Here is a 72089-nt window from a genome sequence, read left to right as displayed (position 1 = left end):
CCATTGCATTGGTGAGAAGAATATAGTCCATCACAGTAGATCAACACTCAATGTTGATGATAGTGTACAATGTTCTTCTGGTTCTGCTCATCTCACTCATCATCAGCTCACGCAAGACCCTCCAGGTTTCTCTGAACTCCTCCTGCTCATCATTTCTTACAGCACAATAGTATTCCATTGTATTCATATAACACAACTTGTCCAGCCATTCCCCAATTGATGGGCATCCCCTCAACTTCCAATTTCTTGCCACCATGTAGAGAGCAGCTATAAATATTTTTGTACATGTGGGTCCGTTTCCCCTTTCCATAATTTCTTTGGGAAAAAGACCCAAAAGTGGTATTGCTGGGTCAAAGAGTATGCACAGCTCTATCGCCCTTTGGGCATAATTCCAAATTGCTCTCCAGAATGGTTGGATCAGTTCACAGCTCCAACAATGGATTAGTGTTCCAATTTTCCCACAGCTTCTCCAACATTTATTATAAAACTCTCCTTTATAAAAGAGCCAGAAGGCCTTACAATTGTTTCCATCATATGAGAAACTCTAGGAAATATAATTCACCCTTTCCTCATTCCACCAAAAAGGGCATGTAGCCCATTCTAGCTCCTGCAGAGTGGGACGAGGTATCCAAACTGGAATAGCTTTCTGTGCCTGAGACTCCACCAAGAAAACTTATGCCGGTTTTTGTTGTTGTTGTTGTTGTTGTTGTTTTTATTTATTGGCTTAGCTCCTAGAAAGTACTGACTGTCATTACCAGAGGAGGTGGAAGGTCAAGGGGACTCTGAAGAACATGGAGAAACCTATGTAAATTCCAGCTCCAAAGATAAGCATGATGAACTCACCTTTTTGGCAGGGAAGTCACACTAGCAGGAATCATAGAACCTTGGATCTATGGTTCTGTTGTGTTTGAGAGAAATCACAGTGCTTTTTCTTTCTCCAAAGAGAATATGAGCAAGGCAATCTGGAAGAGGCCAAAGCCTGCAGAATGGCATGTATACTACCAACTGGGATCGATTCCTTATAGGTAAATTTAACCCAGCATACCATGTATCCTTCCCATTCTTATCTCAAGAGACCTGATCTGATGAAAAAAATAAAAGATCAGAGATTTAGTCACAGACAGGACAGGAAGGACCAAGACAACCAGGAAAAACAATTGTCAGAGTGAGAATATGAATCACCCTATGATTTCATTGGCTTATAGAACTCCTAGGTGAGGGACCCCTCTGCCAAGGCAGGTCAGCACTTTTTCTACAACTTATAATCTTAGAGTATTGCCAAAAACACTGAGATGATAAGTGACCGGCCTAGGGTTAAGCAGCCAGTGTGACTTAGTTTCAAGGAAAAATAAAAGAATAACCTTACTGAAAGTTGGGAATGCCTACATAGGGAAGTATTCCAAAATCAGGAATGAGATATTGACTTTTCTGTGATATGCAGGCTTTATGGGGGGCTTTGAAAGTTGGACACAGAAATTTAAGCAAGGAGAGTCCTATATCTAAAGACAGTGTTCTGATGACTCAAGTCATGAGGAAATGGATTTTGATCATTAATCTCTATGAAAATGCATCTAGATTTGTTCTGGGCTAAAGGTGGACATAGGTGGCCAATGAGAGTGGGGCAAGCCCTTGGAACCTATCACAAGGTATTTCAATTACATGAAAGCATGGCTTCAGCATGTTCTTATGATTTTAGGTGTCTACAGATCTTTTAAGCTGTGGAAAGCATGAGATAGCCCAGCTACTGCATGCTGAAATATTTACGCAAAGACCATGAAGAAGGGACATTTATCTGTAAGTTCTAGTTTAAGTTCTTTTGGGGCCCCTATAACTTTCTATTAAAATAAAGTTTCTAAGGACTGACTATGCAATTGGAGTTAAAAATGAAGAAGGTAATCTCCTCATCTGATTAAAATTAAGCATAATGTAGACTGATGTAGTAAAGAAGAAAAAAATGACAAAAACAAAAAAACAAAAACAAACAAACAAACAAAAAACTGGATTTGAAGTCAGAATACCTGGATTATCATTCTGGCTTTGAAACTAGGTATAACTGACTGGGTAAGTCACTTATAACTCTAATCTCATCTTCCTCATCTCTAAACATGGGTAGTACTACTTCCATTTCCTACCTAACAAAGTTGTTGTTACATCATAGTGAGACAATGGGTTAAAATTATTTGGGGTATTAATTATTGGTTGAGGTAAAGAAGGAAAAAACCCAAAGATTTTCAGTTATTCCACAAGTCATAAATGTAATGTTATTTTTAAAAATCATAATTCTGTGATATAATTGATAAAGTGATTGACATGGAGTCAGAAAGACCTAAATTCAAATCCTGCATCACACACTAGTTGTGTACCCAGAGCAAGTTACTTAAACTCTGCCTGCCTCAGCTTCCACAACTATAAAATATAGATAATAATAGCACTTATCCCCACCCCCTAAGGTTACTTTAAGGATCAAATAATATAGTTAAAATGTTTGCGAACCTTAAAGTACTGATAAGTATTAGCTGTAATAATTATTATGATTCCTCCCAGAACTTTAATTTTCAGGAAGATATCTAGGCCAGACATGTGTTCATTCCTCAGACACTTCTGAGTCTTCTGAACTTTCTCTCCAAAAGTAGAATCAAAAATAGCCCCAATACTCCCAAGTGTAACAGGAACCATACTAAAATGCAATTAGGAAGTAGTTAACAAAATAAACTAAAATGTAATATAACATAGATGATATTAATATATGGTAGGGCACATATTTTGGACTATATATACTTTAGTGTCCATTTCTTTTCAATATGAAACTACTACTCTACTCACTTTGACCTCAACTTCTTACTTTGTAAGAACCCTTTTTTAGTCCCTATTATCAACTGGTTCCTCTCAGATTCTCCTTTTTAAGGAAGATACCCAGGCTAACCATGATTTCATTCCTCTCTGGGATGTATTTCTGACTCTTCAGGAAGAGACTCCTGAGTACCCCTAAGTTCCCCAGCACCAGGTTCCTTCATCTCTATCCCCTTCTTCCCCTTATACTTTCCTTGCTTTTCAGCTTCCCTTTATAATGGTGCCATCCACTAGAATCTAAGCGTCTTGAGGTCAGGAACTTCATTTCTTTCTGACTGTGATTGTATTCCATGTATTAGTCCAAGTGAAGATGAAGTTCTGTCCTAGAGATGGTTGGGAGTTGTTTTGCATGTCTGTTTGTTTCATTGCTTTTAAATATATCACAGACAACATTCAAATCAAAGTATTTTTTTAAAAGCATTTAAAAAAGAGGAACTCTGGGTAGGGTGGCCAAATTCAGGGATAGCATTGAGCTAGAACCAAGTTAAAAACCTGTCTAAAGCTTATATTTCCCACTTAGATATATAACATCTCTCTGTTCTATTCATATTATAATCATTGTACTTTTTATTTCTATCTCTGTTTTAATATTTGGAAGTAAGAGTAATAGCAACACCTCATATTTACATGCCACCTTAATGCCTCCACAGGGCCTGTGAGGAAGGGAACAAATTACAAATATTATAGTCGCCACTTTACAGCTAAGTAGATTGAGGTAGAAGTAAGCCCTGTCCCCAAGAAGCTGACATCATTAAGGGGACATACTACATATAGAAGAGTAACATTCCTTGTATTTTTAGCCTGCTATAGACATGCTTAGTCAACATTCCAGGCAAGCATGTGTGTGCTAGGGGCAGACATTCTTCCAGTCATTCATGATTAGGAGATATCACCTTTCTCACTGCCCCCCCCACTTCAGAGGATGGTCAACTATTCAAGTATCTTGCTTGCTCTCTATAGGCATACCACATGGTGATGAATAGTCTTAAAACGGCTATTAAGCCAGAACTCTCTGGATATACTAATGAATCATTCCCTATTCTTCAAGACTCTCTTGTCTGGAGTCTTTTAAGTGAGAAGTACTCCTATGAATTACCACATGAGACTCAGCAAACCCTACCTCCTACTTGGTCTCTATGTGTCCATTGACTAAAAAAAAAAAAGAAAGAAAAACTTCTGGCTGGTTGTTGGGGTTTTTGTTTTGTTTTGTTTTGTGGGATTGTTTGTTGAAGGTGGGTTTATTTTTGAGTTTATCTTTTTCTGATCAAAGGTGAATGAGTATCCAGAGTCTGAATTGACCAGTCTATATCCTTTGAAAAGTAAAAGAGACATCAGAGGCCCTTCCAGTGGCCAGAGTCTGTTGAACCTTAATATCAGTTAATATCAGCAGTTGAGTCAGGTAAGGAGACAGTACAGCAGCAAAGCAGCCTACTTGTCCCAGACCAGAAGTGGACTGACCCATCAGGTGAGACACCAAGCCCAGTCAACCAATTTGAGCAAGGGAGCAACTTATTCACAGGAGTTTGGCCTTGCCATAAAGGAAACTTAGTGAGATCTCTGTAAGAGTAGAAAAGACCTCCCAGGACCAGGAGTCACTAGGTACCCCTCAGTTCCATTTACTTGCTACTTGAGTGCTTCACTATCATGAGTTCATTTCCGCTCTTCCTTCCAGTGCAAAGGCATGGAGATTAAAGATTGAGGAACAGCAAATAGGTCAGTACAACTGTACTGCAGAGTATGTGGAAGAGAGTGATGTTTAAGAAGCCTTGAAAGATAGCAAGGGACCAGGCTGTGAATATCTTTATGAGTGAAAGAGAATTTATATTTTAATCTAGAGAGAATAGGGAGCCATTAGAGTTTGAGGTTAGTGAACTGGTCAGAACCATAGAAAATAGGGGGCAGTTAGGTGGTACAGTAGATAAAGCACTGGCCCTGAATTCAGGAGGACCTGAGTTCAAATCCAGCCTCAGACACTTGACACTAGCTGCATGACCCTGGGCAAGTCACTTAACCCTCATTGCCTCACAAAACAAACAAACAAAGCAAAAACCAACAAACAAAAAAGAAGTTTTAGTATGACAGGCAGGAGAACCAAGATAAATTAGTGTCACAAAAACACAGAAAGAAAAGAATATTCATAAGAAGGTGGTCACTGGTGTCAAATGCTTTAGAGACATCAAGAAAGGTAAGGACCAAGAAAAGGTCAATAGATGGCTTGTGTAAGGGCTAAAATTCTACCTATACTGTCTAAAATATCTAATGAATGCTCGCCAATAAATTATAAGCTTTAGCAAGAGTTGGACTTTTAAGCATTTATTAAGGAGAATAAGAATTTTGTAAAGAGAGAGAGAAAGGCCTAGATTCCTCTATCTATTAAAGGAAGAGCACATTTGTAGCTCCCTTCTCCACCAGAGTCCTCAGGAAAGAGTCAGAGTGCCAGCCTCCCCCTTCTTCCTCCCACCAGCAAACATCACTTCCTGACTCCAAAGAAAAGACGCATGGTACTGTCCTCAGAGGCCCTCTCCTCATGTTGGAGCTTTCCTACAGTAAGTCTCCAGCAGGTGGCATCATTCTAATCATTACACTTGGTTAAGAACAATGAAAATTACTAAAAGAGTTAGGAAAGACACCCAATGCAGAAAGGTTGAATTAAGGGAAGTTTCAAAAAGCTTACAGTATTACCACTTTAATATCTTCAATTACATAAAAGACTTTTATATTGGAGGTGCTAAAAAAGTTGTGTCCTATTTTGTGCAGAGGCCCTAGGGAAATGTATTTTAAATGACTCTCCAGGTGAGAGGAGACAGGAAGAGATTCCCGAAGAAGCTTGTGGAGTTTCTCTAACAGTTCTATGATCTATATAAGTTAACCTAATTAGCAATAGCATTTAATATATTGGAATTCCTCTCTAATACGTGAGGCAGTATAGCACAGTGGATACAATACAAGCCTCAAAGTTAGGAAGAGCTGTCTCTGACCCATACTGGCTATGTGACAGCAGGGGCAAGCCACTTCACCTCTCAGAGCTCTAGGCAATGCTCAAGACTCCAAGTTTCAAAGAAAATGCTAATCTACATTGGTAGACAGTTTCCTCACCTGGGAGTTCCTTGTGCCATTAAAGGCACAAGTCCACTTCCCATTCTCCATTCCTTCTAATACTATCACTGAAGAACAGAAATAGAAATAGGTTTAAGAACTATCAGGTAGGTCTTTAGAAATCAGCTACTCCAACTCTTATTTTGCAAATGAAGAAACTGAGGCTCAGAGAATTTGATGATTTATCTAAAATCACCAAACTGACAAATAATAGTAATGGAATCTGAATCCTGCTCTCCTGTCACTTAAAACACACTGTTCTTTTCTACATACATTATTACATGTTACATACTGTATATGCAGTTTACCTCCATACTCAGGAACCGACGGGCAACAGAGAGCACAGTTTTCCAATGTCCTCGTTCTGGCAGGAGCCGCGGCTCCCATATCTGACTGCACAGCCACACTGTGGCTTGTGGCTCTTCAAGGCACTGATCCATGGTTGTCCATGACTGGCGGAAGCCTACTACTACTGTATATATATATATATATATATATATATATATATATATATATATATATATATATATATATATATATATATATATATATATATATATATATATATATATATATATATATATATATGTATATATATATACACATACATACATACATACATATGTATATATGTACATATATACATATATAAAACCACACTAACCAAATTTCAGAACCTTGAACATAGAAATGAAATCACTAGGCTAACAGATTTCATGTTGAGACAGAGCTCAACATTCATAAATACTCATAAATCTTGACAGTCTCATAAGAAGTGAATATGTGTATTCCAAAATCTGTTCTTCATGTTTTCATCATAGATAGTCTTTCTGGTAATATAAATTTCAAGTGGTACATACTTCCTTTAAAAGAGATCACAAAAGGACATCTAGGTGGCACAGTCGATAAAAGCACCAGACCTGGATTCAGGAGGACCTGAGTTCAAATCTGGCCTCTGACACTTGACATTTACTAGCTGTGTGACTCTGGGCAAGTCACTTAACCCTCATTGCCCTGAAGAGAGAGAGAGAGAGAGAGAGAGAGAGAGAGAGAGAGAGAGAGAGAGAGAGAGAGATACAAAACCAACATTTTATATGTCTTCATTTTCATAAGTTTCCAGGTTTAATAACAACATGAAATATAAAAACAGTGAATTAAAAAGTGATTGGCTGGCAATATTTCCCCATGCATTGTATTCAGATATCCATTTTTACCACAAAGCAGGTAGGGAACGGTGGAGGGAAACCCATCCTAGAAAATAGAGTTATAAGGAAATGGAGGGGGGCAGCTAGATGGCGCAGTGGTAAAGCACCAGCCTTGGATTCAGGAGTACCTGAGTTCAAGTCTGGCCTCGGACACTTGACACTTACTAGCTGTGTGACCCTGGGCATGTCACTTAACCCCCATTGCCCCGCAAAAAAAAAAAAAATAAGGAAATGGAAACACAGCTTAAAGTCTAAACTATTTAAAAATGAAAAGACATGTCTTATTGTTCTTTGTATCCCCTTCAGTTCCTTGACAAGAATATTGTTTATAGTAGATACTCAATGTTTTCTGCTTAAGGAATTGATGGGAACCCTCCATATGAACTATGTTGAAAATTACTAATCTAATGAATCACTTTGAAAAATTCCTCCACTTATTCTTATAATAAAAATGGACTGGAAGCTCCTAGAAGATAAGGACTATTTCATTTTAGTCTTTGCATCCCCAGAACCAAACACATCCAGGACATAGTAGGTCACATAATGCAATGCTTATTTATTATTGGTTGATAATCTCCTGGAACAAGAGGTTGCTTGGACTTTCCAAAGACAAGCTCTCTATAACTTCCCTAAATAAATCATTTCAAAGTTTTAAATGAAACAACATGTTTCCTCATGCTGAAATACATTGCTTTTCATTCTCTTTGTAACATATACTCACCGTTTCTATAACCATTGCACATATTTATAAAAAAAAATTCTCCTAATCATTTTAACCCTTGTCAATTGCAAGCTAAATAAGCCTTGTTCATTCATTAATACATAGAAAAGAGTTAATGGTAGCTTTTTCTGTATATTTTTGAAGGCATTCACTTTTTTGCTTTTGTTGTTACATATTCAGAATATAGGGCCTTATAGGAACAAAAGGAACAAAATTATCTTATTGTATAGATGAGGAAACTGAGGTGTGAATAATTTAAGTGACTCGCCTAGAGTTATGTAGGTAGTAGGAAACAGAGCCCAAATTGGAACTCAGGTCATCTAGCTCAACATTTAGTGGTCATTCTACAGCCAAATCAAATGTAGGTCCTATTCTCCATGAATAAATCATGCTGTATTAATCTTCACTGTACTTAAAGCTTAGGTACGATTCTTTGGCTAAGTACAATTCGTGTAAATGCAGCTTTATTAGATGACTCAAAATGTCAATTAAATTTGTTATAGGCCCTGTAGTACCAGAATGCACCATTTTAATGGAAAGGATTTAAAGAGAAATGGAATGAACTACATTTTAGATTCTGTAGGGTTTTTTTGGGTCACATTATGGCAATAAAAATAAGGTCTGATGCAATCAGATCCCTTTAATTCAAATCATCCATTTCCTTTAGGCAAGTTGTTCTCTGATGGCCACACACTAGATCCTATCCTATCCATACCTTCGTTGGCATATGCCATAGTACATTTAATTCTTACAAGGCAAAGGTATCTATCTGGGTTGAAATGAGGGGGAAAGGTTGAATTCAAAGGTTGTGTGTTGTTTGAAAAGATCACAAAGTGATAGAATATGAACATTCTGAGTTTCTAGAAGCACAATCCAGAAAAGTAGAAGCATGAATTTATTTCCTAACCAAATCCTCTTTCCATTTGATTTAACTAACATAATTGCCACTGAATATCTTCCCATGGGTCAATGTTATTTTGTTGGAAATGAACAATCATGTGAACATTTTTTTTTAAATGCAGTATTCAAGTGAAATCCAAGGGAAGCCAAATCAAAATGTACAATAACATTTATCTCCTATTTCAAAGCTCCTTTGTTCTGTCTTCTCCCCCAAACCCACTATATATTAATTTATTGTTATTAGTTTCTTCTGCAAAAGCTCATCTGTCACACAATGGATGTGATAATATGCTATTTAGTATTCTCTGCATAAGGTAATACAGGCCTTGAATGACAATGTTGGTCATTTCTTTGTATAAAAAATCCTATGATAACATTCAGTATCATGAATATTTAACTGGGAAGATCTGTTTGTGAATATGTGTGTGTCTATGTAATCACGTGTTTTCCAGAGTATGATATCCATAGTGAAATGATCCCTAACAAAAAGTGGGAGGCTAAACAACTAATGTAAATTCCAAGCACCACAGGACATCCTGTATCAGTGCTCTGGGATATGATTAGCTACCAAGTTGTGGAACTCAGTGAAACAAAGACAGTTCTCTGCGGAACCTGGAAGAGCAAGAGAGAAAAATAGAAATGGAAAGGGAAAAACAGTATCAGAATGAAACAATAGTGCAAATAAATATGAGCTGAAAATCATTAGTGTCAATTACCCTCGTTCAGCTCTTCTGTGACCAAATATAAAAATGGCTTTGGGATTGAGTCACTGAAAAATTCAACAGATATAGAGAATTGGGGCATATTAATGTCCTTTTGTAAGGTTTAATTTGGGGTATAGGGAAATACATTTTTACACTTCATACTTCTAGACAGTCTGTTCAATAGCACTTTCTAGTGAACTAGATTGGGAATGGCAACTTGACAACTAAAAATGTAGGGGCTGGGTTATTGTGGAAAGGAGGACAAAGGAAGAGTGAAATGCTGTGACTTAAATTAGTTCATATTAGTTAAATGGGAGCAAATCTTTGCTGGTAATATCAGATTAAAGGGAAACTTGAAGTTCTTCATCAAACAGGGAGAAAAGAATACTGGCTTCAAATAGTATTAGAAAATAATGATAGAGGGGCAGTTAGGTGGCGCAGTGGATAGAGCACTGGCCCTGGAGTCAGGAGTACCTGAGTTCAAAGCTGGCCTCAGACACTTAACACTTACTAGCTGTGTGACCCTGGGCAAGTCACTTAACCCCAATTGCCTCACTAAAAATAAAAATAAAAAAATAATGATAGAAGTGATGGCATATATGAAAATTTCTATGAAATTGAGGAGTTAGGGAAATTAGGTTATAAAGAAATTTAGGTAAAAACTCCTGGACTTGATAAAATACATTCAGGGTAATACTAAAGATTCTGTCTGATTTAAGGATGGGATAAATCAAAAACATAGGAAAATTTAGAAATTTCTCTGAAATATAAACATTTTGAGAAATTTTCATTTGCCATCACAACCTAAATTTTGTCTTCCATACAACTTTACTCTCATCCAAATCAAAGAGAAGACATGTACAAACACATTTAACAGAACACAGAGACAAAAAGTAGACAATTTGATAAGAGATTATGACCAGTCATGTGATTCATTGAGGAAAACTTCCTATCTTTAAAAAATAGAGTTTTGTGGGTCATATCTGTATGTGTATACCACCCATTTAAAAGGTTGGTAATTTTTTAAAATACAATTAAAATAGATACTGCAAGGCAAGCTCAAGGGCCTAGACATCATCAATCATTAGGAAGGCATTAACACAGAAGCCAGATCACACAAAGGCATCAAAATTAATGGAAATGTTATAAATTGATCAAGTACGGCCTTTTCTTTGGGGTTCAAGTCACGTGAAAAAAGAGAGAATAACAAGGTGTAAATTTACCAGGGGAGAAGTTGGACAACCAAAATCTGGAAGGATAGTAAAATTTGATGAGACAGAGGTAAAAAGTGTAAGCATTGTAGAAAAAACAGTAATGTCTATGATGTGAAGAATGGGAGAAGAAAAGAGAAAGCCAAATGATGTTCTGATTTAAAAAAAAAAAAAGGAAGGGCAGCTACATGGCACAGTGGATAAAGCACCAGCTCTGAATTCAGGAGGACCTGAGTTCAAATCCAGCCTCAGACACTTGACACTTACTTAACTGTGTGACCCAGGGCAAATCACTTAACCCTCATTGCCCCTCAAAAAAAATAAAGAGGAAGAGGATAGAGTTTGAAAACAACCAACCAATGAGCTTGAATTTGGTTCCTCAGAAAATTATACAATATATTATTAAAGAGTTTACTGGACTTCTAGAAGAGGAAGTTGTAGTTACAGTGAATTTTCACGATTTCCTCATGAAAATCTCATAACATATTAGCTTCATTTCCTTTTTGTAAGGTTTACTAATCTTATAAGTGAAGAAATTTCTACATTTATAATATTCCTAGATTTAGCAAAGCATTTGACAAAGCATTGTATTATTTTCGTGGAAAAGACTGACATCTCTAAGCTAGTTCATAATAGAGTTAGTTGGATTTAAAAATTAGTGGGAAACCTAGATTCAGAGATTTAGTCTTTATTGGTCCTATATCACCTTTGCAGTTTTCTAGTAGTGTGTTCCAGAGATTTGCAGTTAACATTCCTCTTTTGGTAATATTTTTTATCAATGACTTGAATAAAATCATAGAAGTTGTACTTATAATAAACAGCAAACCTAACTTTCAACAAAGCATCTATAAAATCTCTCTTATCATTGTAGAGAAGATGGAAAGATGAAGGCTAGATGATAATTCAGTAATATGGCTGAATGACTGAACTCAAGTAATAATGAGTGGATTAATAGAAATCTCTAAGGAGATTTCTAGTGGAGTATCCTAGAAATTTGCCAATGATTTCCTTGTCATGATTTTTATCAATGACTTGTATAATTTGAAAATGACATCAAGCTGTGAGATATAACATTAGATAATAGAATTGGGTTCCAATGATATATTTATAGGCTAGATTACTTGGCTAAATCTGGTAAGATCATTTTTAACAGAGGCAAATAAAAGTTCTATGTTTGCTTTCAAAATCTAATTGCACAAGCATGGATGGTGGAGAAATAGTAAAATAGCAATTAATGTAAGACTAAAAAAATTTTTAATTGACTACAAGCTTGATATTAGTTAGTAGAGTAATTCTGAAGCCAAAAAGAGTAATGTAATCTTAGGATACACTTAAAATTGTATCCAGAATCTTAAAGGTGAGACTTTCAGTGTATTCTGCTTTAGTCAAACCACAATTTTGTCCAGTGAAAGGCCCTACTTTTTAGGAAGGTTATTATTAAACCAGAACATATCTGAAGAGGTGAACGTCCTTAAGTTCCTACTATCTATAGACTTATTTATTTAGAGAATTAGAATGTTCTGTTAGAAGAAGAAAAGTGAAATATTTTTAAGTATCTGAAGAGTTGTCATTTGAAAGAGGGTTTGGACTTGGGCTTGTCCCCAGAGCACTGCACTAGAAGTAATTAAAAGGACACGACTATTGTCTCTATAGAAGAAAAATCTTCTAATTGGTGAAAGTTGTCTAAGATGACTACTGGCCATGGATGCTAAAGACAGGATTTGTGTTCTAGTTTGGGTTGGAATAAATAACCACTAAAATTCTTTCTGACTGTAAGGTTCTGTAATTCTGTTTCAGGGAGATCAGAGGAGAAAGCTGTTTCCATAATCTAGATATAACAATTTCTTCAACAAACGCTAGAAATAGGATAATTACATTTGGGAGTGGAGAAGAAGAGAAGCATATGAGAGATACTTTGAAAAATAAGCCAACAAGATTCAGTGATTAAATCTTAGTCAAGGGAATTACAATGATTCTAGTCAGTCAAGGGAATGAAGAATCATGAAAAGTAAAATAAAATCTAAGTTTTAAAATTCAGGTAACTAAAAAACAACAGGGTTATTATAGATGGAGGTTTAGAAGTTGGAAAGAGAAGTTGTTTTTAAGGGGAAGTAAGTCAAAGGGAAATTATTGAGTAAAATTTTAGTCATTTTTAGTCTGAAGATTATTTTAAGTATTTCATGTTATTCTTGTGGAAAAGTAGGATATTTGAGCACATTTGGGGTATTATATTTTGTGCACATGTGAGTCTTTTATGCTTTATATGTTTTCTATTTTTGAAACTGCATGGTACAGAGAAAAAGAGCACTGTCTCTGGAATCAGAGAAACTGGGGGAAAATATTTCTGATGCTTATTCTTTGTGTCAACATGGGCAAGACAATTAACAGTCCTGGGTTGCAGAATGAGATCATTGAATTAGATGATCCCTGAGGTCCCTTATTTATAACTGTGATCCTAGGATCCTCTGGAATACCCATTAGGCATTTGGAGATACAAAAAAGAACAGAAGATAGAAATGAGAATGGAAGAGCTTCCAATACCAAGGTGAGAGTTCAAGTAGGAAGATGAAAGATCACCTTTGTTTTTTGGGGGGGAGGCATTTGGGGTTAAGTGACTTGCCCAGGGTCACATAGCTAGTAAGTGTCAAGTGTCTGGGGCCAGATTTGAGCTCAGGTCCTCCTGAATCCAGGGCCAGTGTTCTATCCACTGTGTTACCTAGCTGTCCCAAAAGATCACTTTTTTTTAGTAAAGAACATGAAAACTGAATTCCAGATGGTCAAGGATGTAGTCTTAGGAAATAGGGGGGAGAAAGAAAAGTCAGGGAAAGAAATAGTTAAATTGCCTTAGAAGAAGGGGCAGCTAGGTGGCACAGTGGATAGAGCACTGGCCCTGAATTCAGGAGGACCTGAGTTCAAATTTGAATTCAGACACTGGATACTTACTAGCTGTGTGACCCTGGGCAAGTCACTTAACCCTGCATTACCCTGAAAAAGGAAAGAAAGAAAAGAAAAGAAAAAAAGAAGAGAAAAAAGTATCACAAGAAGTAGAATAATGTACATAAAAAGTCCCATGCGAGGCTAAATGAAGGCCAATACTTTCTATTGTGGTAAGTCAGAATATTCAAAAATGTAGACAAAATGGCTTTGTGCTAGCAAATCACATTCAAGGCATCTCTGATAATCACCTATGCTCCTTGTAGCTAAGATTCTATTAATGCTCAAAAGTTTAAAAACAAACAAATCTATAGTGAATTAGATTTGAAATCATTTTATCTATATCTATATCTATATCTGCATCTATCATCTCTATCTCTATCTCATCTATCTCTATCCCTATCCCTATATCTATATCCATCTACAATATTCCACCTGTGGCGTTTGGAATAAGTAAATGATGTTCTAGTGAAGAGAGATGGTATGTGGAGTTTTTTATTTTGTTGATGTCTATCAATTCTTTAGATAATAGCATCATATAAATATACAAATGAGTAAAAAATAATACCCATGATTCCTAATCCTGATTTTATTAAAACCCCCAAATTTCAATAAGATAAATGCATATGGCAAAATTTTCAAAATAATTTTAATTCAGTTTGTTCATGGATGGATTTGAAAATATGAGCCATTTAGAAGCAAAAGAGGGAATCACAAATTGTCATACATAAGAATGGGGTGATACATTTTGGAAAAGATTTGGAATCATCATCAAAGAGAAATAAATACCTCCATAACATTAACAATTTAAGGAAGAAAATTCCTTCATCAAAGGTGTTATAAAATTAGTCTTGCATTTTTTTCTTATGAATTACTATAATTTCATCATATTGGAGTTGGGTTTTGTTCTAGTAATTTTATGAATAGACATCATGATTGGCATTGCCATACTTGCCTTGAGGAGAATGCAGAGAATAGGAGTCTAACTTCTTGGAACTTCATGAGGTCAGAAAAGTTTTTTAAAAATCAGTATTTTAGTCTCTCTCTACAAACTGGTGTAATATTTTTTTTTTCACTGAATTTACTGAATCAATGTCTCATGTGGGCATTCTAGTGACATAAGCCAAGCATGCTTTCTGAAGCACCACCCACTCTTACATGAAAGTATCAAAGTATTTGGCATTTTCTCTTTAACTACCCACTCCAAGTTGTCATCTGGTTTTCCTTCATATTTACTGAATCATTTTAACATGACTGCCAGGAAGTATAAAAATTCCTCTAATAATTTTCTCTGGGTAAAAAGTCAATTTCCCACCCCCAAATTTCCTTTTAACCTATGAGTATGACCCAAAGAGATTCTTGATCATTCTAATATGGATCTGAAATTGGGAATGATTAACACAACTCTTAAACCTTGCCCTCACTGTTTGTCTTTAATGAAAGAAAGACAAGAGTAAAGAAATTGTGTGATTTCTTTGATTTTTTTGAGTGCCAGTCTCTCCCATGGAATTATTTTATATTATTTTCTTAAGTCTTATTAATTCCTGAAATAGTATTATACTTTCAGACAAATTTCAGGACACTTTTCTTCTCACTCAAAGTTGTGTATCTTCCAAACTATACTTCTCTTCCCTTTGCTGTCTTTCTCTAGTTCACTCCCTTCCTTTATTTCACCTCTGTGCCCTTAAGAAATGACACTGGAAAAGTGTGTCAGTGTGGCTTTATACAAAACAGGACAGCATGTCTTTGGAGATCCTCCCATGGAGCCTGCTGAGGCAAAGCTAATAAAGGACCTGGAAACAGGCTGGGTGGGAAGGAAGTCAGTGGGTCTGTCAATTTGCATCAGGCTTCACATCACACTCTGCTCCAGATTTTAGAAGCAACTACAAGTGGACCCCACTACATGGCCACCCCACTTTTATGGTGTCATCCTAGACTCAGTCTCAGTAAAGACAGAAACCTTATTTCCACTGGAGCAAGATTGCCTGGTGGCATGTCAGCTGTGAAAGGCACAGTCGCAGACGGGAATCGAACCAATGAGGCTCAGGCTCTTCAGATATGTCATGAGGAACCAGGCTGCCTCTCCTGAGATCTGCCAGGGCTCACAGGCTTTTGACATGCAGCACCCAGTTTCTGCAGGGTTGGTCACAGTTGTAACGTTTCATTTTCCTGAGGCTAGACTACTCCCTCTTTTTTTTCCTGATGGCCAGGCTAGCTTGTGGTTGACATCTGATTCGAGAGGAGTAGGGCAAGATTTCAGCTGTCAGCTTGACTGGACAGAAACACTATGGCAAAAATGTGGGAATATAATTTTTTGTTTGTTTTAGTAGGGTTTGCAGACTGTCTCCTAGTGAAAAACTTGCAGGAAGAATCTTTCTGAGATTTTTTTTTAAAAGAAATTCCATTGACTAAACTTGTCCCCTCCTTTCCCTTCTCACTCCCACTACATTATATATAACGATTCTCTGCCAAGCTGTCAAATAATACTTATATATGTATATACATAAATATAATCAAAACTAGGATATATTACTCTACTATAAAAGAGCTAGCCAACCCCATCTAGGTCTGATTCCTGCCCTATCTCAGCAACATTCACTCAGTTAACCTAAGGCTGTCCATGGCTCTTTTATCATGCACTGAACCCAGTTGAGTCAGCTCCATTTACAAAGCCAAGCAGAATCTCCTCCATCTGACCCTCCCTTTCAAGAAAAGCCTTCCTTGCAAAATAGAAGCTTCAGAAAACAGAAAGCATGATGGGAGTATTTATAAATCGGAGGGGGGTGAAATAAAGGGGAGGTGATGGCAAAGAGATGGGGGAAAAAGAAAAGGAAGCAAATTACTGAAAGCTAGCAGAGACAAGTACAAATCAATTATCCTAAAAAGCAGATGTAAAATGAAGCTGCTTAAATATATAAGGCACTTCCACATTGTATTAAAATAATGCTGAAATTATAGACCTGTCATTCCCAGACCTGTCGGGGGTGCATTTCCTTCCACGATGTGATTCAATGCTTCTCTTGGAAGGATGAAGTAATTTTGACATGAGAGTCACTGGGCAGAACCAGACATAAAATCCTCTTGGGGGCCCCATCTTGTTCTTTCACAGGTCATATGGACCTTTCTATCAAATATCTTGACCCCAGGGACCAATATTTGCCAAACATTACAAGCACTCCAGGCTGTCAAGGGGCTTAGCCCTGTCAGGACAGATTGATCCACTGAGTCTAAGCCATGTGAACTACTCTGTGTCATCTCCAGTCAGAAAGGCCTGAGTAAGGTTATTCTACAGGATGGAAATGATTCTTATGGCTCCTAGGAACAATTAATTCTTCATAGGAACTCAAGAGTTTTGACTTTCTTTCTGGAGTCCTAAATGTAGAAGATGAAAATCATGTTGAGGGCAAAGAGAGGAAATGGCAAAACTGGGTGGTTTGCTTCTGGCTTATCATGGGACAAGATTCTTCTACAGATCTAGGACTAGCTCACTTTTCTAAATTTCTTTGCAAAGGCTTCTAGCAAGTATTATTAATAACCAAGAAGCAGCATCCCCCTTATATATTTCACATCAATTGAAAAGAAAAAATAGCAGGGTTTTCCCTCCTCTCCCAACCCCTTGGGACTTAATTCCAATAGGAAATACTTCATATCTCTAGTAGTTAATGAGTCTAAAGAAAAGGATGTTTCTTTCAGTCACTGAGTAATGGTTACATATCTTTCTGGTGAAGATTTAAGACATACCTTTGTTTGACGGGTAGGGATGATATAATAATTCTACAGCCCAAGAAAGGCTCCATCTACCCTGAGAGGCTCAGCTTGCTTTTGTACTCTGCTAGGTGAGCTCCTTGATTGTCTGCAGCATTATTGTTCAATGAAGAACTGGTTTACAGATAAAGGTGGCACTGTCAGAAGTTCTGAATAGCTCAGAGCTAATTGCTGACCCTAACAGGCCCAATTAGCTGTTACAAGCTCAGCAAGGCAGCCCATGGGACCAATCTTTTCTTACACACACACATATATTGAAACTCACTTTGCCCTGGTACCTAGGCTACAAGCTTTGTAGTTACCTTTCAACAGATCAAAGGTTTATTAGAAAGAATGACTGCTATGCCAGCTCTTAACCAGTGCGGACCCATGCACACATATATCCTCATATTCACATATGACAGAAAGGAATCATATGGCAAGGTGGGGATAAGCTAGAACCAAATGCAGTATATTTCCTGTGGCTCTAAAACAGATATTCTGATTGTTATGATTTGATGAGATAATCCTAATCATTTAGCTGCAACAAATTCACGAGTAATATGAACAATGGTTACATCAACTTCATTGTCATGAGCTGTAGCACTCTCAGAAAATACTCTCAAAGATTTTAAGCTCTGATCTTACAGGTATATGGGTGTGCTCACAGTGCTCACATACCTGAACATATATCCATTGTGTGTTTGCTTTTTTAAAAATTCATCTTCAGCTTTTCATTTTACATCAGCCATTGCTTGAATGAAATTCAGAAACTATGATACAATAATCAGATACTAGTGGGGTAGAATGGGTGAGATTTTTGTTAGAATAATGGAAATGCAAATCATTGTCATTTCCTTTTTCAATTTAATGGGGAGAGGGAAGCCTTTAAAAACTATATGCACTTGACCAGTGATCAAGTGAATAATAGAACTTTGGCTTTAGCATAAAGAAAATCATACCCCTCAAGTAATCTCCTAGTCAAATAATACCAGTTCATTAATGAACTATGTGTATTTTCTTTCTGTTGATAGCCTTTTTTTCTCACTATATTAAATCCATGGAGTCTTAGATTTTTGTGGTGGTGGTGGTGGTGGTGATGATGATGATGATATAGGTCCCTCAGAATACATTTCTACAAATGATATGTTCAGAGAGAATAAATAGCATCATGAATAAGGCAAAGGAAAAAAAAACCAATATCTCTTCTTATTTACTCTTTAGTCATTTTTTTTAACCTTGAATTTTATTTAGCCAGACCTGGGAAAATTAGTAGTATCGATTTTGCGTTTAAAAAGTTATTCCGGGGCAGCTAGGTGGCACAGTGGGTAAAGTGCTGGCCCTGGATTCAGGAGGACCTGAGTTCAAATCCGGCCTCAGACACTTGATACTTACTAGCTGTATGACCCTGGGCAAGTCACTTAACCTTCATTGCACTGCAAAAAAAAGTTATTCCATAAACATCATTTCTAAATCACTTATCCATGAATGTTAAGAACAATTAATTATTAAAAAATACAAATTAATACCAAGTTAGAAAATAAGGAAACAAATGAGAAGATATACAACTGAAGGTTTAGTTTGTCAGCTTCAAGCTAAACTAACTAAACAAGTTTTTAATGAAAAATGGGAAATGGATAGAAGATTGAGTGTTAACAAAAACTATCACCATTTCCTAAGGGAGCTTAACCAATTCAAGCTAAATGCTACAGCGAAACCATAATACCCAGAAACTAGTAAATACCTCAACTAGTAAATATTTGGACTCTTTATCAAGGAATAAGATTTAGAAACATATGAGCTTTTCCCTGAAATGAAGGCCCATATATTTTAATGCCAGTATCCTTCAATTAATTCTACAAGACTATGAACTAAGGAATACAAAGTCATCAAAGAAATAATGTTGGGGGTAACCAAAGGGTAATGAAGAGGATCATAATAAATATAAGTATGAAATAGCACATTCCCAATAGAGTTAAATAAATCTTTTAATTCATTTATTCTTTCATTGAAAAATTGTCCGTATGTGCTATAAAGATAATTACTATGTTACCACATATGTTACCAGAAAGCAAGGTAAGTTGTTCACATAGGATAAGTGTTAGCTCTATTATTTTCCATGCAATGTCAAGAGACCTAGAGAAATGGTCCAGAGTTAAGTAGACTTCCTCTGAAAGATTTTGGGGAGGACATGATCAAAAGTCATACAGGATGGGGGCAGCTAGGTGGTGCAGTGGATAGAGCACCGGCCCTGGAGTCAGGAGTACCTGAGTTCAAATCCGGCCTCAGACACTTAACACTTACTAGCTGTGTGACCCTGGGCAAGTCACTTAACCCCCATTGACTCACTAAAAAAAAAGTCATACAGGATGAAGAAGAATAAATGGGCCATTATAAGTTACAGATGTATCAAAGTATCAAAGTAGTTAATAGATATTTGTTGAATGAATTGATGCATTTAAATTTTAGGTCAGAAAACCTGGGTTTGATTATTGATTCTGCCACTTTTTTCTTATATAACCTCAAGAAAGTTTCTCCACCCCTCTGATGAGTTTTCTCTCGTGGAAAATGAAGTGATTGGTCTAGAAAATCTCTAAGATTTTTCTTCTAGCTCTAAAATCCATGATCCAACAGATAAAGAATACTTTGTACTCAAAAGAGACTTCAGGATTTCATGAGGAAAAATATCTTTATTTTTGTATGTATGCAGTAACATAGAGTATTACTATGCCTTTGGAGTGCCCAGAATAACTAAGTATGGTACTCTTCAGGACATACTAGTACATAGAGCTACTTATAAACCTTGCAACTATAATATATTTCACCAATTGATGCTTCCATACTAGGGTCAGGCAGTCCAGTGGAATTTCTGTCACTTATTATAGTACTGATGCAGCATAATGGGAAGAAACATTAATTTGGGAAGTGCAAATTCCAATGGTGCTCCTGTAAATTTCCTTATAAAAATATTGTTAGGTCCCAAATAGTGTGAATAATGAATCCTCTTAGGTGGTATCACTTTTCAAATTCACATTATTTAAAGTAATTGGTACCAACCCAATGAAATTATACAATGAAAATGTTTTAAAATAATTTTCACATATATATGAATGTATTAGATATATAAATTAATGTAACAGCAAAGGATAAGCAAAATGTAGTTCTGATTGAAGCCAATTACAAAGTAATAAAGTATTTATAGAGATAACATTTTTTAAAATTTTAAATTATGGATTATGTCTAAAATAAACCTATAATGATTATATGATCAATATGTAATCCAAAATTTTTTAGCAAGATGAATTGTCTTCTCTTTAAATCTTCATACTGGTAGGCTCAGTGAGCTTTATTGATATCTGTTCCCTTTTTTCTTTTTTATTTCACCTGAATATGTGATAATGTTATGTCTAGAGATTTGGGCATTCTGACATCTAGTCCTTTTTAAAGTATTATTATAACCATATTTATGTCATTAAATTCTATTAACTTTTTTGTTCTAATGTAATAAAAGGCCTCTTATTTTTGTGCTGACAATGAATCTATCTGAAGCATTCTTCCTTTTGTCCATTTTGTTAAGGACTATTTAAAAAAATAGTACAACTGTTGGTAATATGCTACTAAGTAGCATATCATAGCACAAGATATAGGCAAATGCCGACTGATGATGTAGGATTGTATTAAAACAATTGGCTAACCCTCACATGTCACATTAGTTAAATTTTGGCTCACAATAAGGGTGACTGTATTATTTTATGATTCACACTAAGTCAAATTTTCTCATTAATCTCAACCTAGCTGTAATTGGTGTTTGAGACCCCATGGATTCTGATGTTGACTTCCTCAGTCTGATCTATTGCTTCTCTTTTAAGTGCTGTCATTTCCTCCCCTTCTGAAAGGCAACAGTATCCTGAGAGGCAGAACTGTGTACTGAAAATTTGAATCATGAGTCATCTGACTACAGCACTGATTCTGGGCAAACCATTTTAACTCCTCTGAACCTCAGTTTCCTCAGCTAGAAAATGGGGATAATATGTGTTCTATATTTCTCATTGAATATTATGAAGAAAAAAACTTTGATAAGCCATCATAGGCCAGTTTTGGGTTTATTTTTACCAGATCTAGGTTTCCAAAGCATTTTCATGAAATTTCCACCATTTAGAGCAACTTCTATGCCCCTCTCTTCCCTTTTCATATAGCATTTATATTTTGTCTTCCATTAGCATGTCATATCCTTAAAGGCAAAAACTGTCTTGCTTTGTGTATGCCCACCACTTAGTACAGTTCAAGAAATGAAGTAAATATATAACAAAATTTTTATATCTCTCTCTCTCTCCCTTCCTTCCTTCCTTCATTTCTTCCTTCCTTTCTTTCTTTCTCTCTTTCTATCCATCCATCAATCCATCCATCCATCCATCCTTCCATTTATCTATCTATATATCTATGTCTGTCTTACTGTCTGAATATCTGTGTATCTTGTCCTATTGTCAAGATCCTTATAATTGGACACCTTGTTCAGAATTAAACTGCAAATAATTTCTAAAGAGCTTCCTAAAGCTCTGTAGTCAAGATCAATTAGTTTTTTACAGGGATCTTCTACAGAGATAATTGCCTTATAAGAGACTCCGCCATTCTAACTTCAGATTGTTGAATTTCTCCATTCTGAAATTTTCTCTCAATCAATCAGTCAATCAATGTATATCTTCTCTGATCTTTCTCCTCTTCTACCAATAACATTGGCAATACAGAAGTTATATATTGCTAGAGGAGTCTTTTCTCCCGACCAAGAGTTTAATGTGACTTTTCTGAAGGAAGAGCACATCGAAGGAAAAGGGCCAATTTCACGTAAGAATAAAATTACTGGGGGCAGCTAGGTGATGCGGTGAATAAAGCACCAGTCCTGGATTCAGGAAGATCTGAATTCAAATCCGGTCTCAGACACTTGACACTTACTAGCTGTCTGACCCTGGGCAAGTCACTTAACCCCTGGTGCCCTGCAAAAAAAAAGAATAAAAGTACTATCATATCAACAAGTTATATGATTTCATGAGAAAGAAGCCATTTGGTGGAGGATTCAGTTGAGTTAGCCAATCCTGCTGCTCGACCTTCAGCTTGCCAACTTAGAGCTACCACAAAATGCTATGTTTAGTGCCATTTCTGAAAGAGTGACATGAGATAAGATTGCCAATGGAATACTTGAAGCTTAATAAAACTATTTTAGGAGCACTAGAATGAAAAATATATATAAATCATCCACCTTCTTTGATTTCCTCTGCCACCCTATGGGGGGAAAAGACAGTTGTAGGCTCAAGTTGAATCTGGGGAAAACAATAACGGACAATTGCAACTACAGTTAATACTCAAATCAGATCCAGTGCAACAATTGGAAGCACAACAAAATGAGATATTTTAATTAATTATAATTTTGAAAAGCATAGCATAACTATGGCAATGGTAATTATTCAAGTCTATTTTAGAGATATACCAGTGCAAACTATGCAAACAGATTTAAACACATCTTTCTTGCTATATATAAGATGTTAAATAGTTCGCAGTATGTAAACACTATCAGCCACAGTATATTTAGTATAATTAAGCTGCAGAAGCTAACACTTAGCAAAATATTCTAATTTATACTGCATGATGAGATGAAGACAAAATACAGAAGAACACCAAGTATTTTACATTCTCTTTGAAACAGGTGTCAGTATTCATCAAAGCATATGTCTGCTGCTTGTATTTGGAAATATTGTTTTCAAATCTCTGTGAAGAGAGTACAGAGCTCAAGAGAAAGGCAAAGAAAGGGAACAGGACCAGAGGTGGTCTTCACAAGCTGCTCACATACTCCAATAGATCTTCAATTTTAACAACATGTGTATTCCCTCCAATGATATCTATCCATACCTATCCATGTTGACCTATCCTTTGTAACATGTCCATTTCTTCCTATAAGTTTGGCATAAAGGGGTCGACCCAACTTTATAGAGACCTTTCTTACTGTTTTGATAACACTAGGATGCCAAAGGGGTACATCAGCTGTATATAAGTTTTCCCTCATTATTCCCACATAACTAATCATGACCAATTCAAATCAATTCAATTCAATAAGTATTGAATGAGTAGTTATGATTTGATCTATGAGAATTCAATGCAAGTTTTTTCACTTGTCTTTTTAAAAGGGGGGTTGGTTGATCACACTTAGATAAAAATTTTGAAAATTCCTTGAGCAAAGGGCAAAAAAGCTAGGTTTCTTTTTAAGAAGTTTTCTTTAATTCTCAACTTCACATTGCATCATTGTAGGGTTTTTTTTTAATTTCATGGGTTCATGCAAACCATTTTTATGTACTTCATGGGTTTGTGCAAACCAAAAGGCAGCTTTTTTGAGGTACAATAGGTCTCAAGCACTACCAAACAAAGAAATACCCAAACTTGGTCTATCATTTGCAGTTCCAGTAAGGCTATGGCCTCATATCTTTGCTGGTCTGACAAGAGAGCCAAAAAAGAGTCTATCTAAACTAAATAAGTGTGACAGTCTCAGTGGGATAGAAAATGCCCAAAGTGAAAATTAATAGAGTTTATCATGCAATAGTTTCTTCTCTCCTCCTACTGACCTCCTAATCTGTGAGGGTTCAAGGTATTCTTGTTGTCAGTCTTTTCAAGGAATCAGTCCTCACTCTATCCACAATTTCTTAATGTTACAGGATGCTTTTTTGGAACATGCCATCTGGTATGTGTTCAAGTGGATGGCCCAAGAATTGAGTCACCGTCTATGATTTATTGAGTGTTTGAAATTTCTGCAGGATTTTTAGGCAAGGCATAAGGTATATGAATTCTGTTTTGTCCATTATGTTAACTCCGGAACCTGTTTGTTAAATTCATTTGCTATGTAATCATGACCACACTAAATTTGGAATTAATTTCAAGTAAGCTCTTTTTCGACAGTTGGAATAATTTTGTAGTCTGCATTATCAAAATTTCCCCTGTAAGGGTAGCATTTTATGTGTCTCTTGAGTGTCCTATAAACTCTCCCTCTTAATGGTGTGTTCGTGGTGATATTGATATGTGATAGCACTGACACTATATGTGCTATTATAATGTTTTAGGGTTGTAAACTACTTTTAAGCAGTGTTTTTTGCCAGCCTACGTCTAGATAAGATAATATAGAACCACTAATTCTATTGATCTAATTAATCTAATTAAAATACAACTAGATATAATGTCACACATGCCATTTGTCTATATTAACATTATGTAAACCTATTCTGCTCGTCCATGCATTTTATATGCAAATTTTTCTTTAACACCTGAAGGACTTTAGCTATTACATGATGATGAAGTTGACTTCACTAGCTTGATGAAAACATTATATTAGGGGAGAGGGAGAGAAATGAAAAGGTATACAATAAAAATCAAATGTTAATTATTGAAATAGTTTAACATTATGAAAAACATAAGTATATATACACACATATATGTATATATACACACAGATATGGGGAAGAAGGAGTGATGCATAAGGAAAGGGAGAAACAGAAAGGGAGGGGAGGAATAGAGAGGGAGAGGGGGGAGAGAAAGAGAAAAAAGGGAGAGAGGAAGACAAAGAGAGGGAGACAAGAGAAGGACAAGGAATATGGTAGACAGAGAATTAGCTGCAGAGTCAGTAAGGACAGGTTCAAGTGGTGCTTCTAGCACATGTAGACTATGTGCAGCTCAAGCACACTTCTTTAACTTCTCAGTGCCCCATGGCAACTCTCTAAGATGCAAAGAAGCTGTTTTGGTCAAGGAAGTTGCTCTTAGGGAACTTCCTACATGCATAAAATCATATTTGATCATTTTTAAAATTTATAAATATGAGGGGCATCTAGATGGTGCAGTGGTTAAAGCACCGGCCCTGGATTCAGGAATACCTGAGTTCAAATCCGGCCTCAGATACTTTACACTTACTAGCTGTGTGACCCTGGGCAAGTCACTTAACTACCTTTGCCTGCAAAACAAACAAACAATTTATATATATGTACATGGACACATATGTGTTACATATAATACAATTCATGTTAATACCAATTGTTTTATTAAAGACTCAGAACCACCAACCACCTTGTGAGATAAGTAGAGTAGGCATTATACTGATGATTTTACTGACAAGGAACCTGACACTGAAGAGTGTTAGTAACTGATTCAAGATTGTTCATCTAGTAAGCAGCAGAGCTAGGATTTATTTATTTTTTTGAGGCAATTGGGGTTAAGTGACTTGTCCAGGGTTCCACAGCTAGTAAGTGTCAAGTGTCTGAGGCCGGATTTGAACTCAGGTCCTCCTGAATCCAGGGCGGGTGCTCAATCCATTGCGCCACCTAGCTTCCCCCAGATCTAGGATTTAAATGGAGTCCAAGGATGAGCAATGGATTCATTCTGCTACACAAAACGATTTCCCTTTTAACTGTGTTTCCTTTTCTTTTTTTTCTCATTCATTCATCCATTCATTGATTCCTTCTTTCTCTTTACTAGTTTTCCTTTTCTTTTTTTCTCCCTTCATACCTCACCCTCTCTCCTCATTCCCCCCTTTCCCACAGTTATCTCTTTTCTTCCCTCCTCTTTCATTTGCTCATATCACTTAAGTTTATAGGATCTGGTAGAGTAATTTCACTGTTTCATTATTTGTGAGAGGTGTTGTTGTTTTTTTAGGTGGATTACTCTTTTAGAAACTAGGCAATAGGAAATAAAGCAGATGATTATACTGAATAACAGTACAGTTCTGATCAAATGAAAAATCTGAATATATTAAACTGTACCAAAAATAAGGGTCCACAAGTTTGGGGCAGGGGAAAAAGATAGAGAGGAGATATTGTCCAAGTTTACAAAACCACAAAGGTGAAGAGAGATGTAAAACCATAGAACAAGAGTCCTAGCCATGCTACTAACTTACTCTATGGCCTTAGACAAATTGACATTTCTTTTCTTTTCTTTTTTTTAGGGCAATGAGGGTTAAGTGACTTGCCCAGGGTCACACAGCTAGTTAAGTGTTAAATGTCTGAGGCTGGATTTGAACTCAAATCCTCCTGAATCCAGAGCTAATGCTTCATTCACTGTGCCACCTAGCTGCCCCCCCCATTGATATTTTTAAAATACAGATCAGATTGTGTTATTCATGTCATCAAAAATTGTTATTCTAAAGCCTCTAGGATAAAATACAAAATTTTCCACTTGTCACTTAAAGCCCTCCACCATTTGATTTTCACTTATCTTCCTATGTCTATGTCATTCTAATTGCATTTCCACAGGTACTCTATCATGTGTGGAAAGTTTCATCATCTCTGCCTCATAGACTCCCTTACATCTTTCAAAGCTCAGGTTCATATGGCCCTATACTTTCCACACCTATTCTTAGCATCTTCTCTCCCTTTTATTCATATGGATATATGTTGCCTCCCTCAAGAAAATGTAAGGTTCTTGAGAGCAGGGACTTTTTCAAGGAGTTCAAAGACTGCCAGGAATGGCAGCAATTGTTAGCTTGAGGGAGATGGTAGGGCAAAATGAAAGTTGTTGCTTTTGGAGTTTTATATAAGGATGGGGGTTGTAAATGGGAATGTTTGTAGGCAAAGGGAAAAGAGCCAAGGAGAGCCAAATAAAGAGAGATTAATGAAGAGAAATAGTGGTTAAATAATTGATGTGGCATACTTTCAAGAGGATAGAGGGGATAGAATGGAATGGGATCAAGAGCACCAGTAGAGGTGCTGTCCTTACAAAGGAGAAGGACCACCTCTTCATCAGAGACTAGAGTAAAAATAGGAGAATGGGGGATGATGCAAAGAATTTTTGATGTGTATAATAAGGATAGAAAGGTCATAACATATGACCTCAATTTTCTCAGTAAAGCATAAGGGAAAGTTTTCTCCTCAGAGGTATAATTGAAGTAGTATTTGAAGGGGCTTGAGGAGAAAAGGTTTGAACTAGGCATTGCTGGAAGAAAAAATAAACAATAAAGCACATATATAAAATTGCTTTCTGTATAATTTAAGGGTCCACTGAGATTAAACAAAATTAAATTATACCATACTCAATGAGCATACTTGAATATTTGCCCCTACATAAATTTAGGTGCTGAAGAACATGGGTAATGAAAGATGATAGAGCAGAGTTTCTGAAGATTGTGGTTTGCCAAAGTATAGAACAAAGAGTCTCAGGATTCAGGGGTAGAAAACATTATATGTTTGAACTGGACAATTATGGGCTCAAGATGGTGAATGGAGGAGAGTGAGGACAAAGTAAGCTGATACAAAGAAGAGGAGAGTGAATAAAAGTCAAACTTAGGAACAAGAAATTGAACTTTCAGAGAAATAGATTTAACCTTGAATAAAGGAAAAACTTTCTACTAATTAGAGCTATCCCCAAATGGAGTGAGCTTCCTTGGGAAGCAGTGAGGATGCCTTTACTGAAAATCTTCAATCAAAGGCTTAATGACCATTTGGCTAGTACATTGGAGAGAAAAATCTTGTCCATGTTCAGATTGGACAAGATATATTCTGTCAACCCTTCCAACTCCAAAATTCTATGAATCTGTGATTCTGTATGGGGATAGATTGAGACCCACCCTCTCAGATGTCAGATGAGAAAAAAAAGTTATTACTAGTGTAGGTGACCTTGGTGTTGGCAACAACCTCACCAAATGTCAACTCTATGCCATCTTCTTCTCTTGTCCTGCTAAGCCTCAGCCGTGGATTACTCCTGCCATCTAATACCTTCCTCACTCTTACCCACATGCTGGTGTATGAAGGTGGAGAGAAAACACAAAAATATGCTCACTTTATTTACTATAAATTTTTGTTATGTATTCTCAACTGGACCTTCTCTGCAGCAAAGTGATCCTTTTATGTGTCCCTAAATATTTCACTACCCCATTCACCATAGAGACTCTTCCAAATATTTTCATCACTCCTCAAAGGTCTGATATCATTCCTTCACCCACTTTCTGATCTGGGAATATTGCCTCATATTTCACTGAAAAAATTAGAAGCATTCACTGAGAGCTTCATCTTCTACCCATCTCTTCAACTCCCATTTCCTAAATTCCCTATGCACTATCTCTACATTCACCCTTATCTCTCATAAGAGGTGTAACTTCTCCGTGGAATAAGATGCAAGCCATCTTATTCCATACATCATCTCCAACAGATTATCCCCTCAATTAAAATTGCTTTCTCATTTATGCAATTATGCTCATTTCCTCACTTACGCTTGGTGTGAGGGAGGTGCTGATTGAGTACATTAAGGATTAGATATTAGCTGTCCATGTTGCAAGATTATCATTTTGTTACCTTGTTAGGGTTCTTGGTATATTAGACAATGGAAACACCTGAAATTAGTTGATCTGTTGTGCATAATTCCCATTTTGAAGAATTTTGAGACATTACAAGGACAAGAAGAAATCTTCCACCTTGTTGGTCACCTAACCCAGAAGTCTCAGGATCATAGAGTACATCTAAAGCTGAAAGGCACCATCAGGCCAAATCTTCTAATTTCACAGATGAGGGAACTGCAACCAAGTTTAAGTAAGTCGACCAAAGTCACACCAGTAGTAAGTAATAAAGGTGAAATTTGGATCCAGGTCCTCTCAAAAGGTAGTCCTCTTTCCACTATACTACACTGCCTCCTCTTGAGTAAGGAGGCCTCTAAACACGTTTCTGAAGAACAGTGTCTGAGTCACCCACACTACCTGTTTATGTGATAAGAGCTCAGTTATAGCTCCTTAGTTCCTAGAGGGCACCCATACTCCACAGCTACTGCATATGGATTAAGGTATATCTCAGGCTTCTAAGTTTTGTTTTTATCACAGAGGAATGCCATGCACTCCTTTAAATTATACTTTGGTGCTATCAGTCAAAGATGAAACTTCACTTAAAAATTTAAGAAGAAGGCAGCTAGGTGGTGCAGTGGATAAAACACCAGCCCTGGATTCAGGAGAACCTGAGTTCAAATCCAGCCTCAGACACTTGACACTTGCTAGCTGTGTGACCTTGGACAACTCACTTGACCCTCAATGCCCCGCAATAAAAAAAGAGAGAGAAAAAGAAAAAAAAATTTAAGAAAATATTTTGATGTTTGACCCTGGCCATAATGGGCATGATGCCAAGAGCCTTTCTAATTATGCTTGGAAATTTAATCATTATTCACTGATACTACATTACTGTCTGTTTTTTTAAAGCCACATATTACCTCCATTATTTCAGCAGTGCTAAAAAGTAAATATACAGACTCTAGAGTGAAAGAAGACCAGACTTAGTTCAGAAGGAATTGGCCAGATAACAATCCATAGAATTTCTAAGCCTTCATTCCCTTGGAACTTTGTTTTCCTTGATGGGGATAAAGATAGAGGTAGGGTGCAGAGCATCTGGTAGCAGTTCTCTTTGCTTCTCCCCTTTGGGGAAATGTTTATACCAAGTCGAAAATTGCCCTGAAATCCACATGTGCTTGCAAGTCCTCATTAAATATTGCTTCCTCTCTTGATCAAAATTATCTGTTTACTCAATGGTATTTAGTCAGCCAACCATTCTTTTCTCCCATACTGAAAGATTCTCAACAAGTATAAAATTTAAAAGGGTTAATTGTGTTTATAATTTCCCTCTTCTATAAACCTGGGTACCCTTGTAGTTGACAATACTGAGCATTTCTGCTTAATATCTTAACATTTTGGATGGAACATTAAAAGAATTCTAATAACACCTCCTTTACAGAAGAGGAAACTGAGACATATAGAAATGGAATGATTTTCCCAGGGTCACATGGCTGAATAAGGGCTAGAACCAGTTAGACAGGCTTCCAGGCTAATGCTATTTCACCTACACTAATCTAAACAGTATTTAATCAGGTGGTTAGGTGTACAGTGGAAAGAGTGCTGGAATTCGAATCAGAAAAACTCAAGTTCAAATGCAGCCTTAGATACTTACTAAGCAAGCCATCTAACCTCAGTTTCCTCATCTGGAAAATGAAGATTAAAATAACACCTACCTCTCAGGGTTGTTGTGAAGATCAAATGAGATAATAATTGCAAAGTGCTTAGCACCGTACATGGAACATAGTGCTAAATAAATGCTATCTATCATTATTATTCAATGTATCCATTATCTGATTACTCCAAAAAATCCAATTTCTTTATGATCCTGACTGACACGGACATTCCCTCCAATGAAACAGATTATAATCAATAGAAGACTGAACATCCTGTCGTGTTCCCTAACAAGTTTGTCACAGCATCCCTCCTCCTTTTATTCCTTTTCAGTCTCTTCATGTCTTCCATATTTTTCAGGTATAAATGTGCTCTCCCAAAAGGATGTAAGTGCCTCAAAGGCAGGAATCATTTCATTTTTATCTTTGTATACCCAGAACCTAGCAAAGTGCCTGACACATAGTAAGTTGATTGATAGATTATACCCTTGATTGATTGATAGATTATACTCTTAAAAAGTCTAAATTGTATTTCCTGTGAAATACACTTCAGCCTCTGAAATATAACTGAAGTAAGTGTAATAATCTGGTGAATAAAAGTCACCTGAAAGAATTAGGAAACATCATCTTGATCCAAGGACTAAAATTTCTTGTGGCTTTTTACTGCAAGAAATAAGGAATCCATTAATATTATAAAGGGAGATCAAAGATCAAATGATCCTAGATTTGGACCTACAAGCAATTTTAGAAGCCATCTAGTTCAATATCATCATTTTAAAGAATATGAAACAGAAGGCCAAAGAAGTTAAGTGATTTGTCCAATGCAGGGAGTACCAATTTCTGAGCCAGTGTGTTCATCATGATGTTTTTTCCTCTTTTTAATTTTTTTAATTATAAAAGTATTTTATTATTTTCCAGTTACACATAGAGATAGTTTTCAACATTTGTTTTTGTAAGATTTCTAATTTCAAATTTTTCTCCTTCCCCTTCCTTCCCCCCCTCCCTAACACAGCAGGTAATCCAATATAGGTTATATATATAATACCATTAAACATATTTCTGCATTAGTCCTGTTATAAGAGAAGAATCAGAGCAAAAGCACCAAAACGAAAAGAAATGGTATGGTTCAATCCACATCCATATTCCACAGTTCATTTTTTTCTGGATTTGGAGAGCCTTTATCATTAGTCCTTTGGAACTTTCTTGTACCATTGGATTGGTGAGAAGAATCAAGTCTATCACAGTTGATCAACACAAAATGTTGATGACGCTGCGTACAATGTTCTTCTGGTTCTGCTCATCTCATTCATCATGAGTTCATGCAAGTCCTTCCAGGTTTCTCTGAACTCCTCCTGCTCGTCATTTCTTAAAGCACAATAGTTTGCGTTCATATCCCACAACTTGTTCAGCCATTCCCCAATTGATGGGCAGCCCCTCAATTTCCAATTCCTTGCCATCACAAAAAGAGCAGCTATAAATATTTTTGTACATGTGGGTCCTTTTCCCTTTTTTATGATCTCTTTGGGGAAAAGCCCCAAAAGTGGTATTGCTGGGTCAAAGAGTATGCACAGCTTTATAGCCCTTTGGGCATAATTCCAAATTGCTCTCCAGAAAGGTTGGATCAGTTCACAGCTCCACCAATAATGCATTAGTGTTCCAATTTTTCCACAGCTTCTCCAACATTTATTATTTTCCTTTTTTGTCATATTGGCCAATCTGATAGGTGTCAGGTGGTACCTCAGAGTTGTTTTAATTTGCATTTCTCTGATCAATAATGATTCAGAGCATTTTTTCATACAGCAATAGATAGCTTTGATTTCTTCATCAGAAAACTGCCTGAACATATCCTTTGACCATTTCTCAATTGGGGAATGACTTGGATTCTTTAAAATTTGATTTAGTTCCCAATATATTTTAGAAATGAGGCCTTTATCAGAAGTACTGACCATAAAAATTGTTTCCCAGCTTTCTGTCTCCCTCACTCTTTAATTTAATGTGATCAAAATCATCCATTTTGCATTTCATAATATTCTCTATCTCTTGTTTGGTAATAAATTGCTCTCCTTTCCAAAGATCTGAAAGGTAAACTATTCCTTCCTCTCCTAATTTACCTATGGTATTACCTTTTATGTCTAAATCATGTACCCATTTTGACCTTATTTTAGTATAAGGTGTAATGTTGGTCTATCCTAATTTCTGCCATACTATCTTCCACTTTTCCCAGCAGTTGTTGTCAAATACTGAGTTCCTATCCCAGAAGCAGGAGTCTTTGGGTTTTTCAAACAGTACATTACTAAAGTCATTTACTACTGTGTCTCCTATGCCTAGCCTATTTCATTGATCCTCCACTCTATTTCTTAGCCAGTACAAAATAGTTTTGATGACTGCTGCTTTATAGTAGAGCTTCAGATTTGGTACAGCTAACCCAAATTCCTGTGCATTTTTTCATTATTTCCCTTGATATTCTTGACCTTTTGTTTTTCCAAATGAATATTGTTATTATTTTTTCTAGCTGTATAAAATAGTGTTTAGGTAGTCTGATTAGTGTGGCACTGAATAAGTACATTAATTTAGGTAGAATTGTCATTTTTATTATATTAGCTTGGCCTGTGCATGAGCAATTGATATTTTTCTAATTATTTAGAGCTGATTTGATTTGTGTGAAAAGTGTTTTGTAATTGTGTTCATAGAGTTTCTGGGTTTGTCTTGGCAAGTAGACTCCCAAGTATTTTATATTGTCTACCGTTACTTTAAATGGAATTTCTCTTTCTATCTCTTGCTGCTGGACTTTGTTGGTCATGTATAGAAATGCTGATGATTTATGTGGATTTATTTTATATCCTGCTACTTTGCTAAAGTTGTTAATTGTTTCAAGTAATTTTTCAGTTGATTCTCTAGTTATACCATCATATCATATTCTCTAAGTATGCCATCATATCATCTGCAAAGAGTGATACTTTTGTTTCCTCCTTGCCTATTCTAATTCCTTTCATTCCTTTTTCTTCTCTGGTTGCTAAAGCTAAGATTTCTAGTACAATGTTAAATAATAGAGGTGATAAAGGACATCCTTGTTTTACCCCTGATCTTATTGGGAAGGCCTCTAATTTATCTCCATTACATATGATGCTTGCTGAAGGTTTTAGGTACATTATGATGTTTTTATAAAATGTTTCAAAATATGAAAAGAAGAGAATTTGGAATACCTATTTTTGTGAAGGGACTATATTCATTAGAATATACTTATATAGAAGACATTAAACTATGTTTATTTTTCCATTTTCAATCTCTATAATGAAGCATTTAGCATTTAGCAGCTTTTAGGTTGGAGGGAAGATGACCACTGCCTGAAGTCAAGTACCAGTCTTTGCAAGAATATTGTATGGAAAGTACATGTGTCTTTTAAACCCCATTTTCCCTTTTAGTAATCACTGTTAATATCCTCTATTTTGAATATGAAAAACAGTAATATCTTATTAATAATGCTTAAAATTTGTTAATGATTTTGAGCCATTTATATACCCAAGGTGTTGTCATAACTTGTTTGTCTTTAATTTTTTGAAGAGGACCATGACGTCATATGTGTGTATATACATACATACATATATATGTGATATATACATACACATACATATATGCACACATATATAATGTATGCACAGACATATATCAGGATGGCTGGAGATGTCCTCGGATGGTTAAGGTAATTGGGGTCAAATGACTTGACCACGGTCTCATAGCTAGTAAGTATTTGAGTTCACATTTGAACTCAGATCCTCCCAACTTCAGAGTCAGTATTCTGTCCACTGTGCCACCAGCTGACCCCCTTGTCTCAACTAGAGCATGGGTTAAGTCAAAAGAACTTTCGAAGAGGGAGATACCATTCCCTCCTTAAGATGTCCATTCCATTTTAGGATCATTGATGAGCTATTTCTTATCTTAAATTAAATGTACTCCTTGGCAACTTCCACAAATTGCTCCTAAATCTGACCTCTGGAAAGGCAGGTATTTTAATGTTTGTACCAAGCTGGAAATTTCTCTGAATTCCATATGGACTTGTTATACTGGTTAAATCAGAGCTGAACCTAATGGTAATAAGTTTAGGGGCTGGACATATGATACAGGGAACTCTCATCATTGAAATCCCTGCCAATTCAGTTTAGCACTTTTTTTTTCAAGGTACAGTCTTAGAGAATTCCCCAGGGCACGGAGATGTGATGTGTTATCCACAGGGGAAAAACATTTGAATAGTTTTTCAGGTGTAAATCCTGTAAATACTGCTGAACTGAATTCTTTTTCAATCTCATTCCTGTTCATTGACTACATAGTTATAGTATTTAAATGTGTTTTTACTCTTTCCCCTCACAGAAGTCTTAGAGCTATTCTAGTTCTCTAATTTCAATGATTTCTCTGTGTGAAATGTGGGTACAACAAACACCATATTTACTGTAGGTAAAACATGTTTCATATTCACAAGTAAATTTTCTGTAACCTTCTCTGTCCCTTGGTAGAATGATATGAGTTATAAACTTTGTCTCAAGCTGAGTATGATAAAAGACAAATTTGGTTAGCAGAACATGGATTAGGGCACAGAGAGTCTGCCAATAAGCAAGTTTTGTCTTTCTCAGTCAGAGAGATTGCCATATTTGAAGATAAAGAACATCTACATTGACATAGTAATAAGTATGCGTCCTTTTCTGTACTATTTAAAAGCTACTATATAATAACTCTGTCCCTGTACCAGTTCAAGATAGTTGGAATTTTATTTTTTGATAAAAGTTATTGAATTCTCTAAATTCAGTAGAGATATTGACTAATTTCATCTTTGTGTTTGTTCTAGATGTGAAATAGCTGGATTTTCATTCCAAGTTATGCTCAGACAAGACATCGAGACATATTGAATAGAGTGGGGTTAATCTTGAAGTCAGGAAGAACAGGGTGATATGCTGTCTCTACACACACTGTTATAACTGAGAGTGTCTGTTAGCCTTTCACTTTCTTAGGCAACTCTAAAACTAAATTACAGATTAATGGCCAATCTACATTGATAGAAGCTGTTTGCAAACTAGATGTTCTTTTCATAAATAAAATCATACATACTAACAAAGCAACAACAATAACATCAACAACAAAACAAAACAAAAATAACCATACCCCATTGTACTCAGCATTGTACTTTTCACAGAAAGAATAATGTGATAGAGAAGTGTTTAGCTGAGAATTAGATACCTAGTGATACAGCCAATCTTAATCCTAAAACATGGTTTTTATAAACTGGGTTAAAAGTCCTATGGAAAGTCTCTTTATTAGCCATATTTTTTTTGGCTCTTAAATTCCTAGATTAACACCTTGTTATTCTCTCCTAGTAATGTTTTTCCTCATTTGGTTATTGAAATAAATAGCTAATACTTAGCTTTGACCCTCAGAAAGGTCTGCAATCTTGTTATTGCGAGGAATTCCCTCCCTGAAGAAGATTTCAACTCCTCTATCTCCAATAATGCATTTTATAATTTGTTCTACACAAAAAAGAAATTATCATCTTTTGACAGACGCTGTGAAAAGCAAAGTCATGTTGATCCTCAGACCACATTCACATAGCTAATAGGTGGCCCTGTACTTGAACTGATTTTGTTCACCATGGCCAAACCAAACTTATGTTTGTGCTTTGTTATAGTCTTTGATTTCATAAAACCATCTTCATGCTACCAGAAAGTATCGAGAGAGAAATGAAGCATGACTTTACTTCTTTATGTTTATTAAAACTTACAGGCAGTATGGTATAATAGATTGAGGACTGGCCTTAGAGTCAGGATGACCTGCATCCAAATCCTTCATCTGACATATATAAACTATGTGACAATGGACAAATAAATTAACTACTTGGTATAATAAACAGATCATAATGCTATAAATTACTAAAAAAGAAAGATGTTTACCTGCCTCAATAGAAGGAATTTCCAGAATGGAAGAATACTTTACGAAAAAAAATTCCTAAATCCTGGCCAAATAATACATATTGTAAAATTCCAAGAAAGCCCTTCTAAATGAAGACAGCATATATTTTTTAAAGAGTATGGAAAAATAACTAACATAGAGTATGTAATTATAAGGACATCAGAATAGAAAATTTCTAAAAATCAAAATTGACTGATTATATTTCACTATAAAATATCAAAGAAAAACTCAACAATGGCCACAGATCATAGAACGATTTGGTTGCTCTTTTTTATCAGGTATGAAAGATAGGGTAGAAATAAAGGGATCAAGAAAGGTATTGAGCAAAGGCCATCAAAAAAGTGTCCCTAGTAGAAGCCTTTGATCTCTAAGGCATCAGGGGCGGGGAATGAACTTATTCAATTAACAATATCCATCTATTAAGAGAAATTTTTGAAACTATGAAAATTATAGAATTCATGTGCTCAAGAAATAATGAGTTGGTATGTGCTATGTGTGAGGCACTGTGGTAAATTCGTAGGTCATAGAAGCATTTGGTATAGTGGTGTCAAAATAAAATTTAAATGGAAACCAGTAATCCTTACCTAAAAATTCCAATGGACTACATATTGACTATGTTTTAAAATGCATGCTTTCTATGTTTTGTTGAATTTTTATTTATTTTGTTAAATATTTCCCAATTACATTTCAATCCTATTTGTGCCACACATAAGTATTGTGGATTAGATGCAGCTGGTGCATCCCATGTTTAGCATCACTGATCTAGTCTATCTACTTCATTTTAAAGATAAGTAAACTTAGACCCAGAAGTGAATGGCCCAAGGTCACACAAAGGGTAAGCAGAAGATACAAAACTAGAACAGACCCTTATATATCCAAGTCCAGTTCTCTAGTTCTCTTTCCACTATATTATTCAGCCCACAAGGAGTTTATAAGCTAACTGTGAGGATAACAAGCAAGTAACTATACTCCTGAGGATGATAAGTGCACAAGTGAGGCAAAAACAAATGTTACCACAGTCCAGGAGAGAGAGTTTCCTCTTAGCTAAATAATAGAGAAAGGGGATGTAAATCAAAGAAGGTTTAATAAGAAAAAGCATATTAGATTTGAACTTCAAAGGATGGGTAGAATTTCAATTGGGGTTTCACAAAATTTTACAAGTTGCAAGGGACATATGAGGTCATAGAAACCAACTACTACATGAAACATGAAACTTCCACACAACACTTCCAATGTGTTGTTCTACTCTTGATTTGAAGAGTTTTAATAGCAGAGATAGGGAAAATGGGAAGAAGTCAATCCAGTCATAGCTTAGCACTCTGCTTTGGATGAGACATTGAGTTCACAAAAAAGAAAAAAAAAAGTTGAGAAAATTCTGTAAAAGAAAATCAGAGTAAAATAATTGAAGGTCTTGAATGCCAAGCTAAGGGGGCCAGAAATTATTCAGTAGGCAATGAGATACTATGAAAATCTTTTGAGCAGGAGAGTGATGAGATGAGATATATGCATCAAAAAGATTAATGTGTCTAGTTTGAATAGGATGGATGAATTGGAGAAGAGCATGGAAATAAGAACAGTTCTGATGGTAGTGCAAACATCCAGGTGAGATGAAACAAAGACCTGAAAGTACAAAAAGGTGTAAAAGTATGTATTTGGGGGACAAAATGCCCAAGATTTGGTGATTGATTGATAGGGAAAAGTAGAGGATGCTAATAACAACACTATGCCTGCATTCTTTATGAAAGCTGTTATGTGAGAACTGCCTAAATCTCTCAACCAAGTCTGTTAGAGACCAGTGCTCTCTTTAACTAGGGATCTTTTCGGCAATGATCAATAGGATGCTTGGCAGGCTGAACCCTACTGAATAAACAGACAATTTTGCTCTAGAGAGAGGAAGAGAGAGATTTAATGAGGTCTAGCAAACACATGGGCATTCAGGGAAATTTCTACCTCAGTACAAACATACAAATCCATCAAAATGACTTCTATAAATTGTGAATATAATTAAAAGTAACCACACATTCCTGTGAAGGGGATAAAAATGGATTACTAATTGATGTTTGTTCTAGTACCAGTCAAGCTGCTCATGCATCCAACCAAAAAAGAACCAATACTCTGGCTCACAAGAAGCTTTCTGTTCCTTTGCCTTCCAGATAGGGAACTAAGATAAAAAATTAGCCCTTAAAAGACCTATGTGTCTCTAAATCCTGTCAACTACTTTGGATCTAATGAGGTCATATTCTATCATCCTTTCTTGCTGAAGTTTACTCCTTAGCACACCAAAAAGACTTGGGGAAATTGTAACACCATATTCCAAGGATTATGACAAATGTATGGGCCATCAAAAGTGTCCCTCATCCCCTTTTCAAGGGTTAAGTAAATTTTTAATAAAGGAGGACCAGCCCTATTAACAGCAGAAAGTTGTCTCTGTAATCCAGTTACATGACTTACCCACTTCCCTGAGGCCTATTATTCTGACTGAAGTGAAAGATAGGAAGAATAAGTTATTGTCCCCCCAAAACACCATTCTAGCCAATTAAAAGTTAACATGATGTCATCTGATAATTATGATATTTCCAAGAATGCCTAAGCTAACAGGGAGGAATCACAGATGACTCTAGCAGTTTTAACCTGAGTGAATGGAAGAATGGTACTGTAGCTATATTCTTCAACTGTCAAATAGATAGATGATAGATAGATAGATAGATAGATAGATAGATAGATAGATAGATAGATAGATAGATAGATGCATGCATACATACATACATACATACATGGATAAATAGATGACATATGGATCAAGGAAAGGAGAGCTAGTTAGAGAGCATATTTATTAAGTATTTAATATGTGCCAAATACTATGCTAAATAGTGCTAGGAATACAAATAAAAAAGAAAAAGATGATCCCTATTCTCAATGAGCTTACATTCTAGGAAAAGAAGGTAGAGCATGGGGATGCTTTTACTAGGAGGTTGTTAAGATGGTGAAGCAGTCTTAAGAGAGAGTAAACTAATATATCCAAGTATTCAAAGTTTTGGGAAAAAGAGCTCACAATGTGACAAACATTTCTGGGAAAACTGGAATGCAATTTGGCAGAAACTGGTCATAGACCAATAGCTCACATCGTGTACCAAAATAAAGCCAAAATGAACAAGCAATTTAGAAATAAAGGTTGATATTATATGTAAATTAGGAGAGCATAGAAAAATTTATCTATCAGATTATGGATAAGGAAGAGTACATGACAAAACAAGAAAAGGAAAAGATCTGGGGAAGTAAAATGGTTAATTTTGATTACATAAAAGTTTTTTTAAAATGATTTTACACAAACAAAACCAATGCAGTCAAAATTAGGAGGTAAGCAGGAAACTGGGGGGAAATTTTGCAGCAAGTTTCTTTGATAAAGGCCTTATTTCTCAAATAAGTAAGGAACTGAACCAAATTTATAAAAATAAGTGTTATTCCCAAATTCATAAATAGTCAGAGAATATGAATAGATAGTTTTTAGAGGAAGAAATCAAGGCTATCCATAGTCACATGAAAAAATGCTCTAAAAAGCTATTGATTAGAAAAATACAAATTAAAATAAAGCTCATGTACCACCTTACCACCTATCATATTGGCTAACATGAAAGAAAAGTAAAAGCATGAATGCTGAAGGGCATGTGGAGAAATAAGTACACCATTTCACTGTTGGTGAAGTGACCCAACTGTTCTGGAGAACAATTTGGAACTATGCCCAAGGAGCTATTAAACTGTACATACCCTTTAACCCTAAAATATCACTACTAGGTATGCATCCCAAAGAGATGAAAGAAAAGGGAAAAGAACCTATGTGTCCAAAATATTTATAGGAGCTCTCTTTTTGTGGTGGCAAAGAATTAGAAACTGAGGGAATGCCCATCAATTGGGAAAGGCTTAACAAGTTGTGGGATATAATTGTGATGAAATGTTATTTTGCTATAAGAAATAATGAGCAGGATGGGTTCAGTAAAACCTGGGAAGACTTATATGAATCAGTGTAAAATGAAGTCAGTATCAACAGAAGAACAATTGCCATAGTAACAGCGATATTATAATGGTAAATAACTGTGACTTAACTACACTGATCAAGACAATGATTTGAGACAATTCCAAAAGACCCGTGATGAAGCATGCTATCTACCTTCAAAGCAAAAACTAATGAACTCTGAGTATAATGTGAATGTACTTTTAAAATTTTTCTTAATTTCTTTATTTTACTTCTTTTTTCCCAACATGACTAATATAGAAATGTGTTTTGTATGACTTCATATGTGTAATTGATATCATATTGGTTGCTTTCTCATTGGGTGGGGGAGAGGCAGGAAGAAACAGAATTTGGAACTCAAAATTTTCAAAAAATGCATGTTATAAAGAAAAAATAGAATTGAAATTAAATGTAAGAAGTGGTTCCCCATCCCTAAGGAAAAAAGAACAGAGAGGAAAGAATAAAAATGTAGGCAGATGCTTAAGCAATATCAATATAGAGCAGAAGTGATTAATATATTTTTGTGTGTCATATACTTCTTTAGTACTAGTATGAAAAATATGCATCCTAAGGATAATTCTTTACAATTATTAAAATAAAATACATAAACTTATAAAGGTTACTGATTATATTAAAATATAAAATGTATCAAAATGTATATTTTTAAAAGTGTATGAACCCCAGGACAAAAACCCCTGATGCAGGAAATAGGAGAAAAAAAAAACAATTCACAAAGGATACAAAAAGTAGCAAAATTCTGTGTCACAGAATAAGAGAATATTTTAGAAGGTATCAGTCGGGTGGTCAATATCACAACATCAGAAGTTTCAAAAGATTTTTATTAAGGTACAAATTATTATCAAGGTAAGGATGTGAAAAGGTTTATTTTTTTGTTTCCTATAAAGAGAAAAGTGAATTCTTTTTAAAGTTTTAAAAGTTTACCTTATTTTCATTAATGTTTTTTGCATAGCATTTATTTCCAAACCTCAATTTAAACCAATGAGCTATATACTATAAAAACAATAAGAAAAAAAGAAAAAAATTTACCCAAACTAACCAATGTATTAAGAAATGACTGATGGCATATATAACATATAGTACCAATGGTGATCCATCCTTGTAATGAAGGTAAGGAGGTACATTTCTGATGTTCTCTTAGATCAAGTTTAGTCATTATAATTATATGGCTTTCAGTTCCCTCTGTTCTTTTCCTTTTCATCATTGCATATATTTCATTCCTAATACCACTTCCCTCTTCATCAGTTCACAAAAATCTTCTCATATTTTTCCTGAGATTTTCATATCTGTCATGTCTTATTTAGTAATAATAGTCCATTACTTTCATGAACTACATTTTGCTGTCATTTGCCAGCTATTTGGTATCTACTTTGTTATCAGGGTTTTTTTACCCCTAATTTTTCTGTTATTAATACAGGAATTTTCTTTATGTCATTGAACTACTTGAGACATATGTTTTGCAGCAGGATCTTTGGATGAAATAATGTAATCATTTTGGTCACTTTTTAGGGGGAGAATGAAGGAAAAAACCATTTATACCTTTCACATTTCCTATGTGCCTAACATTTTGGCAAGTGTTTTTACAAATATTATCTCATTTGATCCTCACAGCAACCCTGTAAGTTAGGTGATTGCATCATAATCATTTTACACTTGAGAAAACAGTGGTATCCAGAGTGAGGCCCAGCATGCTAAAAACTGTACCACAAGCTAAATCTAAATTTTTATTTTATTTTTAAAGAATAATTTCAAAATGTTTTCCAAATTGGTTAAACAAGTTCATAGCTCCACTAAGCATTTTTTGACCTACCTTCCTGTTATTCTTCTAATATTTAGGATTTCCATCTTTTTCCAATTTATTAGATGTGATGTGAAAACTCACAATTATTTTGGTTTGTATTTCTCTTATTTTTTTCTAACTTCAAATCCTTTAAATTTGTTGGAGATGGTGAAACTTTGAAATCGCTTTCATTTGAGTTTTGGACATGTAAATTTTTTTAAATCCATAGAGTACTGTAGATACTCCATTCATCTATGCAGTCAGTTAGCTAGTTTTCTTATTCACTTACTCTGTGCCAAGCATGGTGCAAAGGTTTCGAATACACACACAAGAAAAAAAAAACAGTTCTTGCTGTCAAAGAAGCTAACATTCTAATGGGAAAGGACAACACATTAAAAAAGTAGTTGAAAGGGAGGGATGACATGGTAGAGGAATCCAGGAGAAATAAAGACTAGAAAATGAAACAATTAGGTAGATTTGAATTGTTTTAATTTCTGGACCCAAAGAGTTCCAATTAAAAGTTCACTCTCAACTAGGAAGGTATACAGCAATGTGATGTAATGCTTTATGTGTTATTTTATATATTTACCATTAACTTTGAGAAGAGTATAGATAGGACTTCCAGTGGTGGAACCAAGTTGGTATAGTAGAAAGAGCTGAAATCTGCCAACACTCCCTCCAAACAACTTTAAAATAATGCCTCAAATCAAATTTTGGAGTGGCAGAGCCAACAAAAGATCAGGGTGAGACATTCTTCCAGCCCAAGACAATTTAAGAAGTAGGAGGTTGGAAAGAGAAATATGTGACACAGTAAGGAGGCTGACCCAGAGCCCATGTGGATGAACGAACACCTGTGGTGGGATTAGATGAGATAAACAAAAGCAGCAGCAGGAACTTCAAGAGGTCTGAAGTCAGAGACAGAAAGGAGACTAGGCAAGTGGTAAGAAAGATATTTCAGGGCACCTCTGAGCTACCACCAGACAAAGGACTTTTTGGCAAACCTATTGTTTATACCCACTTCTGGATTATAGCTCAAGGGCACAAACAATTACATTTACTCAAGAGGGAGTGGAAACCCTCAGGGGCAGTATCTCTTCCCACCCCAAGGCATCATGGATTTTGAGGAATAGTATCATTTCTGGACCTAAGGGAGAAGAGGGCTTGAGGAGCAGTATCAATAGCAATCCCAAGGAAATAAGGGCTGTTACTGGATAAGGACTAGAATATAGACCAAACGAGAAGTGACTACACCTCTCCCTAAATCATACCACTTTGGAAGCACCGAAAACTTCCAGAATCTCAGAACTAAGTCTGAAAATAGCAGTTCAAAAAAAGCCTGAAGCTAGAAACATAGCCATCCCACTCCCATCCTGGGAACAGGGTGGAAAAAATAGGGTGGAAAAATGAGCAAAAAATAACAAAGTACTTGACCATAAAAAGTCACAATGATGACAGAGAAGACCAAGACACAAACTCAGAAGAAAACAATAAAGTCAAAACAACCACAAGGAAAGCATTGAAAAAAAGATGATAATTAACACAATCCTAACAAGAATTCCTAAAAGAGCTAAGAATTATATTCAATATCAAATAAGAGTGATAGAGTGGGGGCAGCTAGGTGGTGCAGTGGATAAAGCACCAGCCCTGGATTCAGGAGTACCTGAGTTCAAATCCGGCCTCAGACATTTGACACTTACTAGCTGTGTGACCCTGGGAAAGTCACTTAACCCCCATTGCCCCGCAAAAAAAAAAAAAAAAAAAAAAAAAAAAGAGTGATAGAGTGAAAATGTACCTGAAAGAGCTATGGATAAGGCAGGAGATTATGACCAACCAAGAAATAGAGGGGATTATGGGAAGCAAAATAGATCACTTTGATTACATGAAATTAAAAAGGTTTTCCACAAAAAAGCTAATAGTCAAAATTAGAAGAAAATTACAAAATTAAAAATTAGAATTGGAAAAAAATCTTTGCAGCAAGTTTCTCTGATAAAGGCCACATTTTATAAACATACAGGAAACTAACTCATCCAAATTTACCAAAATAAGGACCATTCTCCAGTTGATAAATTGTCAAAGGATGTTAACAAGCAGTTTTTAGAATAAATCAAAGCTATCAATAGAGAAATAAAAATTCAAACAACAATGAGTTACTACCTGTAAGAGTGGCTAACATGACAAAAAAGTAAAATGAGAAATGCTGGAGGTGATGTAGATAAATGGAATATCAATGCACTTTTCCTGGAGTTGTGAGCTAGTCCAACCTTTGTGGGAAACAATTTGGAACTAGGTCCAAAGTGTTATAAAACTTTGCATACCTTTTGACTCTTCAATAATACCATAGGTCAATATTCCAAAGAGATCATGAGGAAATGATCTATTTGTGCAAAAAATATTTATAGCAAATCTTTTTTGTGGTAACAAAGAATTGGAAATTATGGGGTTGCCCATCAGTTGAGGAAAGGAACAGCTAGGTGGCACAGTGAATAGAGTTCAAATTTAGCCTCAGATGCTTATTAGCTATATGACATAGGACCCTGGATCATTTCCTTCTCCAGTTCATTTTACAAATGATGAGCTGAGGCAAAGAGGGGTAAGAGACTTGTCCTGGGTCATACAGCTAGTAAGTGTCTGAGGCCAGATTTGAACTCATAAAGATGAATCTTCATAACTTCAGAGCTGGCACCTAGCTTCTAAGTGAACACTAATATTTGAAAAAAAAAACACTTTGAAAACCTCAAAGCACTTTATAAAACCTAGCTATTATTATAACCTTTTAAGTATTATGTAAATATGGATTAGTATTGTCTATATGTTTTTATATAAGATAATAATTAAGCATGATCATGTGCTTTCAGATACATTATGATAGGGATTCAAAAGTAGCATTATGAAAACAAAGATGATTTGAAAGGTACATTTTGGGAGAACTGCTTTGAAATATTATACATTTGAGAGGGACAACAAGGTGGATAAGGCACCAGCCGTGAATTCAGGAAAACCTGAGTTCAAATCCAGCCTCAGACACTTGACACTGTGTGACCCTGGGCCAAGTCATTTAAATCTCATTGCCCTGCAAAATAATAATAATAATAAAGAAATCTTATACATTTGAGAACCATGCTTTGTTAACCATGATATTAATAAAAATCCTATTAATTTTGGGTCCACATAATTTAAGCCAATTTGAAGATGGCAATTTATTTGAAAATAAAATTAATTGTTCAAGATGAGTTTTAAACTTTGAAAACATGGCACAATTTTCTCACCTTTGAGATAAATTACTGATGTTTCAGGTTCACCAAAAATATTTTGAATGCTTATGTTTAGAATCTTTCTGATGCCTATAAAACACTTTCCATTTTAATTCATTTAAACTGTAAAACCAAAACTTTAATAAAAATTAAAATAACTGGTACTTTTAACTGAGATAAAACTATCATTTATAAATATAAATCTACCAATCCTAATATCTAACCATAAAGCAAAATAAAAGCATGGGTATTCTACAATATAACAACATAGAGAAATTCAGTATTCATAACTCAGGCTTTATTTGTTTTAATGTGACCAGTCAACCAGTGGCAGACTTAAGAAATTGTTCTTCTTTGGGCAAGATATTAACTGGGAAGGAAAAATTATCTAAAGGCTTAAGGTTATGATCATATAGAAGATTTTAGGCTACTGAAAAATCCAGCTCGTAATTGGTTAAGGGCAAAAGGGAACATTTTATGATGGGAATACAATGGGGGATGAAGAATTAGTTGGACAAAAAGCTCAAGTCCCATAAGGCCAATGCACTCATCTTCTTGTGGCAAAGCTAGTGTATTTGACTTATGCTGACTAATGTTTCCAGAAATGAAAAACTAGGCAGTTTGAAAGTCTTCATTTATAAGGTTTTTAAAGCACTAGTTTACAATTACAAGATTTGAAGCAAGCAGAAGTCTGCCTCCAGGGGAAATTTTCTCACTTAAAAACATCTCTCATCAATGAGAATGTGAAAATATCACGTCAAACCATTATGTTTGCAAACAGCCTCCCACCAGTCACCACGTAAATAAAAGTGTGAGGATCCAAAGGAAAAGATAGCACTGCCATACTTGTTTTCTCCCAGAATGAAGTCACATCAAGCCAAGAAGAAAGAATGTCAGGGAAGTCTGTGAACACCCAGTTTGCTTAAGATCAGGGTGGATGCCATCCCTAGCTGGTGAGTATTTGGGGAGAAGGGAATACTCTCTATAGTCTTCATTTAAAGAGCTCAGTTCCAAGAAACACACAATCAGCTTCATTTTCAGGAGTTCTAGGTTTAACTTGCAATTTGTAAATGAGGTTTTAAATGAGATCCATGTAGATATGAAGTTGGATATTGAATGTCATTAGTTCATTTCTACATGAAAATAAAGATGAAAAGAGAATCATATTTTCATGTTATTTTCCTCCAAAAGAAAAAAAGCTAAATATTCTCAAATCCAGGAGAAAAACATCACCAAAGAAAGATTGCACTATCTTTTTTTTTTTTCTGGTGAGGCAATTTGGGTTAAGTGACTTGCCCAGGGTCACACAGCTAGTAAGTGTCAAGTGTCTGAGGCTGGATTTGAACTCAGGTCCTCCTGAATCTAGGACTGGTGCTCTATCCACTGTGCCTCCTAGCTGCCCCCTACACTATCTTTTGTTGAGTAAATCATAGCATTTGTCTGATCATATGGATTCTAGGCATATCAAGACCATATCCTAAATTACTATTCATATTTCTAGTCCTTTGGTTATGAATAAAGTTCTGAAAGCAACACTAAGTTGAGGAAACTGAGTTAAGAAAGACACATTGTTTATTTTAAATGAACATTGAATCACTGGATAAATAAACACAAAAATTTATCAGAAGTGGCCACAGTGTAACTTGTAAAAGGTAGATTACTGAAGCAATTACCTTTTATAAGACATCTTTCCTTTTGAAAGACTTCTTAACCAACAAAGTTCAGATGCATGCAAGAGTACTAGCAATCTAGATTCTTGCATCCTCAAGCCATACTTCAGAATTCCTCCTTTTAATGATGGCATCCCAGGAAACTACTTGTTAAACAACGTTGCTTTTATTCTAGTCTTAAGTGTTTTCGCAAGCACAATTTTATACTGGATACAAGAAAAAAACACTGAATTGCCTAATATAGAAGTCTCAAGACAGATGTAGCTGTACAGTAATTTTTCCTTTCTTGCTCCCCCCACCAATCCTTGGTCAGTTATTCATTAAACCTGTTGATCTTCCTTTATTACATTGTTTTCCTCTGTCCATTCATTTCCATTTTTACTGCCCTTCATTTTCTTAATCTAGATAATTATAACCACACATCTGAACTATTACAATAGTCTCAGTGGTCTTCTTGCCTCCAGTCTCTTCAGTTGAATTAAAAGTAGAGGTCATGGAGGAGAAGCTAGGTGGTGCAGTGGATAAAGCACCAGCCCTGGATTCAGGAGGACCTGAGTTCAAATCCAGTCTCAGACACTTGACACTTACTAGCTGGGTGACCCTGGTCAAGTCACTTAACCTTCAATGCCCCTCAAAAAAGTTAGAGGTCATGGAAATTCTCAGGCAAAATTAGAAACTAGGGCAAAAAGAGTTCTGCCCATAGAATTATTGGATCATAGATTTAGAGTAGAATACCTTAAGGATCATCTAGGCCAACCATCTCACTATACGTAAGGAAATTGAGGTGAAGGAATGTTGAGTGACTTGTTAAGTTCAGACAGGAATGTGGTGTCAGAGCTACAATTTAAACCCAGTTCCTCTGAATACAATACCCTTTCTACTCCAGCATGCTTCAGAAGCAGAACTGGAATGCTTTTAATGAGAAGTCATGTTCCAACAGGTAGCTATCAGCAGTTTGTTGTCTTTTATATGATAAGCCCCTCATCTCATTGTATTCTTAAATGGACAGGTATCATGTCTAAGAGAACAAGAGTTATTTCACTCAGAAGAAACATATACCAAGTCTGGATGTCTTGCAGGGAATCCCAATGGATTCAGTTAAATATATTGGAAAAAGTAGCCTAACTGCAATTGAGAAGAGCTTATCCTTACTACAAAAGCTGTCTTTCTCTTCTCTACCTCTCTAACTTTCCCCTCCAGCTCTCTTACTTTATCTTCAAAGTCCTTTTTGAACACTTCCATGGCCTGAGACCAATTCATATTTTTCTTGGAAGCTTTGGATGTATGAACTTTGACTTTCTTATTATCTTCTTCTGAGGGTGTATTTTGATCTACCTTGCTACTAAAGAAGCTTTTGATGTATTCTGCTTTCTTTGCCTACTCATCTTGACCACCTATTTCTTGGCTTTTAACTCTTTCTTAATGTGTAGAGCTGCTTCCTGGATGCACTGACCCAAGCTACAGGGGGTTCCAGGTGGTACAATTAGGCTCATTCTCAACCTACCTGGCTTGTAAGTAACCATAGCCCACGTTCTCTTTAACCTGGAAGCAGAAATCTGATTGAAATCTGATTCTCTATGGTCGAAAGCTTGGCTTGCCTGTGGCCTTCCCCCACTCGACTGCTGCCACTTGAGTATGCTTACTAGTTTAGAAAATGGGCACTCTGCCTTAGCTCCAGCAGAGACCACAGTTATTTCTCACCAGACAACTGCTGGACCCCCTCACTGGTGCATGAGCTGAGTTTCAGAAGAAGCTGCTGATGTTGAAGATTCCAAGGCTCTGGAGGCACAGACTACCTGGGGCTGGATCTGCACCGTCGTCTTAGCTCTTCTCTCACCCCAAACAGCAGATGATCCCAGTCACCTAATTAAGCTGTCTTTGACTGGAAAATAGTCTCACTCTGTTCTTTTGTGGGTTATACTGCTCCAGGAGTTGTATTATGGCATTTTTTAAAGGTATTTGGATGGAGACTTTTTGAAAGACTTCACATCCTTTTCTCTGCCATTTTGGCTCTGCCCCACTCTCTATCTTGCTTTATTACATGGAATGTGGCAACATACATATATTGTAGATAGATGTAGACAAGGAAATTTCAGTTGCGGATTTTTTTAAAAGCATTGATCTGATTAAGTCCTATCCCCATTAACCATAAGCTCTTCAAAAATACTTCTGATGAAATCATCTCCACTTAAAATGGTGAAATTTTTTATTCTAACTTATTTTCCTACTTATTTTTCATATATTCAACTTTTTCATATTTTAATCCATTAATTCTAAACAAGTATAATTTTTTTTGTTTTTTGTTTGTTTGTTTTGCGGGGCATTGGGGGTTAAGTGACTTGCTCAGGGTCACACAGCTAGAAAGTGTCAAGTGTCTGAGGCCACATTTGAACTCAGGTCCTCCTGAATCCAGGACCAGTGCTTTATCCACTGTGCCATCTAGCTGCCCCCAAGTATAATTTTAATATTACTCTTCTATTCCCATCTCTTAAAAGAAAAGTCTATTGCATTTCCTATTCCAATGAGTCAGTTCATCATAGTCATGTGTCACATCAATTGGTTTTCTCTTAACAGGCTTCCTTTGACTACAGTGCCTCCAAGAGAAGATGGCAATGTGACAACATTGATTATATCATGCCCTCTGTCTTCCATTCCCTCTTCTTGACATTAATATTCTGTTGTGTATCTGCTGAGATTAGGGAATAGAACGCTAAAATACCTGTGATCTGATCTATTTTGCAATGCTGGGATTTGTACGAAGGGCTCTATTTCAATCATTTAGTTCAATGTATTTTTTTTTAATCTTAGCACAAAAGTTGTGGAGGTGCTTTGTGATAGTTCAGAAAGCTAGAAGATAAGCACAAACATTCATCCACTTATTCATTCATTTAGCTTGGAACCAACACCATTCATCTACTCATTTATTCGATAAGCATTTCATTAAATACTAACTCTGGGCTAGGCAGTATATGAAGTACTGGGGAAACAAAGGCAAAAATAAAACTGCCTCCTCTCTCAAGTATCTGTCATTCTTTCAGCAGTTAACAGTGTTTTGATGTTGAGGAACAAGAAATGGAAAAAACAAATGGAGAAATTAATTAGGAAACAGATCCTTGACTAACAAAATAACCTAATATTTTGGCAAATACTTATTAAGCACTCAGTATGTGCATGGTACTATGTGGAAAATGCAAATAAGTATTAGAAATAGCCCTCACCCTCATGGCTTTTACTCTTTTGTTGGGAAGACAACACACAAATATCTACCAAGATTAGTATTGATGCAAATGCATATAACGAGAGCCAAAAGAATGACAGATATATCCCATATTATACAATCCAAAGGAGGAAGCAATCACTGGGGGCTTGAGGGGTAAAGGAAAATCTCATGGAGGAACTGAAACTTGAGATGGGCCTTATAAGATTCTAAGCTAAGAGGAGTAAAGGGATTTGGGGTCAGTAAAATTAGAAGAGAAAAGTTGTGAAGGCAACATTGCATAACATCAACTCTTGGAATTGTAAACCTAACAAGACAAAAGGGGAAAAGGCCAGTGAGACTATTATAATAATTATTCTTTTAAACACCTGCCAAAAACATCCCAAACTGGAGGACCAAAGAAGTCATAGGATAGGAACCACCTTGTTCCTAAGAAGAACAGAATTAGATACAAGAAACCACAGTAATTTTAATATAGCAGTAATAAGCATTCAAAAATCATTGAGTGATAATAGGAAATAGCATTTTCCTCTGTTGCAATTTCCCATAATTTTTCATGCAACATAAATGTAAAGAAAAATGGAATAATTTCAATATTATGTGACTTGAACTTTTATGTACAGTAATTTCACTTTCATTTTGATTGCTGGGCAAAGAAGATAGATGCATCAATTAACCCAGTGATGCCACGAAATGGACAAAGGAAAAGGATGCACTGCCTAATTAATTGGATGACTGAATGAGCACCTAACACTCTGTAGAGTACCCTATCTCTTACTTTGCACATACTACCTCCCATTATTGGAGTGTTCTCTCTCCTCATCTTTGTGTCTTATAATCCAGAGCTCTGCTCAAATGCTACTTGTAACAAGAGTCCTTCCCTGTTTCCTTCTTTTGTTAGTCCCTCTTCCAACTCCATCCTAGAAATTGCTTTGTATTAATTTTGTATATATTTTATGTATATTTCTCTATCTACAGATTGACTCCTCATAGTAGAATAGAAACTCCCTGAAGGTAGAGGCTGTCCTGTTTTTGTCTTTGTATGCGCAACACCCAATACACTTCTTATCTTTTGGTTGCTTAATCAAACCTTGCTGAATTTAATTGAACCTGAATGAATTAGATAGCATCAGGATGAGAAAAGGAAGGCAGAGGGTAGTATAAAGTTTTAATGTTGACATATTCTTCATTGGGTTCCATATCTTTCTTAGTATTGTAGCATGTTAAGCAGTGGGCTCAAATTAGTAGATTTCCCCACCCCCACAATTGAACTGATTCCAGATGGTAATTGATTCAATGATATTTACTAGATATAATTTGGAAATTGCAAAATGTCATGAGAAGATTTTGCATTTTTACAACAGTAGCCAAAGAAATCAGATAGCCCTTCCCCATGCCAATGCTTTCTTTAAAAAAGGGGACTTCCAGGAGGGATCATGGTTCCCTGCTGTAGTCTAACAATTGTGAACTGAATGTGTGGGAGGTGGCTCATTGAAGAAACAGCTAATTCAATCTGAACCCCCAAGGGGGTGATTGGCAGTGACCCTTCTGAAATTTTGAGACATTCTTTTTCTTCCCCCCTAGGGTGATCAGCAAGACCTACATTAATGGAATATCCATCAGCAAGCATGACCTTGGAATGCTCCTTAAAGGCACAAGGATGCCTGCACATGGTCTTTGTTATCAGATTACCAGTCACATGTATAGAAAGTCTTCATTCTGCATATTTACAAAATAGGCATGTATTTCTACCTGTCTATGCACATGTGTGTAGGTACATCAGACTTTTGTATAAAAAGGATACGAATCTGATTCTGTTCACACAGACTATTGAAAAAAATGAAACACATCATGTTTGCTACTCATCCATTTATCCCTCATACCTATGTATTGTTTTGTACAGAATTATGAAAATGTTTAGTTCATAAGGGATATGAGGCCTCTTTCTTTTTTGCTATTTTGATCTTTCTCAGCAAAAAAAGGTAAGGGAGAGAGGACAAGACTTGGTAGCAGCAAAGTGGGATTTTTAAAAATATATATTAAGTTTTCTCTCTTCCCTTCTGGTTGAAAAGGTGTTTGAATTATCACCACAATATCTAATTAAAAGTAAAAATAAGTCATATTAATAATGCTCAATTAAGAATTCAAGCACCCAAAAATTTTAGATGTGAGATCTGCTGCCTCTTTAGGACAAAATCCTTTTTCATTCCACCAAATTCCTCTAAAATTGCTTATTAAGCACATTTTTATCTATATATGAGGAAATAAAACCTACAACCTTTGATATAGCTGTGAAAGTGAATGAAAAATACCTCCTCCACTGGGGAAGTTCACAACTTAACCACCTACAGTCTTTAGGTTGCCCCCACAATGAAAAGAGCCCAAAGTAAAATTAACGGGTGGTTTGCAACTTTTTGCATAAGACTTGGGGAGAATGCAAAGAAAAGTAAATTGGGTAGAGTCTTCTTCTGCTACAGATAGTATTAAGACCTTCCAAAAGCTCCTGCAAATAATAAAAAAGAAAAATGCATTTAACATTGTTTTGGCTTCCTGAAAATATAAAATTTCATAAAGCGGGGACTAGTTCTGGCAAGTTTTCCACAATCTCAAGGGGGGAAAGATCATGGGTTTCTCTCCTGGTAATTTGTAAATGTAAAAAGAGATGGGGGTGAAGGTGGAGGGAATGGGAAACATTTAAGAAAATATGCTCCCAAAGTAAACAGGAGTTATCTTTATTGAAGATGGAACTAATTTTGGATTCTGAAGAAATGAACTAATTTTTGAAATACTGCTTCTGAATTGGTCTTCCTCTTCCCCCACACATAAAACCTTACCATTCCTTGGATATATGTTGAAGTTTTTTTGTTCATTCTGTTCGCTACAGTTCATAAATAGAGATATCTTACAGTGTGTGTGTGTGTGTGTGTGTGTGTGTGTGTGTTTTCCTATTACCCAGCAATCCCAAGATTTTATGCATGGTTTAGAATTTTTTTTTTGAAAAGAGAAATTGGCAAGTGTCCTGTTCTGTAGTATTTCAAATTTAGAATTCCATTTAGCTTCCAAATGAAAACAAAGAGATAACGCAGAGTCTCGTGTGTTTCAAGTTCAGATGAATCTGAGCCACATTCCATAGATTATTTTGATTTAGTTTTAACAAAATACCACATTAAATCACTCTAATGAGCTGTTTCTGTTCTCCCATCAGCACAAGGTCATTAGGTACAAGACTGCATCCTTCTGCACTGTCTCCAGTATTTCATGTCATAGTTGTCAAAAAAGACTTTGATGGCTTTCCATAGTAGAGAATATGACACAACTGCTCTTAGAGGAATACATTGGTTTGGGAGGGTTGTTGATTTCTTTTAAACTATAATAACCAGGAAGTGATTTGTCAGACATCTTGATGACAGCTGAATGTGAAACATATATAGATGTGTAGATATGTTTATATATAATATATAATGCAATACATATACATATGTAATATATAATTTAAATATGTTTGTGTGCTATATGTAGTTATATATGCATGTGTATGTATGTATGTGTGTGTGTATACACAGACATACTATCAGGGTTCTATGGAAAATTCAACAAATCCAAACAACCAACATTTAAACCCCTACTATGTGCCAGTCACAGGTTCAGCCCAGCCTTTTCCCGTAATTCATGCTCAAATGAGCACATCATACCGATTACATCTCATTGGTATCTCCTACCCATTAAAGCTTCCTGCTGACAAAAGTCAACACCAAAATATCATATGCTTTAAAATGTGTAAGTCATTAAGTAAATTGTGACTGTTTAAAGGTAATGTCACCTGCCTTTATAATTAATTTTTAATTAATGAGATGTGCACATACATAGTACTTGCAAAATATTACACTGTGCATTCTGTTAGCCCTTGGCAGGTCATGTGTTCTTTACCATTTTACTTAGGGATACAGACAGCTAGGTGAAAGCAAGTGGGTATCTAAACATGACCGACTTAAAGTTATAGTGTGATGTGCTAATTATAGAGTCGTGTCTCCTGTTCCGGCTTCCAATTAGGGGTCTGAACAACCTCTGCAGTACTTTTTGCAGTTCTTAGGATGACTAATTATTTATCTCCTTGTGTAATTTCTGTGAAAGCAGGTATTCAGGTGAATGCTAGAGTGGGTGGGTTCCCACTGAAAGCTAGCGATACTAACTCAGGATTAAACACAGAGGTGTGGGGAAGACCGAGTGTGTCTGTAATTTTCAGAGAACAGTTTTCCAAAAATGGATAACAATACCCAGAAGCAGTTAACTTGACATAAAAGGGAAAGGTACAAGGTTTAATAATAAGGGGAAATTCTTCTACTTCAACTAATCTCATGGGCATATTCTTTTGCTTTACTCACAAGAGCCCCAGAAAAGAATGATAATCATAGAAACCAGAGCTGAAAGAAGCTCTAGAGATGATGGAGTCCAGCCCTTTCATTCTAGACTTGAGTAAACTGAAGTCTAGAATGGTGCAATGATTTGTCCAAGTTCATGAAGTAAGATTGTGGCAAAGCCAGGATTAGAACCCAAATATCCTCTCAATAAATGAATTTTTCTACTATACCACAATATCACTATTTGTTCTCACCACAGTGATGGTTCTTAGTGAAATTCAAGGGTACACTTTCATCACAATATTTTAAGGGTTAGCTAAAACCTAAATTATCATCAAATGTGTTAATTGGTTTCCTTTCCAAGCTCTGGCAGGCCCCAGTTTTTCATGCATAATAATTATTTCATTATCCTAACCCTAAGATGCCTAACAGAGCCAAGTATAAGGGACTGAATTCAATAATACTACTAATAAAATATCACACATTTTCCCCACAATGTTAATATGAAACTCACATAAATGAAAAAATAGATTATAAAACTATTTTTTCTGGCTAGTGTAAGTCTAAACTTCCTTCCTGTCCATTCTTTTCTATATTTAATATTATTTTAGGTCTTTGAAAGTATATTCTATTACTTTTAGTTATGTCATCAGCATAATTTATAATGCCAATTTTTGTTATTGTTAATTCCCATTTGCCTTTAAGGGCTTCACATCAAAGTCTGAAAGGTCATCCCTATCCTAATCCCACAAAATCAGGATACTATACCAGTAGTATACTGGAGGTATTCATTTTAAAAATATTTCCATTTTATTAATTTAAAAAACTATTTCATAAAGACCTACCATGTACCAGGCACTGTTTAAGGTTGTTGTTCAGTCATTTCAAACTCGGTATGACTCTATTTGGCATTTTCTAGGTAAAGATACTGGAGTGGTTTGCATTTTCCTTCTTCAGCTCATTTTACAGATTGGGAAACTGAGGCAAACAGGGTTAAGTGACTCATCCAGGGTCACACAGTTAGTAAATGTCTAAGGCTGGATTTGAACTCAAGTGTTCCTGACTCTTGTCCCAGTACTCTGTCCAATCTGCCACCGAGCTACTCTAGTAACATTATAATATTGATATTAGGAGAAGTCCCACAGTGTTTAAAGTATAAAGGGATTAGAGGTCATCTGGAGTATGAGATATTCCCTATAGAGGACTCTGTAATGAGAGACCAGGGGAAATGAATGAACATCGTGGGGAATCCTTGAGGACAGAGGAGTAGAATGGGTGTGAGAGAAACACAGAAAGGAAGTTGTGAGGCCCAGAGTCAAATATTATCATTATCATAATTTTGCCTTGAACATGGCTTTGAATTCTATAATTCTAGAGAATCAAGAAGTGGATGTTCAGGCGTAACATAGTTTCAGAGAAATATACAAATTCTAAGGACAAAACTACCCGGGGAAAGGCCTGGGAATCTCTTTAATTAGCGGATTATCTCCAAAACATTGGGTGGAATGGGGTGGATAAGAGAAAGCAAATTCATAAGAAAATTTAACTTTTACAGATGGTGATATTTATAATGTAATGCATGACCCAGAGCAACAACGGCTCTGAGTTAATATAGACTGGGTTCAGTCTTGGGAGCTTCTCACAAATCACTGTATTTGGCTTGTTTCTCCACTCAGGGAAAGTCATTCCTAATATAGTCCGTGTCTTAGCCTCTACATAAAAGTTATTAAGGTACCTAAGTTGTCATGTAAGCACATAGGTTAATGATGCATTAAGAGAAGGGTTTTATATAACCATATAGAATGTAGAAAAACACCAAGATTTTCACCTGAGCCCATAAATAGGATGGAGAACTCTTCTTCCTCCAATTGGCTTTAACCTGTCCCAGAAACCTACCTAGGGTTTTTACATTTTTTTCTAAAAGGAGGGAAAAAATGGAAACACCTGAGAGTTAAGCAGTCTAATCCTATAATGAGCCTTGCCTCCCCTAGGAAATCATACAGTATTTAGACATAAAACTATTCTGAGGTTAAGACCTGATTACTATAGGAAAAACTAAGTCAGTGGAGTCAAATCCTTTCCCTTCATCCCTGAGATCTACATAGTATTCATGACTCATAATGCTTAATGGAGAAAAAGGTCCTAAAATGGAAGGCTAGGCTTCCTCTGGAACATTGTAGCTGCTCCCCATCACTGTTTCTCACCTCCTATTCTTATTTGGTCCTAGAATTCCTCCACTTACCTAGAAACTCCTTAATAATATGCCACTACCCTTACTGCTACCATTTCCAAGGCCGTGTAATTCCCAGGAGAAGCTCATAGATATGGGAACTTCTCCAATAGGGAAATGAAACCAAGTCTCTATACGGAACTGCTCACCTATCTTCTGTCAACTCTGCTTCTCTGTTTCTGTACATTTCCTATTTCAAGGGCCTAGTCCATGTGGGCTTTAAAGTCCAGGAATTTTAAAACTGGTCAGGAATGAATCATTCATCCAGAATGTACAAGGAGAATTCATATTTGATCAAAGATATCCCTTCAAATCCAGGACAAAGTCTCAAACATATTGTCCGTGGAGACATTTATACTTCATAATAGATATCTTCAATACTAGAATAAGGTATTCATCTTTACCCTTGTTAACAATGAACAGGCTTTTCCTGGGTACACCTTCAACAATAATAATGGTGAGCATCATAATGGCCACCTGATAATAATTTTGGGAGAGGGTTAGGGATCAGGACCCAAAGACTTAATCTGTTTCCACTAATGACCTGCCCTTCAAATTAACCATTAGAGAAGTCAAAAAGGCAAAATCAGTACAATTTCTGCTGGTCCTGTACATAGGAGAGGGTATTGTACATAGTCAATACTTAATAAATGTTTCATTGAATTCAGTTCTGTAAAGAATATTTGCTGGTATGCTCTTAGCCTTTGTAAGTATAGAACCTTTCTCTTTTGTTTTTGGTGTTGTTGTTTTTTTCTATTTTCAGGTTTCTCCTTATTGCTCTGATTCTTCTCTTATAGCATGACTGATGCAAAAATATGTTTAATGTTATATATATGTATGTACATATATGGATATGGATATGGATATGGATATGGATATGGATATGGATATGGATATGGATATAGATATAGATATAGATATAGATATAGATATAGATATAGATATAGATATAGATATAGATATAGATATAGATATAGATATAGATATAACCTATGTCAGATTGCCTGCTGTCTGGGGGGGAGGGAGGGGAGGGAGGAAGAAAAATTTTAAATTGGAAATCATGTGTAAACAAATGTTGAAAGCTATCTCTACATGTAACTGGAAAATAATAAAATACTTTTATTTTTTAAAAAATTTTAAATAAAGTATGGAAACTTTTTAACCTTTTGCAAAATTAAACAATTTATTTTTAAAAATCAATTTGGAATCTTACCAGAACAAACTTTCTCTGGATCTTCAGTCAAATCCTAGATCTGAATAGATCAGATTGTGGTCATCATGGTTTATTTCCCTAATCCATTCCTGTTGCCTTCATATAACACCTTATTCTTGGCTCACATACTTTCACATACACTATCTCACCTGAAAAAGTCATCCTGAATTTTATAATTTCGTGATCACTTTGATATGTCATTGATGCTAACTAGATGATCATGTTTTGTGGGTCTAAATTTACTTCAATCATGTTATCCTTTCCTATTTGCATATTTTTCAGTCATTAAAATTAGCTCATGTTGACTGGTGACTATCTTCCCTTTTTTAGACAGAGAAATTTCTAGGGAAACGAGTTATGGCACTGTCTACATCTCTTCAAACAATTATCTATTTGGTAGAGTCCCTGATCAAATGGAGAAATAAATCACACCCACTCAGTAGGGACAACATCTAGGGAAGGAGAAAAAAGAAAACTAAAGCCTGGACCATTCCCTGTTCTATTTTCAGCAAAAGTATATTTGGAATTTTCAGGGACACCTTGCTAAATGACCTTGCACCTTCCAAAAGAGAAAAATCTTCCAAATCAGCATTCATGCTGCTAGGGGTTAGGGGGAGTAATGGGCAGGAAGGGGAGGGACAAGGCAATAGGAATAACTCCTGTACAGCTTTTTGGTGAGTATCAGAGCACTTTTTTTTCCTAAAGACATTCCCTCTATTGCCTACTGCTTGCTGCTTCATAACACTTGACAAATTCACAGTTCTTAAAAGCACCCATAAATGTTTTGTAAATTGCTCCATTTTATCAGGGAGTTCTCCAGTGCCTTGTCCCTGATATCCCCTGTGTTTCCATTCCCCATTCCTTGTTTATCTTTATTTTTATGCATTTCCCAACATGCGAAAGCTGTCAGTATTTGTATCATCATTATCATCATTATTATCATTATTTTAACTACAGAAAAGATTTACTATCTGCAAATTGGGAATTCCTACACTCTTATGACTACTCCAATTCCCCCACAAACTAATTTTAAAGCTTTCTAAAGTAAACATTTTAAAACATCTTAAAGATGATAAGATGTTCTGGAAAAGATACACATATGTATCTTCACCTCTTCCATGAATTCTTAATTCAAGTGGGGAGCCAAGGTATGACTCTATCCTATCTATTGAGAAACTCTTAATAGTTCTTGTAGATATGAGGAATCATTTAAAGGGAGACAGGAGAGGGCTGGGAGAGAAAGGGAAGAAAGAACTGTATCTCTGCTTAGGTGAAGGAGAAGAATCAGTTGGGAGGGTAGAAGGAGTTATCTAGGAAGTAAAGTTAACAAAATTGAGCTAAATTTGAATTGTAAAATGACAGACCTGCTTGCAATACTAATCCCCCCAGCTACATGAAAGAGACCAGCCGTTTGCAACTTGTTTGGAATACTTCCCTGGACAAGTTCTATTAAAAATGAGATACAGTCCTGTAAATATAGAATCATGTGTTCAAGCATTTTGTCAGCACTCCCAGCTCCTGATTCATTTCCAATAGCACAATCTTTAAGATATTATATAAGGACTGTAAGAAACATACAGCACATGTTTCAATCATTTTGGTAGTGCTACCTTTTTAAAAGCAAGAATGTAAATGAAATATTTCTTCTGGCCAGACCAACTGCGGCACCGGTACAATGTGAGCCCTATTTTTCTGTGGTCTTTAGTCAAATCAGAGTTTATGCTAATGGAATGTCCAGCATCCATAGCTGAATCTTAATTCATACAGGCAAGTCCAATCTACTACATAGTACCTACATTAAAGAAAATCTGACTAGAAACCATTTTACCTTAAGCAATTGCTTGCTGATGTTTATTTTCTATATCTGAAGTCCACTTTTCAGGGGGGGGGGGAATCTAATCAGTGAAGGCATGGCATTCTCCTCAAGATCATAGAGAAACAATATTTCCCCCTCCTCCCCAAATCTTATGACTGGTAGTCATGGTGAACTCTAAAATATTGCACAATACTTTGGAGAGAAGCAGGACTTTTCAGGGTTTGTGGAGGAGGAAGAGTGTCAGCAGACATTCTTTCCCGAGTGACACAAAGGGAGGCGTTTGGCTTTGCAGCCAATGGGCTTGTCTTGGCACCACCCAGGGAAATCTTGGAGCCGCTCTCAGAATCCCTCATTCATTTTGAGGATGGCCCCATTTGACGTTAGTGGCATTAGCATTAAATCACAGGCTGAACATTAAATCACAGACTGAGAGGGAACAAAACCTGGTGTAATCTGGATGGAATAGCTCCACGGGTACAGACGTAGAGTGCATCACCAATGCCCAAAGCAGGATGAGCTGAAAGCAAAAATGGGAAGATGTTTAAAAATACTGACAGAACAGAGTTGGTCTTGGCTAATGATGGTAGTTTCAAAGGATGTTCAGGATCAAACTGTGATCAGCTGCTTATGGTGCACAAAAGGATACCCTGATAAACAATATCTCCTCTCTGACCTCAAAACTGTTAAATTCCCACTTTTGTTAAATAACTGATGTTAAATTCTATTTGACCTAGCAGGGTAAACTATTTTTTAAAAACTAGCATATTAGCAAGAATCATCTTATTTGGTCAACTTGTTCCCACTTATTTTTGCCTGAAGGAAGGGAGAGTTAAAGAAAATCGATGTTGGTAGATACTGTTAATGGCGGTGAAGTGGAGAGAAGGAAGAAAAAGTTCAGAGAAAGAGTAATATAGATATCATGGGTTTCATAGGCAACCAAAGAGAAACAACTCTTGGATGCTCAACCCAAGTAGCATGAGACTACTTGAAAACAGATTGAGTTCAGGAGGAGGAAAGAAAAGAGTGTCAGCAACCAAATTGCTGAGAGGGGTTTATATATTATTTTCACTGAAAAGGAATTTAGAAATCATCTAATCAAACCCCACCCCTCACTTTAAAGATGAGGAAACTAAGGCTCAAATGCATGAAGTGACTTTATAAGGACACCGATGCAGGTGGTACTATCAAGCAATTGTAAATAGTGGTAAATGAGCAGCAGTTTTCCTCCAACTACAGATCAGCTATAAGTATCACAGACCCTGCCGGGGAGCAGCAACTGTCAGCACCAAACAATAAGGCTCTTCATTTCAGAAGGTTGAAGGAGAGCAATGCCAAGACATCCACATGGCAATGGGTAGTATCATAAACAGTAGATAGGGTTCACCCTTGCTGGTTATTGTCACCACATTTCCGATTCACTCACCCAGATTTTCCTGTATCGTAGCACTGAGGTTGGATTCCTGTTACCTGGTGAACCTGTACCAAAACTGCAAAATCCCCCTGACACACTTGTAGTTCTGAGGGAACTATACTTTTTCCTCCTCCTCTTCCTCCTTCTGTATATACTACTGAGATCCTTGATTGTCTAGTCTATGTTCTCTGATGAACAGCATAAATGTGTGCCCCAGGTTTTGTGTTGCCTGGATAATTGGTCATCAGAGGATGAAATTCAATTCACTTAAAAGCGATTGTTGGGACGGCTAGGTGGCGAAATGGATAGAGCACCGGCCTCAGACACTTAACACTTAACTATGTGACCCTGGGCAAGTCACTTAACCCCAATTGCCTTACAAAAAAAGCTATTGTTTTCTATAGTATATGGAGCAATATGCAAGATCATGAGAGACATATGAAGTTTAGGCAGTAAATGGTCCTTTCTCTCACAGCGTGTACAATCTAGCACAGGGATAAGGTACACACACACACCACACACACACACACACACACACACAAAAGTTAGAATATAAAATTGTGTGACTTTGATTGTCACTGTCACTCACTTTATCTGGAAAACCAGTAAAAAGCACTGATTAACTAAGTGACCTCTAAGGTCCCTTCCAGTTCTCAATCTATAATCCTAGATATCATACTAATACATGATGAGGGTATCTGAAAATTGCAAAACAAAGTGCTCTGTGAGGTACCAGGAGGCATGTTGCCTTGGCTTAGAGCTACTACCATGCATATGTCACAAAAAGCTTGACTGAGATCTTCTCTCTCTTACTGGATAACTTAGGGAAGCTTAGTGAAGACAACAGAGCTGTTGGGGTGGAGGACTACCTCATCTAAAGAACAAAGGATTAATTTATTGAAAGAAATGATAGAAGGAATCTAGATTTATACTTTATAAACTTTATAATTTAACCTAAGGCTTACCCTTAGCATACAGTATATAAATCTGCAGGAATATATGATTGAGAAGGCATGCATATATTATCAGGTAGGTGCTATTATTATCCCCATTCTACAGATGAGGAAACTGAGGCAGACACAATTTAAACAATTTGGATAGAGTAACACAGCTGGTAGGTGTGTGTTGGGGGAATTTGGAATTACGATTAAACAGAAGAGGGAGAGAAAAAGAGAGAGAGATGGAAGGATGACTGGAGGGATGGCTAGAAGAATGATGGATCAATTTTTAGTTAGATTGGAAAAGAGATAGATAGAAATAGACAGACGGATGGAGGAAGGGGAGAGAGGAAGAGAGATAATGAGGGAAAAAAACCAGGGAGACCACCCCCCACTCCCATCTAAAAGAAAAAAAAAAAACAAGAAAAACCCAGAGATGCTTGTATTCCAGCTGTCAGAGATTCCTTACAAGGTGGCTATCTACACACTGGACACATTGCACATGATTACATTTGCTTTTATTGGACCAAGTTCATATCCTGTGCAAGTCACTAGCAATCTCTACAGGGTTATTACTAGGATGTAAATCAGACATTTTAAAATGTGCAAAGCACTGTGATGTGGTAAGACCCAAATGTGGTTTGGGCAAGTGACACTGATGAAACTGTTTTGAAATTCCCTCATTTCCTCTTCAGTGATCTCACACTGAAATTCCCCACCACTCATTTTGAGGAGGGATGCTGGCTTGCATAGTCATACAGCTCCTCTAAGCAGATTTTGGCCCATTCTAATGACTCCGTGATGGTGTCCTAGAAATGCTTTTCCTGGCTTTGTCTTGTTCATTGAATGGGAGTCTTCCAGGGTGTAAACTAATCCCTTAAAATAAAGTAGTCCTTTGGGAAAGCTGAACTAAGGCCATCAGGCCTCACTAGATGACAGCAGGAACTTTGTCCCAGAGAGTTGTTTAGGTGCTGGGAGCATCTGCTTCAATATTTATAAAATGGTTGTCATTTGACTTTCTTTCAGCAAACATTCCCTAAAAATTCACTATGTTCAATCTGCTAGGTGATAGGGAGACACAAAAGGAGAAACTTGCACGGACCTTACAATTTAGTAGAGTAGAAGTCCTCCATAGATAATTCTGATTAATATAAAACATAACAGATTTGAGGTGGAAGCTAGAGAGCGACAGGCGTTCTGCTGCATATTTTCAGCTGATTCCTGGGCGGTGGTATTTTTCAGGTCATAACTTGAAGAAGTTGAAGATGGCGGAGGAGAGGCTGTGACTCCCACAAGCTCCAGATAAACCCGTCCATTCATGCCCAAATAATGCGGTAAAAATAAAAACCCAGAACAGCCTAATGCACATAAGAACAGAGTGAGACTATTTCTCCGCAAAAGAGGGCAGTTCCGATCACCTACTGATCAAGCTGAACAGCTCAGCCCATGGTCCGGACCCAGCCAGGGACACTGCTTCCAGCGCATGTCAGAGTCTTCAGCACCAGCAGCTTCTGAGGCTCCGATTATGGACTGGTGAGGGGGTTCGGCGGTAGGCCAGGGTGAAGTGGAGGCAGTATCTACTGGAGTTGGGGCAAAGCGCCCTGGGTCTGAACCAGTGGGCTGAATCCAGTGGTGGTGGCCCAGTAGGGGAGGGGTAAAAGCACGCCAAGCTTCCGACCATAGAGAATCAGAGTTCAATCAGACTTCTGTTTCCGGGTCAAAGAGAAAGCGGCTGTGATTACTCACAAGCCAGGCAGGCTGAGAAGAAGCCCAATCACCCCCTGGGCCATGCTGTAGCATGACAGTGTGTCCTGGAAGCAGCGCTACACTTTAAGGAGTAAAAAGCCAAGAAATAGTAAGCCAGGATGAGTAGGCAGAGAAAGCAGAAGACCATCGAAAACTTCTTTGGGGGAAAGGTAGACCACAACACAACCTTAGAAGAAGAAGATAATAATAGGGTCAAAGCTCCAACATCCAAAGCTTCCAAGAAAAATATGAACTGGTCTCAGGCCATGGAAGCTCTCAAAAGGGACTTTGAAGAGAAAGTAGGAGAGATAGAATGAAGATGTAGAGAAAGAGAGGAAGGAATGGAAAGAGAAATGAAAGCAATGAAGGAGAGTCATGAGAAAAAAGTCAACAGTTTGAAAAGCCAAATGGAAAAGGAAATTAAAAAACTGTCTGCTGAAAATAATTGCCTAAGAATTAGGATTGAACAAATGGAAGCTAGTGACCTTATGAGAAACCAAGACACAGTAAAGCAAATCCAATTGAATGAAAAAATAGAGGGCAATGTGAAATAACTCCTTGGAAAAACAGCTGACCTAGAAAATAAATCTAGGAGAGATAATTTGAAAATTATTGGACTACCATCCTCCAAGAGATTGTGAGGGAAAATTGCCCAGATATTCTAGAAACAGAAGCTAAAATAGAAATTGAAAGAATCCACCGATCACCTCCTGAAAGAGATCCCATAAGGAAAACCTCCAGGAATATTATAGCCAAATTCCAGAACTCCCAGGTCAAGGAGAAAATATTGTAAGCAGCTAGAAAAAAGGAATTTAAATACTGTGGAGCTCCAATAAGGATAAAGCAAGATCTAGCAGCTTCTACATTAAAGGACAGGAGGGCATGGAATAAAATATTCCAGAGGGCAAAGGAACTGGGACTACAGCCAAAAATCACGTACGCAGCAAAACTAAGCATCATCTTTCAGAGGCAAACATGGAATTTCAAGGAGAAAGAAGACTTTCAGGCATTTGTTATGAAAAGACCTTAACTGAATAGAAAATTTGACTTTCAAATACAAGACCCTGGAGAAGCATAAAAAGATAAACAGGAAAAAGACTTCATGAGGGATATTAAAAGATCAAATTATTTATATTCCTACATGGGAAGATAATACTTCAAACTCATAAGAACTATCTCAGTAAGGATTTAACAGAGGACATAGGTCTGAACTGAATACGAAGGGATGTTATGTTTTGTTCTTTGTGGGGTGTCTTATGTCTGGGGCCGGATTTGGACTTGGGGCCTCCTGGGCCCAGGGCTGGTGCACTGTCCACTGTACCACCTAACTAACCCATAATGACATCCTTAAAATAGGGTTGAGGTGTAGGAGAAATAGACTGGGGGAGGGGGAAGGGGAGAGATGGTCTGGAGAGAGGTTGTTCACATGAAGGAAACAAGAAAAAAGCTTATGGAGGGGAGGGGAAGAGGGGGAAGGAATTGGGGAGTGAGTGAACCTTAATATCATCAGAATTGACTCACAGAAGGACTAACATACATACTCAAGTGGGTATAGTAATATATTTTTGCCCTGAGGGAGGGGAGGGATATAAGGGGGGGTAGAGAGGGGAAGGAGGGAAGGGCAGATTCAGGGAGAGAGTAGTAAAAAGCAAAATACTTTCAAGGAAGGTAAAGATGTTCGGCATAACAGCACAAGTATGACATATTGAATTGCTTGATTTCATAGGGAGGGTTGAGGAGAGAGGGAGGAAGAAAATTTGGAACATAGAATTAGCTTAAAGACCTTAAACTCATCAGAGTTGGCTCATGGAGGGAATAACATTCACACCCAGTTGGGAGGAGTAAGTTTTTTGACTGTTTTCTCTCACAACCTAGCTAATGTGGGAATGTTTTCCATGACTAATTATGTATAACTTATTTTGAAATGCTTGAGTTCTAGTGGGGGGGGGGGTGGGAATGGAGCAGGAAGAGAAGTTGGAACATAATTTTTTTTTTAATTGATGTTAAAATTTGTTTTTACATATATTTTGGAAAATAAAATTCTATTCAATAAAAAGAAATTACCCATGTGAAAAAAAATTTTTAAATAACTTAAAAAATATATAAAACATAACACAGCCCTGAGATGTAAAACAAAGTGCTACAAGGCAAGAGATCAGGAAGGTTTTCATTCAAGTGATGGAGTTTTAGTTGGACTTTAGTGGGTACATAAGAATAATCATAAACATAATCATAACAATAGCTATCATTTTATCATACTTTAAAAGTTGCAAAGCAATTTATATGTGTGTAGCATTTGCTATTCACAATAACTCTGGGATGGCGGCAGCTAGGTGGCTCAGTGGATAAAGCACCAGCCCTAGATTCAGGAGGATGTGAGTTCAAATCTGGCCTTAGACACTTGACACTTACTAGCTGTGTGACCCTGGGCAAGTCACTTAACCCTCATTTCCCCACCCCAAAAAAGACAATAATTCTGGAATGTAGTCGTTATTATTCCCATTTTATAAAAAAGGATATTGAGACTCAGAGGTTAAAATGACTTGCCCAGTGTCACATAGCAAATAAGTGTCTGATGAAGGATTTGAACTGAGGTCTTCTTAACTCCAAATCCAACACTGTATCCTTTGGGCCATCTGTTTGCCTTTAAGCATCATCATCATCATGTGTATGAGGTATTGAGGAAGGGCTAGCACCTCTGGTTGTGAGGGTTTGTATGAAAATATTTTAAATAACTGAGGCTAATTTGGGGGGGACTAATCTGTGGAGGACTAATCTGGGGACCTTTGACTGACTGGCTATCTGACTGCTCTTAATTTAATGTGTGCCATTTATAAAGTTCCACTACACTGCTCCACTCCCAAAATTGATAAGCAAAATATTAAGAAGCCTCTTAACTAAATAATCAAAGCAGAGTTTATTTATGAGACACAATTTAAAATTAAGAATACAGGGAAATAAAATATATGACCTGACCGAATTGCGGAGCATCTCTTTCCACTGCGTCTCTTTCCCACCTGCTGTGCCTCGGACTTTTTTAATACAACAAGGGCCGTAGATGCCTCTTGCCTTAGGGTATGCTCCACTTTCCCTGCTCAGCTCCTTTCTAACTCCAAGGGCCTTTCACTTTGTCTATCCCTGCATCTAACTTTCCTCTCCGGACTGCCACCACTGAACCCCTGTGTTTCTCTCTCACCAACCTCTCCTTCCGTTCTCCTAGTGCTCCGGTGTCCTCCTGTTCTCTTTTGGGTTTTGTTTGTTTGTTTGTTTTTTCAGTGAGGCAATTGGGGTTAAGTGACTTGCCCAGGGTCACACAGCTAGTAAGTGTTAAGTGTCTGAGGCTGGATTTGAACTCAGGTACTCCTGACTCCAGGGCCGGTGCTCTATCCACTGCGCCACCTAGCTGCCCCTCCTGTTCTCTTAATCTTCACTTTCTCCAACCTGTACCCTGTGCTGACCACTTCTGTGCTCTAGTACTTTAGCCTTCTCCTGCGTCCTTCTCCGTTCCCTTAAAATCTTGTCAGTCCTCCTCTCTGTTCTTCTAATCTTGTCAGTCCCCCTTTCTGTCTAATTCCCAGGTCTATATATATCTTTCTTTTCTCTCCTCAAATATTGGGGCCTTTTGCACCCCCACAGACCAAGCTAATCCACCAGCCAGGACTGTGGCTGGGGCTGGGGGGACACTCAAGCATCATGTGCCTCAGCACAGGCTACACCAGAGCCCAGCCTGGACAAGCCCGGGATCTCTCAGATAGATCCGCTCAGGGTGGAGGGAGCTGGGGCCTTTTTCCCCCAGCTGTCTGACCTGGTGTCTTGTACAACCCATGGGGCTTTTTGGCTCAGCTGAAGCAGAGGGGGAGGGGCACCAGCCCCTCCCACACAAAAGAGACCCTGAGGGCCTAAGGCTTTCTAATCTCAGCCCAAAGGTAGGGTCCCCAAATCAAAATAAATTTCCACAGTTTGTCAAACCCTTTCATGGCTGCTCTTTTGGTGTCCATCTTCACCCAATTCTCACTTGTGACTCTAAGAAGCTATAGCATATACGGTGGCCACAACCAAGTAAAGCATCTCTGTTGATGGACTAAACCAGGTTGAGGGTAACTGACAGTCCTCATACCTGTCAGTGAATTAGGGAGATATCTACTCCAAGAAGACTCCCCCTCCCCCCCACACACACACACATAGAATGGCCATGTGAGAACAATTTGTTCTGGCAGGTGCTGTGGAGTGCTTAGAGCTTAGTCAGACATTGAAGACACCAAAATCATCCATTGAATGCCAGGCCATTGCCAGTTGTCCTGTCTTTTGTCTTGGCATGGGACTTCAATAACTCTGGAAGAGAGAGTGAGGCTGACAGTCACTTTATGGAACTCTGCCTCACTTAAATCCAATTCATGAGAAAGTCAAGAAATCACCCATGATATCATTGATCCCCTTTGAAAACAAAGGACAGTCGTTATAATCATCATTGTCATCTCAGAATAGAATAATTGAGGATAGGGAAGTAATAAGGGGTAATGAGCTCCAATTAGTCAGGTGGCTAGAGAAACCTTCAAGCATGTTTGTGAACTGAACTCTATTGCTGTTCAGATTTTTTCAATCTAAACTCTTGCTTAAGGTCAGAAAAGTCTTTTTAATTCTTATTATACCCCCTCATTAATGATGGCTAGATTCTGGTGAGTGTGCCCTCTGTAACTACATGTGACCTTTCCCCTCCTACCTCCCACCAACAGTGATGGTAACTACACATATATGGCCGCAAATATATGCTGGTTTAGATGATCCTGAGACTAGACTCTAAGGTTCTGTCTAACTCCTCTGTTTTGTTTTCTTTCCTTGACCAGAAGTGACTGAACAGTGATCTTGACATTAATGTTTCTAGCCTTGCTACCAACCTTCTTATAAGTTCAATAGCTAGGGAGCTCCTGTTATTGGGTATTGGTTTCCCAGTTAGAGATGACCTTGGAATAACTTCTCAGAGGAGTTGGCCACTGTTAAGACAATGAACTCAATCACTGTATTGGCTTGTCAGAAGATACAGACCTCAAATGAGTTGCTCAGACACAACAGATTAAAGAAGAATATGAAATGACTATTTGGTAATCACAAGGTGTTTCATGTTTTAGCAGTTTCTTAAATTCAATTTTTTAAATTTTCATTTCCAAAACCTATCTCTTTCACTTTTTCCTCTTACTATTGAGAAAGCAAGAAAAACAAAACCTATTACAAACATGTGTAGTTTTAAAAAATTCCTTAATCATATTCATGTATATATGTATGTGTGTGCATGTGTGTATACATGCATTATGTTTTGTTCTTGTTGTTGAGTTGTTTCAGTCATGTCCAACTCTTCATGCCCCCATTTGGAGTTTTCTTGGCGAGGGTACTAGACTGGTTTTCCATTTCCTTCTCCAGCTCATTTTATAGATGAGTAACTGAGGCAAATAGGATTAAATGACTTGTCCATGGTCACAGCTAATAAGTGTCTGAGATCAAATTTCAACTCATGAAGCTGAGCCTTCCTGATTCTGAGACCAGGGCTCTATTCACCTAGCTGCCCATAAATGTACATATCTTCTGGTTCAACTTATTTCATTTCCTTTCAGTTCATTCAAGTGTTTCTAGGTTTCGATGAAATCATGCTATTGATCATTTCTTACAGCAAAATTCATCAACTTCATATAGCATTTTATTCAATTATTCCCCAATTAATAGGTATCTCCTCAGTTTTCAATTCTTTGTCATAAGGAAAAGAACTTATTAAAACTTGTGATCATTTGGGTCTTTTTACTTTCTTTGATCTCTTTAGGGAATAGACCTAGTAAGGATATTGGTGGATCAAAGGATATGTACATGTTAAAAGCTTTTGGTGCATAATTCCAAAATCCTTTCCAGAATGGCTAGACTAATTCACAGCTCTGATAAAAATACATACCTGTTTTCCAACAGCCCTTCCAGCATTTGTCATCTTCCCTTTTCCAATCTGATGGGTATGAGATGGAATCCTGAATTTGTTTTAATTGGAATTTATATAATTATTTGTGAGTTAGAGCATTTTTTCAGAAGAAATTGATATATTTCTTCTTCTAAAAATGACTTTTAATATCTTTTGGCCATTTATCAATTGGGTAATAGTTTTTATTCTTGTAAATTTGACTAGATATTTTATCCCTATCAACAAAACTCATTGCAAAGATTTTCCTCTCAATTTCCTGCCTCTTTTCTAATGTTTTGCTGTTTTAACTATCACCTTCCTTGCATCCAAAATGTATGATGGGTCATGTTTTAAGTACTTATCGATGTATGTTTGTGAATCTCTTTTTCAAGTATTTCTTTTGTAGTGAAGGAAATAAATAGTTTTGTACATTAAGTACCATACTAGAAGGGACTCTGTTAATCCTTTTTAGGGAGACACTAGTCATGAGCCAAATGAAATTTTGGCTTAAAGAATTTTCCTAGAACTCCAAGGTGGTGATCTAATGAGTCAGACAGCATGAAGATGACTTAATTCTCTTCCTTGCAGAGACTAGGCTTTCCCAGGATGTGAACCTTGCCTGTTTGATCTTAGAGGCAGGAATTCTTATTGGGAGAGGTCCTTGCCGCCATGAGCCCACAGATCCCTTACACCAGGAAATCACAGAGGAGTTTCACCAAGCAATGGCTACAAAAGAACTGTTTGGAATAATGGTGAGAGATTTCCTTTCAACCCTTATCATACCTCAGATCTATACAAATCACCTGAGGAACAAAACTACAAAGTAGATCTGGTATAATTTAAGAATATTAATCTTAACCATCCACTCAAACCCAGCTACCAAATCACCATATGCCATGCAGTTAAAGACAGAACCTATGTCAAATCATCATAATTCAAATAACATCTAAATTCCCTTGACCTACTCTAGCAAACTAGCTAACCACAGCTGAATGACAAAATATACAATAAATAACTGAACTGTTAGAAAAGGCAAGGTACATGGCATACCCTTATATCTACATAAGGCTATACTCTTTCCCCTTTAAATATAAACTTCTCTTCAGGTATTTACTTATATTACTGAGCCTAGATCAATGTGCTCTGGAAAAGAATGGAGAGAAAAGTAAGACTTTGCTTGGTACCCCAAGTAGTTATATACAAACAACTGCTCAGTTCCAGAAATGCACCATTATGTCTTCAGGTTAACATAGTGATTCACACATTTTCGTTTGTTCTATAAAGAATTTCATTTGTAGATTTTCTTTTTAATTTTTTATTTATTCTATCTTTAAGAAATAACACAGGAATTTCCATAACATGGTAGATTTGGCGGGGGGGGGTGCGGGGGGGGTCAATGAGGGTTAAGCGACTTGCCCAGGGTTAAACAGCTAGTAAGTGTCACACGTTTGAGGCATGATTTGAATTCAGGTCCTCCTGAATCCAGGGCCGGTGCTTTATCCACTGCACCACCTAGCTGCCCCCAACATGGTAGAATTGTAGAAAGATGATTGTACATGAAACTACAAATCCATGTTGTACAACTTGGCGCTCTTTTTAAATATATAATAAAGTTATGTAAATGTCTGGTCCCCCCCACACATACTTTCCCCTGACCTAGAGAGGGCTACCATTAGATATAAATATGTGTTTATGTATGTCTGCATTTTTATATATGCATATATAAGGATGTATGTATATAAAATTATTCTATACATATTTCTATTTATCAGTTCTTTCTCTGAATACAGATTACATCTTCCTTCATAGGTCCCTTGTAGTTAATTTGGGTATTTATGATAATAAAAATTATTGTTCTTAAAAAAGTATTTCTGTTACTGCATACAGCATTGTTGGTTCTGATCAATTTGCTCTTCATTATTTCATGCAAATCTATCCATGATTTTCTATAATCAATGAGCTCATCATTTCTTATAGCACAGTAGTATTTCATCATAATCATGTACCACAACTTGTTCATCCATTCCCCAATTGATGGACATGCCCTCAGTTTCCAGCTCTTCCCCACCACAAAGAGAGCTGCCAATAATATTTTAAAACATATATGTCCTTTTCTTTTTTCTCCCTAATCACCTTGGGAAACAGACCTTAGTAGTGGTATTGCTGGGTCAAAGGGTATAGGTAGTGTAATAACTCTTTGGGCATAATTCCAGATATTTCTCAAAAATTGTTGGATCAGTTCAT

This window comes from Dromiciops gliroides, chromosome 1 (assembly GCF_019393635.1).
Source record: "Dromiciops gliroides isolate mDroGli1 chromosome 1, mDroGli1.pri, whole genome shotgun sequence".
Classification (NCBI taxonomy): domain Eukaryota; kingdom Metazoa; phylum Chordata; class Mammalia; order Microbiotheria; family Microbiotheriidae; genus Dromiciops; species Dromiciops gliroides.
The sequence above is the reverse complement of the archived record's forward strand: the minus strand, read 5'-3'. Positions refer to the sequence as shown.